Below are 72,089 nucleotides of genomic sequence, written 5' to 3'. Positions count from 1 at the left end.
AATGAGACCTATGACCCCTGAGGCTAGGCCATGGGAGGCAGTGCAGCTTCTGCCTTACTTTCAAGGGCATTGACTTGGGGTGCCTGGGTGACTCAGTCAATTGGGCATCTGACTGGGGCTCGGGTCATGATCTCACAGTTTGTGAGTTTGAGCCCTGCGTAGGGCTCTGTGCTGACAGCTCAGAGCCTGGAGCCTGCTTCTGATTCTGTGTCCCCCCTCTCTCTGCCCCTCCCCCACTAACGCTCTGTGTCTCTCTGTCCCTCAAAAATGAATAAATGTTAATTTTTTTTTCAAAGGGATTGTCCTGTAGAGTCTTGAGCTGCCTTGTGAGAAGTCTGACTACCCTGCCATACTTTGAGAAAGCCCAGGCCCATGTTTAGGTCACCTATGAGTCCTCCAATCAGCAGTTCCAGCTGAGGTTCTACCTACTAACCAATATTAACCAGGAGACCTGTCAATAAAGACACCTCTAGATCATTAAAGCTCCAAGCCATTGAGTCTCCTAGCTGAGGCCCCAGACATCATGGAGCAGCAACAAACTATCCTGCTATACTCTGTCTGAGCTCCTGAAACACAGAATCAGAGAATTCTGATTTAATGCCACTGTTTTGGATTGGTTTATCGCAAAGCAATAGTAATCCAATTAGAGGAAGAACGTTTGGTTAAAACCAAAGGAATGGAGTAAAAGGAGCAAAGAAGGTAGTTGGTAGAGAGAAATCAGGCTAGTAGCAAAGCAATTAGCTTTGCTGCTTCTGCTGGGCTCTTTAGTCCCTGAGACCCAGAGTGGACAGAAGTGTACAGGAGAAGGAAGCATGGGAAGAGAAGGTATCCAGTATGCTAAATGAAACTTCTGCATATAATGTGCACCTCCTTTTTATGTATGTATGTATGTATGTATGTATGTATGTATGTATGTGAGCTTCACACACAATGCAGAGCCCAATATGGGGCTTGAACTCACAACCCTGAGATCAAGACCCAAGATGAGATCAAGAGTCAGACGCTTAACTAACTGATCCACCCAGATGCCCCTGCACCTCTTTTAAAATATGATCTTGAACTATTTATTTAACTGAAAATTTTGACTAAAATTAACAAAGTGTGTGGGTGTTTATTCCCTAAGAAAAAAAGTAGTAATATTAGTACATTGATTAGGAAACTAGTCAATGAATAACAAAATGTAATATTGTGGTTGCCTACGATAACAATCCTTTGAGGAAATCCCATGAATCATTTTCAGTCAGTTATCTTCAGTTATTTATTAAAAATCATGTCGACTTTACTATGGTTATATGAAGGTTTGTCTGAGAATACTTTGAGGTGTTTATGTAAGAACCTTTGATGGAATTAGTGTTGAAACTGTTAAGACTGTTAGCTCTTTAATCTCCCTTGGTAACAGTACTTAGTAAACAAAGGGTAAGGGACATTTGCTCTTCTCTCATTGTATGGGGTCAGAGGAAATCACAAACAATATTGTTTCCAGTGACATGTATAGGAGTTTTTATTCTTTTAATCTGGCAGAATCTGGTTCACTTTTAAAGCCTCCATATGTGTCTATATGTTACACATACAAATAGGTTTTACTGGGTAACTCAGTCTATCTGTAAGTTAGAATAGAAGCCCTAGTAATATACTGGAATTGTGTAATCAGTGAACACACAAAGATATCGGTTATATGTGTTGAATACAGTGCCAATTGACTTCATGGTTATGGGCTAAATACAAAACATCTCAGCCTCTTGTTTCATTGTAAAAATTCATGTGAATATGGTATTTGGCTCTTTCATGGTGTTCCAGCCACTGGACTACTCTCTGCTCCCCCATGGGGAGTCTCTTCTGCTACTGGATCTTATTCCCTCTGTACACTCTACCTTGAAAAGTACTTCTGTCAATTCACACATACCTGAATCTTATCCAATGATCAAGACGCAAAGCCAGCAACACTTCCTTGGAAACCTTCTAGATCTTCTGTTCTCCTCTTCATCATCTTTCTCTGTTTCTCTTTTCTGTCACCTTCAATCTTCAGTTTTGCATTATAGCTATCTGGGCACGTATCTGGCCTTCCCGCTGGTCTGTGAACTCCTGGAAAACAGAGTCTATATTAGATTGATTTGTCGGTTCACCATAGCTCTGTAATTGATGTTTTCATCTTCAGGAACTGTAGAGAGAGCACCTGAGCCTGGAGATGCTAGTGAAGATCACACATCGTCACATAGTGGCAGAACTAGGTACCAGAACTCAAGTCTCTTAATTCACAGCTTTATGCACTCCACTAGATGAAGGAGAAAAAGGAATGAAAGGGGGAAGAAGAAAAACAGGAGGAAGTAGTGTGCATCATGAGGGCAAAACTTTGTGTCTGTTTTGTTCATTGCTGCATCCCCAGTGCCTAGAACAGTACCTAGCACACAGTAGACACTTGATACATATTTATTGAAATTCTAAATGATGAACATATGTAAGCATCCTTGTACCTGGATTATAACAAGTTTTAGGGGTGTGTGTATTGTCTACTTATCACAAGTTTTTTTCTCATGCATTGCCTCGATGCAAGAAAGGAGAAACACCCACCCAGCTGTTTCTGCATTTGTATCTTTCTCACTGCTTTCTTGTACCACTTGTCTTTCCCTGAATTGCAACTCTGAGAACAGTGAGACAGCTCCCACTGAACTCTTACATTAGTGTTCTGACAACAAAAAACGTGATGTGCTGGACACAAAATGCCTTGATTATATGTAAACATTTTCTGATAAATGTAACATTTCATTAAAATAAGAAGGAAAGAAAAGCAGAGCTCATTACTATGGCTGCCTTTTATGGGCCTTGCTGTCCAGCATCACAATGGGACACTGTGGCCAGGGTCCAGGGTTGTCCAAGAAGCCGGGCTGTCTCAGTGGAGCTGACCCCAGGTGATGCAGACTGTGGATGTGGCTGAAAAACAAGAAATAGGATGAATAAAAACACATACTCTTTGGCTGTAGTCAAGCCTCACTAAGGGAATCCTCTGCTCACCAATCTGAATTCTTCCTCCCTTGGCTTGGTGGTCTTTTGTTTTTCTTGTCTTTGCTTATTGAGTTGGGAAGAAGATATTCTTTCCATCGTTCTACTCTAATCTTTTTTTTTTCTTCCTCTAACCCCCAGGGCCAAAGTGATTTGCACAAATTTATATAGGAAAATTATCCCCTCTGTTGTCTGTGGTGCCTTAAGATACAGTTTCTAAGATTTAAAACCTGGGACAGGGGTGCCTTGCTGGCTCAGTCTGTAGAGCATACAACTTTTGATCTCCGGGTCATGAGTTCAAACCCCACGTTGGACAGAGAGATTACTTTATTTTTTTTTTAATTTTTTTCAACGTTTTTTATTTTATTTTTGGGACAGAGGGAGACAGAGCATGAACGGGGGAGGGGCAGAGAGAGAGGGAGACACAGAATCGGAAACAGGCTCCAGGCTCTGAGCCATCAGCCCAGAGCCCGACGCGGGGCTCGAACTCACGGACCGCGAGATCGTGACCTGGCTGAAGTCGGACGCCTAACCAACTGCGCCACCCAGGCGCCCCGAGAGAGATTACTTTAAAAAATGAAATAAAATATTATTTAAAAAGTAAAACCTGGAGCAGAGGGAGTAGGAGTAAGAACCCTACTTTGGCCTTAGTCTAGTCCTAAACCACATGGTTTATAAGAACCCCTCCATCTGAGGAGTTAAGGAGGCTTGCCCAGATTAAGAGTAAGAGGATTGACACTAGAGCAAGACTTCATGTGTTGGAATCTGGGCTCCACACTCTATATGCTTTGATAACCCTGGGAAAGTTGTTTCATCTATCTGTGCTGCTGTTTCCCCATCTGTAAAATAGAAGCTTTGTAGGACGATTTGCAGAGTTAATATAGGTAAAGGTGCCTAGTAAACAGTAAGTGCTGTTTAAATGTTAAGTATTATTATATTTGTCATTATTATCATTAAAATTATTAAAACGGATCCTTGTGTGTATGCATCATCAGAAGGCTGGAGGGGAGACAAGTGGTAACCCACATATGTAACATATGGGTGTTAGAGAAGCAAAACATGACCAATTAAGGAATTACATCTAAGAGAGTGTTTTCAGGAGTTTACTTTGGTTGTTTTAATCCTTTACTAAAAACAAATCTCAGTTACAAGTTGTTGCTTGTGCTTTTAGAGTCATAGCTAAGACACCATTGCCTGATCTAGGATCACAAATGTTTACACCTGTGTTCCCTTCCTGTTTTATGTTTTTAGCTCTCACATTTAGGTCTTTGATCTATTTTGAGTTCATTTTTGCATATGGTGTAAGTAGGAGTCCAACTTCATTCTTTTGCAATGTGGATATCTAAGTTGTCCCAGCACATTTGTTGAAAAGACTATTTTTTGAAAATCAATGGCCATAAAGGTCTGAGTTTATTTCTGGATTCTCACCTTTATTCCACTGATCTATATACTTATCCTATGCCAGTACCAATCTTAATTACCACAGCTTTGGAGTAATTTTAGAAATCATGAAATGTGAGTCCTCCCACTTTATTCTTTTTTTTTTTTTTTTCAAGATTGTTTTGGCCATTCTGGTTTCTTTGCATTTCTATATGAAGTTTAGGATCATCTCATCAAGTTCTACAATAAAAGACTGCTTGGACTGTGACAGGAATTGCGTTGAATATGTATATCCATTTGTGGAGTACTGCCATGTTAAAAATATGAAATCTTCTGATCCATGGGCATAGGATGTCTTTATATTTATTCCAACTTTATGTTGTTTCAGTATACAACTTTTTCACTTATTTTGTTAAATTAATTCCTAAGTATTCTTTATGCCATTGTAAATGGAATTATTTTATTAATTTCCTGTTTGTAGTGTTATTGGTAGTGTATAGAAATACAGTTGATTTTTGCATATTGACCTTTTATCCTGCAACCTTGCTGAATTTATTATTTATAGTAGTATTTTTGTGGATTTCTTAAAATTTTCTATATACAAAATCATGCCACTTATAAGTAGAGGTAGTTTCACTTCTTCCCTTCCAATATGGCTGCTTTTAATTTATTTTTCTCTCTTTATTGTCCTGCCTTGTGTAGAGTAAGTGCTCACCAAAAGACAGCCATATTTTTATCTCTGAATCCAGCTACAAATCCAGATACTGAAATGCACAAAGCCTGGAAATCACATGGATGTGGTCAGAATCTAAACTGTTTTTGAATGCTCTCTGCAATTGCTTTGTTTATTTCTGTTCTGTTTACCTTTAGAATTTGTCAGCATCTTTTGAAAATGCCAGCATGTTTTTTTTTTCATTCTAGGAATAATCATATGGAGTGTTTTTTGTTTATATTTAAGACAGCACATTAAAGGAAAAACACTCACTTGGGGAGCAAAGAGTGTGTTAGAAGCAATGATCCAGCAGAGAGAATTCCGGGAACTAGGTGAGATTCAGAGGGATGAAGTCTTGATCAGTTTAACCTTCTACTAGGAGATTCTACTACTTGAGATTTTCTCATTGGGTTTCAGAGTTCCAAGGTTTTTATTTATTCAATCATCAAACAGGCATTGGGAAGGGGCGGGGTTGCAGTAGTATTTTTTTTAACTAGCGCATGGGCTCTGGACCAAGGTCAGGTTTGAATCTAAGTTCTATCTTGCATTTCCTAGCTCTGTGACCTCAGCCAGCTTACCTAACTTTCATGTGCCTCTGTTGCTTTATCTATAACATGAGGATAATAATATTACCTACCACCTAGATTTGTTTTTAAGGGTTAAATGAATTAATACATATATATGTAAAGGACTTAGATAAGTTCCAGGAATATATTAAGTGCTCAACAAATGTTAAATAACTATTATTTTTATAGTAGGTGGGAAGGTAGCTAATTTCACTCTCTGTTTACATGTTTCTCTGTTTATATGCTCAACTAGTTTTGTTCACTGTTGTGTCTTCCATGCCTAACTCATTGTCCTAGATATGACACATAAGTTTGTTGGGTGAATTAATGAATGCTCATAGGTAAATAATTCTAGTATAGTGAGAGGTGTTATAAAAAAGCTTAAGTACAAGGCACTTTTCAGGACATGAGGGATATGATATGATATGCTCAACTTTGTGGGGTTTTTTTTTTGCTCTTAGATTTATTTATTTAAGTATGTATGTATGTATGTATAATATGAAATTTATTGTCAAATTGGTTTCCATACAACACCCAGTGGTCATCCCAACAGGTGCCCTCCTCAATAACCATCACTCACTTTCCCCTCCCTCCCATCCCCCCATCAACCCTCAGTTTCTTCTCAGTTTTTAAGAGTCTCTTATGGTTTGCCTCCATCCCTTTCAAACTTTTTTTTCACTGTTTCCCTCTCCCATGGTCTTCTCTTAAGTTTCTCAGGATCCACATAAGAGTGAAAACATATGGTATCTGTCTTTCTCTGTATGACTTATTTCACTTAGCATAACACTCTCCAGTTCCATCCACGTTGCTACAAAAGGCCATGTTTCATTCTTTCTCATTGCCGAGTAGTATTCCATTGTATATATAAGCCACAACTTCTTTATGCATCCATCAGTTGATGGACATTTAGGCTCTTTCCATAATTGGGCTATTGTTGAAAGTGCTGCTATAAACATTGGGGTATAAGTGCCCCTATGCATCAGCACTCCTATACCCCTTGGGTAAATTCCTAGCAGTGCTATTGCTGGCTCATAGGGTAGATCTATTTTTAATTTTTTGAAGAACCTCCACACTGTTTTCCAGAGTGGCTGCACCAGTTTGCATTCCCACCAACAGTGGAAGAGGGTTCCTGTTTCTCCACATCCTCGCCAGCATCTATAGTCTCCTGATTTGTTCATTTTAGCCACTCTGACTGGCGTGAGTTGATATCTCAGTGTGGTTTTGATTTGTATTTCCCTGATAAGGGGTGACATTGAGCATCTTTTCATGTGCCTGTTGGCCATCTGGATGTCTTCTGTAGAGAAGTGTCTATTCGTGTCTTCTGCCCATTTCTTCACTGGATTATTTGTTTTTTGGGTGTGGAGTTTGGTGAGTTCTTTATAGATTTTGGATACTAGCCCTTTGTCCGATATGTCATTTGCAAATATCTTTTCCCATTCCGTTGGTTGCCTTTTAGTTTTGTTGATTGTTCCCTTTGCAGTTCAGAAGCTTTTTATCTTCATGAGGTCCCAATAGTTCATTTTTGCTTTTAATTTCCTTGCCTTTGGAGATGTGTCAAGTAAGAAAACTCAAACAGGAAGAAATAGAAAATTTGAACACACCCATAACCAGCGAAAAAATTGAATCAGTTATCAAAAATCTCCCAACAAATAAGAGTCCAGGACCAGATGGCTTCCCTGGGGAATTCTACCAGACATTTGAAGCAGAGATAATACATATCCTTCTCAAGCTGTTCCAAAAAATAGAGAGGGAAGGAAAACTTCCAGACTCATTCTATGAAGCCAGAATTACTTTGATTCCCAAACCAGACAGAGACCCAGCAATAAAAGAGAACTACAGGCCAATATCCCTGATGAATATGGATGAAAAAATTCTCAACAAGATACTAGAAAATCGAATTCAACAGCATATAAAAAGAATTATTCACCGTGATCAAGTGAGATTCATTTCTGGGCTGCAGAACTGGTTCAATATTCGCAAAGCAATCAATGTGATACATCACATTAATAAAAGAAAAGAACCATATGATTCTGTAAATCGATGTAGACAAAGCATTTGACAAAATTCAGCATCCTTTCTTGATATGCTCAACTTTGAGCAGTTCAAGGGACATTTCATTGAGAAGGCCTGTTGTGTTCCAGAATTTTTACAGTGTGGAAACTACCAGAGGACTGACTGCATTCAGGAAAAGTAAAACCATAGTAGAGAGCCACCAGGTGGCAGTATTGCCAAGGGATTCAACCCGCAGAGGCCCAAACCAGCCCTTTCCAGCCAAGAGTTCATGTTTCATGTCTGCAGCAGTTTTTCTGTCCTCCACAAAAGTTCAAGCCATGATTTCTTTCCTAGTGGTCTGCTGGTCTTGGAGCACTGCCATTCCTACCCAAGGCTGCTTGGGAGCCCTCTGGCGCTCTTAGCTACTCTGTCTTTACTGAACAGATAAGAGAAATGGTGCTGAGTATGTTTTCAGTTCTTTGAATGTTGGGTTTCTAATTTGAATCCACACTACTGACTTGCTGTTTCTTCTGCTAAACCCCCATGGATGGAGTTAAATGGCTGAGGAGAGAAGCAAAACTAACATTTTTTGAGACAGCAAGGGCTATATCAGCAATTTTATATAATCATTTCATTGAATTGCCACAAAACCCTCAGATTAATTTTGTCTTTTACTTTATCCATCACCCTGCTTCAGCAATTATTAATGTAGGTGTGGCCAGTTGTGCTTCAGCTCTACCCCCACACAACAACACTGGGTTATTTTCAGGCAAATCTCACATTTCAATACATTCTTTCATTTTTAAATACTTTCTTACATCCCTCTAAAAGATAAGGACTTTTTAACACACCAAAGTACCATTATAACACACACACACACACAAACCCAACAAGTAATTATACCTTAAAACCATTAAATACCTAGCCAGTATTTAAATTTGCCTGATTATCTCATTGTTAAAAATTGCATTTGCTGTATTCAAATCAGGGTTAAAACAAGATCCAGAGATTGCATTCATTTGACATGTGAGCTGTGAGCTGAAGAGAGAGAAACTGAGGATCACATAAGATCTGTTCAGTATTCAACAACAATTGAATCAGACCTGGTATCAGATGTTGGGGATACAGAGATTAGGAAGGTACAAGTGTTTGATCTCAGGGAATTCAATCTTGTGCTTCTATAATGCTCTGTGAATGTATCATAGGACTTAATCACATTATGTCATTAATATATCTGTCTTCCCAGGTAAATGGCAAATTCCTTAGGAAGCAAGGGCCATTTTACAGTCAACATTGTATTGCTAATACCTAGCATAGTCCCTGGTACATAGTAGATATTAAACATCTTTGGGGAAAAGTAGTAATTTTAGGCAGTCGGAACCAGTGCAGAGTTTCAAGCAGGCAGTAGCATGATAAAGTTTTCACTGTAGGTAGGTAACTCAGCTTGTCAGTTGGATTGGAGGCATGAAAGACTAGAGGCAGAGAGGGGACTATTGCTGAGTCCATGCTAGAGAGGATGAGAGCCAGACTAGGGCAATGGCAATGAGTATAGAGAAGAGAAGACAGATTGAAGAGTTATAGGGGACATAAAATTGGCAGGATTTGGTGATTTATTAGATGTAGAGAATGAGAGAGAATGAAGAGTTCCAGGTTTCTGGCTCGAAGGATAGTGGTGCTGCTAATAGATTCAGAGTAAAGAGGGAAAGCAAATTTGTGGTGGGGGAGATGAGTTCCATTTTGAGTATGCTAAAGGTTTGTCTGTATGATCTTCAGGAGACAATATCCATGTGATGTGTGACACCAGAGCTCAGGCAACAAGTGAGTAGTGAAGATCTGGGAGTCACTGCATATAGGTGGGGCTTGAAAGTCTGACAGTGGATGCCATCACTCAGGGAGAGGACCTGCAGTGAAATCAGGAGTGGACTAAGGAGGTAACCCTGACACTTACCAAGGGATTGTAGAATGAGAAGCCCATGGGAAAGATGGAAAAGGAATAGCCAGGGATATTGAAAGAAAACCAGGAGAGTGTGTTGCCACAGAATCGGAGGGAGGAAAGAGTTCAGAAGAGAGGAAAAAGGAGTGGTTGAAACTTTCTTTTTTAATTTAAATCCAAGTTACTTAGCATATAGTGTAATAATGATTTCAGGAATAGAATTTAGTCATTCATCACTTACATGTAACACCCAGTGCTCATCCCAACAAGTGTCCTCCTTAATGCCCTTCGCCCATTTAGCCCATCCCCCCACCCAACACCCCTCTAGCAACCTTCAGTTTGTTCTTTGTATTTAAGAAACTCTTATGGTTTGTCTCCCTCTCTGTTTTTATGTTATTTTTGCTTCCCTTCCCTCATGTTCGACTGTTTCGTGTCTAAAATCCCACATATGAATGAAGTCATATGATATTTGTCTTTCTCTGACTTATTTCACTTGGCATAATTCACTCTAGTTCCATCCACATTGTTGCAAATGGCAAGATTTCATTCTTTTTGATTGCTGAGCAATATTCCACTATATATGTATATACACACACCATATCTTCTTTATCCATTTACCAGTCGATGGACATTTGGGCTCTTTCTATACTTTGGCTATTGTTGATAGTGTTGCTACAAATATTGGGGTGCATGTGCCCCTTTGAAACAGCACTCCTGCATCCTTTGGATAAATACCTAGTAGTGCAATTGCTGGGTTGTAGGGTAGTTCTATTTTTTGATTTTTTGATGAAACTCAATACTGTTTTCCAAAGTGGCTGCACCAGCTTGCATTCTCACCAGTAGTGCAAGTGTTCCTCTTTCTCTGCATCCTCGCCAACATCTGTTGTGGCCTGAGTTGTTAATGTAAGCCACTCTGATAGGTGTGAGGTGGTATCTCACTGTGGTTTTGATTTGTATTTCCCTAATGATGAGTGATGTTGAGCATTTTTTCATGTGTCTGTTAGTCATCTGGAGGTCTTCTTTTCAAAAGTGTCTATTCATGCCTCCTGCCCATTTCTTCACTGGATTATTTGTTTTCTGGGTGTTGATTTTGGTAAGTTCTTTGTAGATTTTCGATACTACCCCTTTATCTGATATGTCCTCTGAAAACATTTTCTCCTATTATGTCTGTTGCCTTTTAGTTTTGCTGATTGTTTCCTTTGCTGTGCAGAAGCTTTTTATCTTGATGAGGTCCCAATATTTCATTTTTGCTTTTGTTTCCCTTGCCTCCAGAGACACGTCACATAAGAAGTTGCTGCAGCCAAGATCAAAGAGGTTGTTGCCTGTTTTCTCCTCTAGGATTTTGATGGCTTCCTGTCTTACATTGAGGTCTTTCATCCATTTTGAGTTTATTATTGTGTATTGTGTAAAAAGTGGTCCGGGTTCATTCTTCTGCATGTTGCTGTCCAGTTTTCCCAGCACCACTTGCTGAAGAGACTGTCTTTATTCCACTGAATACTCTTTCCTGCTTTGTCAAAGATAAGTTGGCCATATGTTTGTGGGTCCATTTCTGGTTTCTCTATTCTATTCCATGATCTATGTGTCTGTTTTTGTGCCAGTACTATACTGTCTTGATGATTACAGCTTTATAATGCAGCTCGAAGTCCAGAATTGTGATGCTTTCAGCTTTGGTTTTCTTTTTCAAAATTGCTTTGGCTGTTTGGAGTCTTTTCTGGTTCCATACAAATTTTAGGATTGTTTGTTCTAGCTCTGTGAAGAATGCTGGTGTTATTTTGACAGGGTTCACATTGAAAATGTAGATTGCTTTGGGTAGTATTGACATTTTAACAACATTTGTTCTTCCAATCCATGAGCATGGAAATTTTTTTCCATTTTTTTGTGTCTTCTTCAATTTCTTTCATACGCTTTCTATAGTTTTCAGTGTATAGATTTTTCACCTCTTTGGTTAGGTTTATTCGTAGGTATTTTATGGTTTTTGGTGCAATTGTAAATGGGATAAATTTCTTGATGTCTCCTTCTGCTGCTTCATTATTGGTGTATAGAAATGCATACGATTTCTGTATATTGATTTTATATAGTATGACTTTGATGAATTCATGTATCAGTTCTAGCAGTTTTTTGGTGGAGTCTTTTGGGTTTCCAACATGAAGTATCATGTTATGACGAGTGGAAGTTTGACTTCCACCTTGCTGATTTGGATGGTTTTTATTTGTTTGTGTTGTCTGATTACTGAGGCTAGGACTTCCAACACTTTGTTGAATAACAGTGGTGAGAGTGGACATCCTTGTCGTATTCCTGACCTTAGGGGGAAAGCTCTCAGATTTCCCCATTGCGCATGATAGTAGCAGTGGTCTTTCGTGTATGGCTTTTATGATCCTGAGGTATGATCCTTCTATCCCTACTTTCTTGAGGGTTTTTAATCAAGGAAATGTGCTGTATTTTGTCAAATGCTTTCTCTGCATCTATTCAGAGGATCATATGGTTCTTATCATTTATTTTATTAATGTGAAGTATTGCATTGATTGATTTGCAAATATTGAACCCGCTTTCCATCCCAGGAATAAATCCCACTTCATTGTGGTGAATAATTCTTTTCTTTTTGAAGAGTTTTGCATCCATGTTCATCAGGGAAATTGGTCTGTAGTTCTCCTTTTTTGTGGGGTCTTTTCCTGGTTTTGGAATCAAGTTAATGATGGCCTTGTAGAATGAGTTTGGAAGTTTTCCTTCCATTTCTATTTGGAACAGCTTCGAAAGAATAGATATTAACTCTTTTTTTGACGTTTGGTAGAATTCCCCTGGAAAGCCATCCAGCCCTAGAATCTTGTTTGTTCAGAGATTTTTAATTACTGATTCAATTTCTTTGCTGGGTATGGGTCTGTTCAAATTTTGTATTTCTTCCTGTTTCAGTTTTGGTAATTTATATGCTTTTAGGAATTTGTCCATTTCTTCCAGATTGCCCAATTTGTTGACATATAATTGCTCATAATATTCTCTTATTTGTATTTTTTCAGTGTTAGTTATGATCTCTCCTCTTTCATTTGTGATTTTATTTATTTCAGTCATTTTTTTTTTTTTTGTTCTGATCTGACTAGCGGTTTATCAATTTTGTTGATTTTTTTGAAGAACCAGGTTCTGGTTTCATTGATCTGTTCTACTTTTTTTTTTTTCAATATCACTGATTTCTGCTCTTATTTATTATTTACCTTCTTTTGCTGGTTTTGGGCTTTATTTGCTGTTCTTTGCCAGCTCTTATAGGTGTAAAGTTAGGTTGTGTATTTGAGACCTTTCTTCTTTCTTTAGGAAGGCCTGGATTGCTATACATTTCCCTTTTATGACTGCTTTTTCTGTATCCCAGATGTTTTGGGCTGTCATGTTTTCAATGTACTTTTGTCTTCCATGTACTTTTAATTTCCTCTTTAATTTCTTGGCTAATCCATTTATTATTTAGTAGGATGTTCTTTAATCTCCAAGTATTCATGGTCTTTCCAAATTTTTTTCTTGTGGTTGATTTTGAGTTTCATAGCATTGTGCTCTGAAAGTATGCAAGGTATGATGTCAGTCTTTTTGTACTTGTTGAGGGCTGATTTGTGTCCCAGTATGTGATCTATTCTGGAGAATGTTCCATGTGCTCTTGAGAAGAATGTGTATTCTGCTGCTTTAGGATGAAATGTTCTGAATACATCTATTAAGTCCATCTGGTTCAGTGTGTCATTCAAAGCCATTGTGTCCTTATTGATTTTATGCTGAAATGATCTGTCCATTGTTGTAAGTGGAGTGTTGAAATCCCCTACTATTATGTTATTATTATCAATGAATTTCTTTATGTTTAATTGATTTATATATTTGGGTTTTTCATGTTGGGGGCATAAATGTTTACAATTGTTACAACTTCTTGGTTGATAGACCCATTAATTATGATATAATGCCCTTCTTCATCTCTTGTTACAGTCTTTATTTTAAAATCTAGTTTGTCTTTTATAAGTATGGCTACTCCAGCTTTCCTTTTATGACCAGAAGCATGATAGATGGCTCTTCATTTCCTTACTTTCTATCTGCAGGTGTCTTAGGTCTAAAATGGGTCTATTGGGGGCTCTTGGGGGCTCAGTTGGTTAAGCGTCCAACATTGGCTCAGTTCATGATCTCACGGTTTGTGGGTTCGAGCCCTGCATCGGGCTCTGTGTTGACAGCTCAGAGCCTGGAGCCTGCTTCAGATTCTGTGTCTCCCTCTCTCTCTGCCCCTCCACTGCTCGTGCTCTGTCTCTCTCTGTCTCTCAAAAATAAATATAAATGTTTAAAAATTTAGATGTGTCTCTTGGGTGTGGCTGGGTGGTGCAGTTGGGTAAGTGTCTGACTCTTGATCTCAGCTCAGGTCATGATCTCACAGTGTGTGAGTTCCAGCCCCGCATCCGGCTCTGTGTTGATGGCATGGAGCCTGCTTGGGATTCTGTCTTTCCTCCTCTCTGCCCCTCTCAGCTTGTGGTCTCAGTCTCTCTCTCAAAATAAATAAACTTAATTTTTTTTAAATGGATATCTTGTAAGCAACATATAGATGGGTCTTGTTTTCATATCCATTCTGATACCCTATGTCTTTTATTTGGAGTTTTTGGTCCATTGAAATTTAGAGTGAGCGCTGAAAGATATGAATTTAGTGCCACTGTGTTGCCTGTAGAGTTGGAATTTCTGGTGATTTTCACTGGTCCTTTCTAGTCTTAGCTGCTTTTTGTCTTTTTGGTTTGTTTGTTTGTTTTTGTCTTTTCTCCTCTCAGAGAGTTTCCCTTAAATTTTCTTGCAGGGCTGCTTTAGTGGTCACAAACTCCTTTAGTTTTTGTTTGCCTGGGAAACTATCTCTCCTTCTATTTTGAATGACTTGCTGGATAAAGAATTCTTGGTTGCATACTTTTCCAGTTCAGCACGTTGAATATATCCTGCCATTCATTTCTGGCCTGCCACGTTTCTGTGGATAGGTTTGCTGCAAATCTGATCTGTCTTCCCTTATAAGTTAAAGACTTTTTTCCCCTTGCTGCTTTCATAATTCTTTCCTTGTCTGTGTATTTTGTCAATATGACTATGATATACCTTGTTGATGGTCGGTTTTTGTTGAATCTAATGGGAGTTCTCTGTGCTTCTTGGATTTTTATGTCTGTGTCCTTCTCCAGATTAGGAAGTTTTTCTGCTATAATTTTCTCACATAAATTTTCTGTCCCTTTTTCTCTCTCTTCATCTTCTGGGACTCCTATGATTCAGATGTTCATCCTTTTTAAAAAGTCACTGAGTTCTCTAAGTCTTGTATTATGCTCTTTTGCTTTAGTTTCCCTCTTTTTTTCTGCTTCATTATTCTCTATAATTTTGTCTACTATATCACTGATTCATGGCTTTGTTTCATCCATCCTTGCCATCATGGCACCCATTCAAGATTGCATCTCAGTTATAACATTTTTAATTTCCTTCTGACTAGATTTTACTTCTTTTATCTCCACAGAAAAGGATTCTATGCTTTATTCATCCCCAACTAGTATTATTATTATCGTGGTTCTGAATTCTAGTTCAGACATCTTGTTTATATCTTTGTTTATTAAGCCCCTGGCTGTAATTTCTTCCTGTTATTTCTTTTGGGGTGAATTCCTTTGTTTCATCATTTGGAGGAAGAAAAAAATTAATAAAATAGCAAATAAAAATTTAAAAATTTAAAATAACACAAAAAATCAAATAAAGGAAGCTAGATACTAGGTGTGTTTTGGTCTGTTTTTTGAAAGAAGCTTGATAGCATAGAGAAAAAAAGGAAAGAAAAGAAAGAAAAGAAAACAAAAGTTAAGAAAAAAATTTAAAAAGATTATATTATAAAATTCACTAAAATGAAATTGAGTAAAAACTTTTAAAAATTAAAAATATAGTAAAAAATTTAAAAATTAAAAAATTTTTTCAAAAGAAAATAAAAATAAAATTTTCTCTTTCTATATCCAAGACAAAGGAAAAAACATTTTTAAATCAATTTAAACAAAGAAGCAAAAAAAAAATGAATAAATGGACCAGCAAACAGAAAGAAACCCAAATGTTTCCCCTACAACTCAAACTACGAAACACGTATAGTCCATACACTAAGCAGGTGGAGAGACTTGTGCTGGTTTTCTAGGGGATGTGCTTATAGGGCACATTTGGGTGGGGCTTACTGTAACTGCTCCATTCTACACTAGGTGGCGCTGTTTAGCTTACTGGGGTGGATCAGTGTGGAGCTCCTGCGTGTGTGGGGGGGTGGAGATGGGGTGGGAGGAGAGAGGTGGAAATGGCTTCACCCAGCTCCCTAGTCTCTGGCACAGGAACTTTGCTCTCTCACCAACCTGCATTTAAGTATGCTTCCTTTGTCTTGGGCCTTGGTCCACTCCACACTTCTACCCTGTCCTTGTCCAAGCCCTGCACCTTCCAGATAGCACCTACCTCCAGAGTTTTATCTCAGATGGGGTTGTGTTTCAAAACGCCATGCTTCAGAGACCCCCACACCTTGGACTCACTCTGACTCTCTGGGGGGAGGGTTTGGCTGAGCAATGGCTGGGTGGAGGCTTGCCTCAGAGAATGTTCATGTGATCATGCAGTGACAGAGGTTCAGAAATTGTGGCAAATCACAACACATGGCAGTCACCAGGGTTTCACCATACTCTGGTGTCCTTTTCCCAATACCAGCAAGCGAGGCTGCTCTCTGGGGTCCACTAGGACCTTTGCCTGTGTGGAGGCCATATGGCCTCTACCAAATGTTCTCCATACAGGGGAACTGCTTCTCCCTGTGTGGCACACAGACCTCTCAGACTCTGTTGCCTTCTCCTGGGGATTCACCCTAGTTCCTCACCACAGCAGTGCCAGGCACTGAACTCCAGAATTTCAGGTTCTGCACTACAGTGTTTATATTTTGGTGAACATATTTCTTGTTCTGTCTCCTGCGAGTGTTTTCACTCTTTCTATCCAGCTACTTTCGGGGGAGCACTTTATTGGATGATCCCGATGCACCGTGCTCTCCCCCTTTCTCTTTCTCTGTCAGCTGTCCACAAAAACAGTTGCCTGACCTCTGCAGCTTTTCTCTCCCCCAGTTCACCTCTCCGCACAGAACCTGCCAAGTTCTGTGTCTCAAGTTGTGCAATATTGTTGTGTTAATCCTCAGATCAATTTCCTAGGTGTGCAAAATGGTTTGGTGCTGATCTGTGTTTCACAGATGAGAAAAGCTGAAAGTCTCCATGCTGCTCTGCCATCTTTCCCTCATTGACACTTTTGAGGCAGGTAAGGAGAAGGTGTTTGAGAATACTTCAGTGAAGCCAGCATATGGTTGCTGGTGGAGGAATGACAAGAAATGAGCCAGGAAAGGCCAGTTGGGTCCTCATTTAAAAGGGCCTGAGTCACCAGGCTAAGGAGTTAAGGCTTCATTTTGTAAATAATGGGGAGTCATCAAGGGGCTTAAAACAAGAGTGACCTGGACAGATTGGAGTGTTCTAGATAGGCCAGGCTGAGGCATTGTGGAGAATGCTGTGGAAGAATTGGACTGGAGTCAGGGCTCACTGGAGTGGAATAACATGGCACTTGAGCAGTGAAGGTAGAGACTGTCTTTTAAGATCTTTAGTAGGTAAAATTGGCAGGCACTGAAAATGGTAGTTAACACTCATTAAGTGCTTATTATGTGCTAGGCATTATTCTCAGTGCTCATTTGAATTATCTTCCACAATTCCCACAACCAATCTATGGTATAGATAATGTTACTAACCTCATTTTATACACGAGGAAGCCAAAGTATAGAGAGATAAAGCAATTTTCTGGGGATCACAGAGCTAGGAAGCTACAGAGCATAGATTCAAGCATAGGTAGTTGGCTCTAAGGTACTCTAACCTGGTTCACTGCATGCTACTCTTAATTTCTAGATTATTTTGCCTTGATTACATTGGGGAGTGAGGGGGTTGTCAGTTAGGATTAGTTTCAGCTATGAGTTATCTGACATCCAAAATAACTGGATTAAACAGGATAGAACTTCATTTCTATTTCATGTTAAACCCTGAAAGGCTTAATGTCCTATCATCTCCACAGTGTAATATTTGCCCTCATGATACAAAATAGAGCTCCAGCCATCACATTCATGTCCCAAGCAGCATAATGCTTTGTGGAGGAAATGGGATAACAGATACTGGAGACAACTAGTAGTCACTACTGTAAGAGAAATCCCAGGACTCTGCCATGAGTGATTGCATGGAAGATGGTGTTACCGCTGAGACAGAGAATACAGGATACCTGATAGATCGTTATTGTTTTCCCAGTGTCTTTCGCTTACCTTGGAAAAAAAAACAACAACTCTGTTTTGGGGGAGGGGAGTGCTGCTTCTTTCCTGTCCAGCCATGTAGTTCTAGTGGGGGCTTCTAATCATAGTAGTTGATTTGATTGGTTTGATATATGGGCATGTGATCTAGATCAGAACAATCAGAATCCTTCTCTTCAACTTTTTTTAAAACTTAAATGGGGGAAAATATTGTGTCCCACTTTTGTGGCATAACTGGGATATGTGTGGCCAGGACTGCTTATAGCCCCTTTAGCAGCCACAGGGAGGAAGCTTGCCTGAGAGAAAGCACTCAGCATGCAGGATGAGCAGTAGATTCCTACTGGTGCTCAAGTCTCTGGTCTTACTTGTCCTTGAGGCCCTCCTGCATCCATGTCCTTCTTATAATTATATGAGAATTGCAATAAACTTCCTCTTTTGTTCAAATTAAAGTTGCATTTCTTTCCTTTACAATCAAAGTCCTGATTAAAGTCATGTTTTAAAACTTATTTCTGGAATCAGTGTAGATGTGTTTAGAATCTGTGTGTGTTTGTTTATGTTGGGGTAGAGGTCATACTAAATAGCAACCAGAAGCAGAGATGATTTCTGGTACCGTATTAATAGTCTACATGAAAAACAATGAGAATCTGAACTAAGGTGATGTCAGTGGGTACTGTAGCTCCTGGCCAGGCTTGTCATGTTTCCTCTAGAACTTGAGCCAGTTGCCTATATCTGCAGGCTGGTGATCTTTTACCTGGATGGAATGCAACTGGTCATTATTCATTATGAGCATATTTTCCACTATGTCCTTGGGCATAGTTATAATAGCTGCATAAAAAGTCCTGCTAATTCCAGCATCTAGATTGTCTTAGGGCCAGTCTTCATTGATTGTCCTTTTTCTTCAGTATGGTCACATTTTCTGTTTCTGATATATCCAATCATTTTGAAATTTCTCCTAGACATTGTAGAAGACATGTTGTAGAGATTCTGGATTCCATTATGTCCCTCTGAAGAGTATTGATTTTTGTTTGTTTGTCTTAGCAGGCAGTTAAATTGACTGAACTCAAATTCCATATTCAGTCTCCCTGGTGGTAAGCAACAGCTGAAATTTTTATTCAGTTCTTTTAGCTTTAGGGGCTGTTTGGACACTGCCCCATGCATGCATGGTTCACAGGTCATCCAGAGATTTGGATAGAATTCATACAAAGAATTTAGGGCTACACCTGTCAGGATCTCTCTATTCTAGGATTTTATCCCGGCTGCTGAAATACTGAATTCTGCCTTCTGGTTAAGATTCAGTTTCACCCACTGACTGAGGCCTGCCCTATGGCCAAAACCCTTAAAAAATTAGAATCTCACATAGTTCTAATCTTATCTTTTAAGTATAGACTCTCTTCCAGTTGCTGCCTGCTTTGGGTTGTTTGTCAGTACTTTCATGTAGTTGTTTTTTACCATTTTGTCCAGAGTGTATTGTTGTTACATTTCAGATAAGATGGGTTTCTTAAGCTACTTTGTCATTTAATAGTGGAAGCCAGAAACTGTGTGGTCACTTTTCTATAACCTGTAGCCAGTATAGCAAGAATGTTCTGGTGGGGTAGCAAGAAATTGTACCCAGTATCTGATGTTAATTCCTGATGATGTGGCTTGATAAAATAAGTTTTTATAAATAGAGAAGCTAAATGTGACGAAGTTTAAGGATAACAGGTTCAGGAGAAGCTTCATAAGACCCAAGCTGGGATTTCCCATGAGCCAAAATAACTTCATTGTGGACAGGTAGAATCCTGTTGCCACCCATCTGAGTGCTTCTTTCCATGAGGAGCTTTACTCTTTAAATATCACCTATCCTGATATCTCTTGGTCACCTCTTCTTTTAAAAACCAATATTTGAGGGGTGTCTGAGTGGCTCAGTTGGTAGAGCATGTGACACTTTAGAGTTCAAGCCCCATGTTGGGTGTGGAGATTACTTAAAAATAAAATTAAAAAAAATGTCATTTGAGTTTATTACAGTAAACCATAATTTCTGTACAACTTACAGATCATTAGAACAGGCTAAGACCCCTCAGTCCTCTGCCAGACTTGATATCTGGGATAAAGAAGGGTGGATAAATTGAGCAGCTTCATAGCATGCTGAATGGTCATGGATTGATAACAAAATATATGAAGAAGGATTTGAGAGAGTAGACTTAAGGATGACTTCCATGTTTTTGCCTTGGCTTTCTGGAAGGATGGTCAATATAGGATAGGGGCTATAAGAAATAAAGCAAGTTTAGAGGAGAAGATGAATTCATGTTTGGCCACATTTGAGGTACCATCCAAGTCAAAGTACATCTGAGTCTGGAAGACTGGAGAGAGATCTGGGATGGAGATTTATATTGAGGAATCCTCAGTAGATAAGTGATAGATAAGGCCATAGGTGTAGAGGATATAACTAGATAGTATATGCAGAGTGAGAAGATAATTGATAACAAAGCCCAATAGTTAAGGGGAGAGCATAAGACATGAGTCACTTTAGGAGACTGAGAAACAGCCAAAAAAATTAAGGGCAAACCAAAAAAATGTGGTATATAGAAGCCACGGTAGGAGAGTTTTATGAAGTAGTTAGTGGTTAATAGGGCCCAATTCAGCAGAAAAAGCAAGCAAAGCAAGCACTGAGCAGTATGCATTGGATTTAACAACTAAGAGGTCTTTACCTCAGAGATTGTGATTACAGTGGAGTGACAAGGAGTGTTGCCCGATTGCAGTTGTTGAGGAGTGCACAACTATGATAGATTTTAACATGTGGCTCGTATTGACCATTCCTCCCAATAATCATGCCCCTGTGTTGTCCCCTATTCTTGAATTAGGTGGTCCCTGTAAATAAGTGTAACTGCTAGATTGCAGGGAAATAATGATGCTTGACTTCCAAGGGTAGGTCATAAAAGGCCTTGAAACTTTTGCCTTGGTCTTTTGGAGCCCTAAGCAATCATGCAAAATTCTGATCACCCTGATGGAGAGATCGTGAGAACATATGGAGAGAGAGAGAGAGCGCGCAGCCCAGCTGTGGCCAGCATTCCAGATATCCCCACTAAGGCACCAGGCATAAAGGAAACCATCTTGGACCCTCCAGATCAACCTAGCCATCAGCCAGATACCACTGAATGACTCCAGTAGATGCCATGTGGGGCAGGAGAGTTGTTCAGTGAGCCTTGCCCAAATTTCTCACCCATGCAATCATGAGTATAACAAAATGATTATTGTTTTCAGCCCCAAGTTGTGGGGTGGTTTATTACACACCAATGTATGTCTGGAATGTTGGGATTGAAGTAATGGAGACTGTAAATGCATGTTATACTTTCAATAAGTTTGGAAAGGGAAAGATCAGATGGCAGCTGGAAGGTCTCATAAGATTGAGGTAGCACTTTTTTTTAAAGATGGTAGAGACTTGAGAATGTTTATATGCTGATATGGAAAGAGTTAAAGAAGTTCAAAGATGAAGAGAGAAGAGATGGCTGATGCACTAGGTTTCTCAGAAGGGAAGGTATAATATCTAAAATACTACTGGAGGGGCTCATCTTGGACACAGGGGTAGTGGGATACTTTATCCTCTAAAATAGGTGTCAGCCACCCTCTCACTCAGTCTTTCCATGTATTGAATCTGAGAGAATATATGATGGTTTGTTGGACAACAATAGATCTCTCAAGAATTGGTTGACTAGGCACTTTGGCTTATTCACTTACTCTAGACCAGGAGGTGACTTGAATTCATACCCTTAGTTTTATTTTTCCTCTGTTAAATAAGAGTTGATTCTGTCTACTGAGAATATTGAGAGCAGGGATAGGTATTGGGCTCAAGGATAGTGACGATTCGGAAGAGCTGTTGTGAGAAATGAGGGCAGGAACTGACTAAAGTTTTGTGAGAGGATTTCCAGGCAGTATTATTGGTTGAAAATCACAAAAATGGGATGACACTAATCATCATATCTACAATACTTTTTTCATCAGTGCTTAGAAGCCATGGCATAAGATAGAGAAGACAATTCTTGGATGGATTCAGAGCTGATGTCTTGTGGGTAAGATTTGGTGAGCATATTGGTCAGAGAGGTTGAAGCAATTGATTTTAATATGTATGCTAAATAAACAAGGAAATGGGAAGACATACTGTGAGAAAAGTAGAGGGACCAAGGAGGTCTCAATAATGTTGCAATGTTGGGGCAGTGGGAATAAGAGAAGGAATGAGATGCAGAGATAGTAGTAGACTAAAGTTCATTGTTTCAAGGGTAAAGAAAATTCTAGGTGATCACAAAGTTCAAGGCATGACCATGGAAGAAGATCATTGGAGATAAGATGATCAGGGAATAAGAGGCCAGGGTATTAGCTGAGTAAAATTGTGAAACTTGAAATCACTTAAGATAATGGGAATACTTGGGGGTGGAGAAGTAGAAATTAATTGAGATGTCATATCCCTAAATGAATATAAGGGAATGAACAGGGATCAGTAGCTGATACAGCAAGAAGACTGTGATATGCCTTACAGAGAAAATGCATGTAACTAGATAAGCTTCATTCTTGAATGAGTTATAGTGTTGTTGGCTGTGAGTTCAATTTATTGAATTAACAGTACAGTACATCTAGAAAAGGAAAGAGGAAATTTATCTGTAAGTGATGCTGCTCCAGAAAGTGCTAAAATATTATTTATTGTGTGTGATGAAGCTATGGAAAAGATGGAAAAGCAGGTAAATTTGTGGATTCATGAGATAACAATGTAATTGTAAAAAGCATAGTAGACAACGTTGTTGTAAGGCTGAGAGCCAGAGAAATTTAAGATCATGTTACTCAGGGTCAGGAAAATGTTAAACCATTTACAGCTAGTGTTTTATTATAAATAAATGCTGCATATAAATCATTATTTTGAGAAATATAAAATAAGGTGTCTTTAAACAGAAGCACAAGTGAAACAAGGTTATATATTGATTGGTTGATGGGAATGTGACCAGGGGTTTGCAGGGACCTCACTCTGCATTTTTACTAGGAGCACTAGCTCAGTATTTGTTAACTCACTGCTAGTGGTGATATTATTGAACATAACTACTGCATATAATGAGAATTTACATGTGTGTATATGTTTTAGAGTATTTTAATTCAAATTGCAGACATTCTAACATTTACTTTGTAAATTTCTCCAGCACTGCGATTCTCCAAGTGTGGTCTGACTCTAGGGACAGCTGACACCTGAGACCTTTCCAAAGGTCTGGGAAATCCTGCTTTTTCCAACTACATATCTCCATAAAGTTGGATTTTTTTCATATACTTCAACCAAAACAACCATATCACAATGCAGAAGCAAATATGAGAATCTGTCTTGTATTAAGGCAGACATTAAAGAGATTTTCAAACATATAAAACATTTCTAAATCATTTTTTATTTTGGAAAATAGTTATTTTATAAAATATATTATTTATGTTAATAAGTAGTAGGTTTATTGGTATTTTTGATGAATTCATAAATACTTTTAGATAATTTCAGTTTTGATTTCCAATACAGTAAATATTGGTAGATCTGTAACCTACATAAGCAAAAACTCTTTAGGGTCTAAAAATATTAGTAATATCTTTTTACCATCTGAATATAATTTTATTTTAAAATGTATCATAAAAATAACTCAGAATTTTTTAAAAAAAGCACTAGCACACTTCCTTTGAGCACATGTTTGTAAAACTTGCCAAAAGATGGGGAATTTTTAAACTACTCCAGCTATGAGTGGAAAACAACCAGCAGAATGATTGCAATAATTAAATTTACCAAGGCTACTTTTTGAAACTCTGGACACCCATAGTAGCTCTTTAAAAACCATGTGGTTTTTAAATAATTATAGATTCACAGGAAATTGCAAAAGAAATTCATAGAGGCCCGTGTGCCTGTTACCAAACTTCTCCCAATGGTGGTATCTTATGTCATTGTAGTACAATATCAAATCCAGAGAATTGATATTGGTACAATAGTAACTGGACCATAGACCTTATTCAGTTTTCATCATTTTTTACATGCATTTATTTGTATGTGTGTGTAATTCTATACAGTTTTTAAATGTTTATTTATTTTGAGAGAGAGAAAGAGAGCACACAAACAGAGGATGGGCAGAGAAAGAGAGAGGAAGAGAGAGAATCCAAGTAGGTTTGCATTGTCAGCACAGAGCCTGAGCCAGGGGTTCAATCTCACACACCATGAGATTGTGACCTGAGCCGAAATCAAGAGTCAGAGGCTTAACAGACTGAGCCACCCAGATGCCCCTACAGTTTTATTAATGTTTATTTATTTTGAGGGGGGTGAGGGGCAGACGGAGAGGGAGAGAGGGAATCCCAAACAGGTTCTGTGCTGTCAGCATAGAGCCTGACGTGCGGGGGGGGGAGGGGGCTTGAACCATGAGACCATGACCTGAGCCAAAATTAAGAGTTGAACGCTTAACCGACTGAGCCACCCAGGCGCCCCTCTATACAGTTTTATCCCATGTATACATTTGTGTAACCACCACATTCAAGATATAAAACTGCTCTGTTATCTCAGAAGTGCTTCCTTTTGCTAACCCTTTATATTCACACCCTCTGCCCAATCCTTGTACCCTGGCAGTGATTAATCTGTTCTCAATCTTCCTAGTTTTCATGTGGATTGGAAAGTAAGTAAAACCATTATTTTATGCTTATGTATGCAGAAAGAAGGTAAAGATAAAATTTATAATTATTAAGAGAGATTAGCAAATCAACATACAAAATTAACATCAAAAGATCAGTTATATTTCTATATACCTTCAATAAGAACTTAGAAAGTGAAATTTAAACAAATATTGCATTTACAAAAGCATACAAAATCAAGTACCTTGAACTAAATTTAATAACAGATGTGTGAAACTTTAAGTGAAAATTATAAAGCTTTATTGACAATACCAAGTGTTTGTGAATATATGGAGTAACAGAAACACTTTTTAATTTTTTTTTAATTTTATTTTAAACCAAGTTAGTTAACATATAGTATAATAATGATTTCAGGAGTAGAATTTAGTGATTCATCACTTACATATAACACCCAGTGCTCATCCCAATAAGTGCCCTCCCTAATGCCCATCACCCATTCAGGCTATCCCCCCACCCAACACCCCTCCAGCAACCCTCAGTCTGTTTTCTGTATTTAAGAGTCTCTTATGGCTTGTCTTCTTCTCTCTTTTTACCTTACTCAAATTCCACAAATGAGTAAAATCACATGATATTTATCTTTTTCTGACTGACATTTCACTTAGCATAATACACTGTAGCTCCATCCATGTCATAGCAAATGGCAAGATTTCATTCTTTTGATGGCTGATTATTACTCCAGTGTGTGTGTGTGTGTGTGTGTACCATATCTTCTTTATCCTTGCATCAGTCGATGGACACTTCGGCCCTTTCCATAATTTGGCTATTGTTGATAGTGCTGCTATAAACATTGTGGTGCATGTGCCCCTTTGAATCAGTGTTTTTGTATCCTTCGGATAAATACCTAGTAGTACAGTTGCTGGGTCATAGCGTAATTCTATTTTCAATTTTTTAAAGAACCTCCATACTGTTTTCCAGAGTGGCTATACCAGTTTGCATTCCCACCAGCAGTTGGAGCAACAAGAACTCTTAAACACTGATGGTGGAAGTGGCAGTTGGTACAACTTTGGTAGACAGTTTGGCAATCTCTAGTAAAGTTGAAAGTATACATAATTTATGAGCCAGATTCCGCTCTTAGGGGTGGGGCACTGTGATCTGGTGGGAGCCAGTGGTTTAGGCAGTGAAAGAGTTCACCCAAGGCAGAACAAAAGAGATAGAAATTTATAGAGTACACCACAAGGGAAGAGAGGGCAGGACAGCAAAGGAGAGACTGTCTGCAAAGAGACTGTGGTATGGGCCACCGTTATAGGAAAGAGTATGGATATGTATGGAATTTTCCCTTTTTTGGTAATCTTAAGAACTGTGCCTGATTGTAATTGGTCAGTTGAGGCCTATGGCTATGTCAAGGTGGGTAACTTAATAAGTCTGTTTGCACTCAGCTCTAGTGGTTGCTGTGAGCCTTTTGCCTTGCTCAAGTTTCCATTGTTCAAGCCCGTTGCCTAAAGTAGCCTCTACACTAGGTAGATGCCCTATGTTTGCACATGTGCACCAGGAGGCAGAAACAAGATGTTCATAGAAACATTTTTCATAATTGCCCCAAACCAGAAACAACCCAAATGTCCATCAACAGTGGAATGGATAGATAATGTCTTGTAAACTCATAGAATGGAATGCTGTAATGCAAGGCTGAAAATGAGCTAATGCTACATGCAAAGAAGGTGAATCTCAAAAACCTAATCATAAAGGAAATGAGCCAGATATAGGATACATGCATTATAGTTCTATTTATATAAAGTTCTAGAACAAAACAATGGTGTTTGGGGATTCCTATTTGAGTGGTAAAGCTCTAAAGAAAAGAAAGAAAATATTAGATATAACTGTCATGAGTGTGGTTTGATGGGCAGGGACTCAGAGACTTCAGGAAATCTGGCAATATTCTATTTCTTGATCTCTATGGTGGTTTGCTTTATAATAATTTGTTAAGGTGCATATTTACATTTTATGCATAGTCTCATTTTTTCCCCTTTACATAAGAATGCTTTTGAACCTGGGGATAATATTAGGATCTATCTCAGGTTTTATTGTGAGAATGAAATGAAGCCATGTGGAGCTCTTAGAATATGCCTGGCACTTTGTAAGACTTTAACAAATGTTAGCTATCAAAACACAATAAAACATTGCTGTTATTATGATTTTTCTTATTTGTTGTCGGTACTTATAGTTTGGTATTTCTTTTTTATTTCTGTTAATGCTGTCTTCTGAGTTATTGTTCTTTCCTTTATCATTTCTTTCATCACTCTTAAACATGGATTAAAACCTCTCTCCAATCCAGAGATTTAATATGTATTTTCTTGCAGTTTTAAGAGGAGTTGCTTTTTGGGACACCTGGGTTGCTCAGTCGGTTAAGCCTCTGACTCTTGATTTTGGCTCAGCTCATGATCTCAGGGTCATGAAATTGAGCCCCCTTCGGGCTCTGCACTAGGGGTGAAGCCTGCCTAAGATTGTCTCTTTCTCCCTCTGCCCCTCCCTCTCTCTCTCTCCTTTCTCTCTCTATCTCCGAAAGAGGGGTTGCTTTTGAACATTTCATTCTTTTTATTCCTTTCATAACAACAAAATATATTATTTCATAATTAGTACACATTTGCATAAAATCTACATTTATTTATCAAATTAATCTGGATTCATATTCAGTGTCATGGGAGAAAGCAAACTGATCTTTTTTTTCCAATTGACTAATGAAGTTCCCCTAGCACCATTAATTGTACAATTAATCCCTCCCTCACTGATTTCTGCTGCTATCTCCTCTTACATATGTTAAATTTACAACTGTTTTCACCTAAGGCCTAGAGGGAAATACCACCACCATGCTTGAATGGAGTATGATAATGCAACTGAAGACAGGGGAGGGGGTGGTTGCCAGGCAGCTGGAGTTCTAGCTGCAATACAGGGGGAGAGAAAAAGAAAGGTAGAAAAGCCTCCAAATGTTCCTTAGAAGATTCCATCCTTGTGTGTGACACACACCACTGCTCTTATGACTTTTGGCCAACCACTTCATATGTGTAGACCTCGGTCTTCTCATGCATCATGTGCAGATAGTCATAGCACCTACATCATAGAGTGCTGTGTATGGGAACTTAGGAGTAAGGAGTACTGACTTTGGAGTCAGTCAGCCAGGCATCTCATCTCTGACTCCACCACTAATTAGCTGCATGACCCTCAGTAGTTTCCTAATTTTCCAGCCTCTTTCCTCATCTGAAATAGATGGCAATTAATAGTAATTGAATTAATGTCAATAGTAAATTAGAAATGGAATAGCAATAGCTATCTAATGGGATTACTGTAAGATTAAAGAGCTAGTACATATAAAGGGCTTGGCATTAGGGTGCCTGGCACCTAATAATCTGTCAATAAATCACGGTTGTGGTAGTTTTAATTTTTATTGCGTTACAGAACCAGGCTGGAACGCTGGTGGAAAAAGCAAGCGGCACTCGGAGATCTTGGTGGATTGGAGATTTATTTAACACTGGCGGGCTCAGAGGAGACTGTTTCTCCAAAGATCTGAGCGCCAAATGAAAGTGGGAAGGGTAATTTATACTTGTCAGCTTCCATATCTGTAGTGGGTTTTCGTGCACGCAGCAAACAAGGCAAGAAGAACCCAGAAGAGGGGTCTCTAAACTGGAGACCAGAGCTTGTTTTAGTCCCGTCGGCCATCTTTGGCACAGTACTTTATTCATTTCTCCAACATTACCCCGCTTTGATGCCTCTTAAAAAAAAACTTTTGGTAGGCATCACCTTTTAGTTTTACAGGTTGGTGCTTTCGGAAGGCTAAGATACATGCTCTAGTTTGGCGACAACAGTGTTTTCAACAAAACGTACCACAGCATTCAGTATACAAGGGCCGATGTATACAAGTAAAATTATGGAGAGGAGGGGCCCCGCCAGAGCAGAAAGCCAGAATACCCAATCTATGAGATCCCATCCTTTCCATTGATTGATACTTTCCTGTTGTCTACCTTGAATTCTTTCCTTGAGTTCCTTAACCTTAGTTGTAACTATTCCTGACTGGTTTACGAAATAACAACATTCCTCCCACAGAAAGATGCAAGTCCCTCCTTTTTCTGAAGTGAGGTGGTCGAGGTCTCACCTATTTTGGAGGGTCACTGCCACCAGAGAATTTATTTGGCTTTGTAAGGTTACCAGAGGATCTGCCACTTGTTCCATGTCTTCATTTAGCTCTTGAGATAGTCTATGGTATAGTCCTACAGATGAACCTATGCCCCCTATTCCAGTTCCTATTCCTGTTGCAATTCCTGCTCCTATCAGAACGGGTAGCAGGACTGCCTGTTTAGTCTGGGACTTGGGGCTAAAGGCTGTTAGGAGCTGATCTTCAGTGTATACAGATATCTCTGGGGTTAGGAAGATGGAATAACATATCTGAGTCCAGTTGGCTTCTAAGCATCGGTAGGCTGAATTAGAACATAGATAGAACACCCTAGGGGTTGAACATAGGGTTGTATTCCTCTTTAAGGTTATATTTCTTCGTTATAGAGAGGTACCATTCATACCCTCAGGGACTGTACAGATTAGATTGTTGGCATTTATGAGACGGACCCCAGTGGCCAGGGGTCCAATTAAGACAGAAATTTTGGTTTTGAGATTTTCAGGAGCTTCCCAGATCAAAGGGATGGGAGTGGCTAAGTAAGCCCTCAGGCTGAGGGGCAAACACATCCAGCAGGTTTGGGTGTGATTATCTGTTTTATGGAAGACTTGTAGAGTAGTGTTGGCCCAACGCTGGAGTGGGGAATTGGTAAGCATCTGATTTAAGGCTGAAAGGTTCAAACCCTGGTAGGCTGCCAGGGGAGTGGTCGCATTTATGGCTTGTATACCTATCCTGGGTATCCTTTATAACTTTTTGAAGGGCCCTGTCTTGCACCCCTTCTCCGTCTGAGATCCCCCATTGAGGAAGGTAACTGTAGCAAACTCGCTTCCCTCTCTGGAGGCCCTTGTTGTGACATGGGTTCCTGACATTTTGGATTATCTCTATGGTCCAATACTTAGCCCTTGGGGCACCGGGTGACTGACAGAGAGTGGGTGTTTTTCCCTTGTAGCAATCTTTGTGGAGGGAGGTGAAGGTGTTGAATGCCCTTGACCCCCTTATTGGCATATAACAATCCTGGGGGCAAAGTGGGTAAGCAGCAGTTGTGAGGGTGAGAGAGGTTATCATAGTATACAGGCAATACTTAATAATCCTCCCATCCAGAGGAGGTATGTGAGACCCGGCAAGTATCTTTTGTCCTATGTCCAGCTTGTTGGTGCAGTCTCTATCAGCCCAACAGTAAGAAGTAAAATCAGGGCTATGACACCAGTAAGGGGCAAGGGCTGGCAGAGTTGCATCCAAACCCCTGGGCTAGGTTCACACATTGATTCTTCAAGCTTCTGCCGCACAGACCAGCCAGCTTCTGGGGTGTGGCAGGAGTAGGACTGAAGGTCTCAGGGGCCAGTGTCTTTTTGAGGGTCAGTTTAAGCAGGTTGACTGGATTTGGATCACTTTGCCAGGTTGTGGGTTCTTCTGAGTTGGCCTTCTTAACTCTGGAGTGATGGACCCATGGGGTGATACCTGAAACTTTAAGGGCTGAATCCTTTATTTGGCTGTATGTCAGTAAAGTCCACCTCTATGTCTTCAAATTGTGCGGCCCCCATCCTTTGTGTGCTGGGGGTGGGGCGTGGGGCAGACGGAGAATTGTTTTTGGCACACGTTACACATTGTTCACTGAGAGCTCGGCATAATTCCAGTAGCTGGCTGATATAGTAGTTCTTTTTGAGAAGGGCCTCCAGTGCAGTTTTCCCTAGGTGCGTGAGTTGGTGATATTCCTTCACTAGGTGTTTTCCCATAGACGACAGGACAAAGATGTGCCCATTTGGCATGACCCACCACCCCTCTTTGCTTACTGTGCCCCCTTCTGTTGAGGCCCAACTTCTTTCCTCATTTGTGTACAGGGACGGGGAGGCATCTCTCTGGGGTGCAAGAGTCATAGTTTAGGTAGGAGCTTTGCCTAGGTCAGGCCGCTCTGGCTCTTTTGTCGTCCAGTCGATTTTTTTTAAAATATGAAATTTATTGTCAAATTGGTTTCCATACAACACCCAGTGTTCATCCCAACAGGTGCCCTCCTCAATACCCATCACCCACCCTCCCATCCCTCCGACCCCCCATCAACCCTCAGTTTGTTCTCAGTTTTTAAGACTCTCTTATGTTTTTGCTTCCTCCCTCTCTAACCTCTTTTTTTTTCCTTCCCCTCCCCCATGGTCTTCTGTTAAGTCACTCAGGATCCACATAAGAGTGAAGACATATGGTATCTGTCTTTCTCTGTATGACTTATTTCACTTAGCATAGAATGCAAACTGGTGCAGCTGCTCTGGAAAACTGTGGAGGTTCCTCAAGAAATTAAAAATAGATCTACCCTATGGCCCAGCAATAGCACTGCTAGGAATTTACCCAAGGGATACAGGAGTGCTGATGCATAGGGGCACCTGTACCCCAATGTTTATAGCAGCATTTTCAACAATAGCCAAATTATGGGAAGAGCCTAAATGTCCATCAACTGATGAATGGAGAAAGAAATTGTGGTTTATATACACAATGGAATACTACATGGCAATGAGAAAGAATGAAATATGGCCTTTCGCAGGTGAGTTTTTTGAGTTATGGGGTCGTCTCCTTTCTGATGTCCCTTACAGTGTAGGATAGCTACCTTGTCTGGCAGCCATACGGCCTCAAGAAACTTTAGTATTTCTTCCTTGTTTTTTGATAGTTTTCCCTGCAGCAGTAAGGAGGCCTCTTTCTTTATAGATGGCTCTGTGTACATGCACAGTAGTGAAGGCATACCGAGAATCAGTATAGATGTTAACTCGTTTACCTTTGCTAAGGATGAAGGCTCAGGTTAAGGCATACAGTTCAGCTCGTTCTGCCAACCATCCTTCTGGCAATGCCTTGGCTTACAGAACTTCGGTGGTTGTGGTTACCACATATCCTGCTCTTCGGCTGCCCTCTTTTAAATAGATGCTCCCATCGCTGAACAGGATGGTCTCTGGACTTGTTATAGCCTGGTCTTGGAGGTCCAGGCAGCTGGCATGGACTTCATCCACTACCTTGGAACAGTCATGGTCAGGTTCTCCCTCTTCTGTGGGAAGGAAGGTGGCCGGGTTTAGTGTTCTTACTGTTTCGATAGTGACCCTTGGGTTTTCATGGAGAAGGCCTTGGTATTGTGTCAGCCAAGAATTGGAGAGGAAACGATATCCTTGGGTGCTCATGAGGGACATGACTGCGTGTGGGACCTTAACATTAAGTGTTTGTCCCAGTGTGAGTTTGTCTGCCTCCTTGAAGAGCAGGACTGTGGCTGCTAGTGCTCTGAGGCACGGGTGGCCATCCTGCAACCACAGGATCAAGTTTTTTTTTTGACAGGTAGGCTACTGGCCGTTGTCAAGGCCCCATGCTCTGAGTGAGCACTCCAAGGGCTATTTTGTCCTTTAATGTACGAAGAGGTTAAAGGGCCTTTCTATGTCAGGCAAACCCAGGGCTGGGGCTCATCCCAGAGCCAGCTTTATTTCTGTGAAAGCAGCCCTTGCGTCCTCAGTTCATGCGAGGGGCTCCCAGTCTGGCCCTCCCAAGAGGTCATAGAAGGGCCTCACTATGGCTGAGAATCCGGGAATCCAAATGCGACAGAACCCTGCGACCCCTAAAAATTCATGCAAGCCTCATTTTTTGGGGGGAGCTGTGGCAGTGTGGTGATAACATTTTTCCTTTCTGGTCCTAGTTCTCTTTTTCCTTTTGTGAGGAGGAAGCCTAAGTATCGGACCTGCTGCTGACAAATCTGTGCCTTTTTCCAAGAGGCCTGGTACCCCAAGTAGGATAGGAGCTGCAGGAGGGCCTTGGTACCTTTCATACAGTTTTCTTGGGTGTCGCTGGCAAGGAGGAGGTCGTCTACATATTGGAGGAGGACACACCCTGTGATTTCCCTCAGAAAGTCGATGAAGTCGGCAGCTAGTACTTCCCCAAAAAGAGTGGGCAAGTTCTTGAAGCCTTGGGGAAGTTGTGTCCAGGTCAGCTGCAGCTGGCACCCTGTAATGGACTCAGTCCATTCAAAGGCAAACAATGGCTGTTGACTTTGAGGAGCCAGGCGGAGGCAGAAGAAAGCATCCTTTAAGTCGAGGCATGTAAACCATCTGGCTGACCCCGGAATTTGGCTGAGGAGTGTATACGGGTTCAGAACCACTGGGTGTAAAGCCAGTTAATGGCCCTCAAATCCTGTACTGGTTGGTATCCTCCTCCTGGCTTCTTGACTGGCATGAGTGGGGTATTCCAAGCCGATTGGCACACAGTTAGAATACCTGCTTCTCTGAGCTTGGTCAGGTGCTCTTGTATACCCATTCTAGCCTCGAGTGGAAGGGAGTACTGCCTTTGTCTCCAAGGTTGGGCTCCAGGGATCAGGTCAACAATGATGGGGTCCAGTTCCAAGCTAGTCCAGGTGGGTTATCTTCAGCCCATACAGAGGGGAATGTAAGCCTGAACTCTGAAGGGCTACAGGGTAGGGCCTGGGCGCAGAATAGTCTCCATTCTTCTTCCCTTGGCAGGGTAATCGCCACGACCAGGGTATCCTTCTGCCTTGAGTTTAACTGAAGGCTAATGTGTCCAGTGGGTTCAAAAGTTATCTGGTCCCCAAGTTTGGAGAGCAGATCCTTGGCCCAGGAGAGGAATTGGGCAGTCAGGTAAGTAGAGGAACTCATGCCGGACCTTGTGACCCCCAGGTTCACATTGTCGAGCTTGACGGAAGGGCTGCATCACTGTGTCCCAGTAGCCCCAAGAATGGTTTCCATGGCTGAAGGGTGCCACCAGGGAAGTAACAACCCAGTGTTCAGCTCCAGTGTCAACAATGAAATTTATTGTCTGGCCCCCTACTTTCATTTCATGGGGGCCAAGAGAGAAAGAGCCCTGTCCCCTCAGTCTGATTCTATCCCAGCCAGACCAATGAGGTTCTTGCCTCGAGGTTCTTCCTGATATCAGCAGGGTTTTGAGGGGCCCTTCCAATTTGGACATTCATTTTTCCAGGGTCCCTTCTATTTGCAGTATGCACATTGGTCCTTGCTAAGGGGGCTCTGGTCTTCCCCCCTTTTGGTGGTTGGGGTCTTCCCATTTTCACAGCGTCTGTTTCTTTTAGTGCTGCTGCGAGAAAGGTGGCCTTCTTTTTTAGTCTTCTCTCTGCTTCTCTTTTGGCTGTGACTTCTCTGTTCATGAAACTTTACTGGCAACCTCTATCAGCTGATTGATATTCATCCTGGCAAAGCCCTCCAACTTCTGGAATTTTCTTCTGATGATATTTTAGTCATGTTCATGGGCTTTTTGGCTCCAGCTTGGATTCCCCCAAGGAGGGCTTCCTGGTATCATCAGATGTGGGCTTGTCCTTCTGTGGTGAAATCCCATGTCAGGCGTTCTTCAGGCACAGCAGCTTGAGCCCAGACAGCAGGATCATTGATCCCCGGAGGTGTGTGATCTTCTAGATACTGTCATGTTTCTCTCATTCTTCTTCTTTCTTCTGTATTAAACAGAGTATGGAGTAACTGTTGACTATCTTCCCAAGTCAGTCTGTGGGTCTGGAAGAGGGACTCCATCAAGTTGACCATTGCTTGTGGGTTTTCAGAGTATGATGGAGTATTGTGTTTCCAGTTGAGGAGGTTGGTTGTAGAGAAAGGTTGATAATACATCATGGAATGGCTGGCTGGACTGTTCCATCCTCATTCTGTCTTTCAGGCTCTCGTCTCCCTTACAGGCATTTGGAGAGCGTTAGGTCTGGGTCTGGGGTGCGGTCTGGCTGCTGGCCCTTGTCTCCCGGGGAGGGTTCTCTGGGTGCAGGAGGTGAGGAGAGATGGGCAGCAGTGGCAGCAGAGGAGAGACAGATGGGGGAGGAGTTTCAAGCTCAGGGGCATGGGGGAGGGAACCTGGTGAGTCATAAGGTGGCAGAAAGACGGGATCTTCCTCCAGGTGTCATGCAAACACTAGGGGAGTGGTGAGTTTCTTCTTTGGCTCCCTGGGTGAATCTCCGGATAAAGCTGCTAAAACCTTTGCCTGACTCTGCTTGCTATGGATGAGTCGCACCTAAGACAGAGGATTTCAGGCAATTTCAAGTCAGGAGTCGATGTATGGAAATTTATCAGGGTGACCTGGGTTCCCACTGATTATCAGCCAAACCCGCTGCACTACTTGAGCATCTAATGTCTGTTCTGGGGGCCATCCTACATTCAATATGGGCCATTCTAGTTCACAAAAGGTCCTTAACTTCCTGGGTGTCATTTTCACCCTGTAATCGCCTGAAAATCCCTTTTTAAAATTTTTGAGCGTGACCTCTAAAATTGTAGGCTTACTCTGTTTTGATCCTATTATTAATTCCTTTCTCGTGTTTGGTGTCAGGGAAACAGACAAAGGGAGGGTATCCCCTCGGATGCCCTCAGGACCAACAGATACTCCATTGGTCGTGTTCCCAAGGGAAACTTTAGGTGAGGCTTGGCCGTAGCAGACTCAGCTTTGTGACTTGTGATCGGAGTCTAATCTGATGCCACCCTGGACCGTATGCCTTTCACTGAGACTCAGGAGAGCCCACTCAGACTCCGTAGAATTTTGGGACCTTAAGGGTGCCCGTCCGTGGAGCCACAAACTCGAACTCAAGTGGCAAGCCTGGCCAAGCCACACATTCTCTCTCTCTCTCTCTCTCTCTCTCTCTCTCTCTCTCTCTCTCTCACACACACACACACACACACACACACCAGAGTCTATTACATTCCCTCCTGTAAGATTTTCTACCTGTGAGACCACTAAGGTCTCCGGGAAGTGATCAGGTCCCCCCCTTCCACCCTTTTGGTTGGGCCTGACTACTTTGGTAGTCTCACTTGTGAGGTTCTCACTTCAGGTCCAGGTCCTCACCTACCAGGTCTCTTTGAGTCCAGCAGGAACGACAGAACACGGCCAGCCCCAGGTGACTGAACAGGGGACTGCCAAAATTCAGTCAGGACACACCTTCTCCTTTATGATTCCTTGCTCCTTGCTCCGTCACAGCCTAGCCATTCTTCCAAACCAGTGGCAACAATGGGCCAGCGCGGTTAGGTTTCTCAGTCAGGGAACCAAATATGTTATGGAACCAGGCTGGAACGGTGGCAGAAAAACCAAGCAGCACTCAGAGATCTTGGTGGATCGGAGATTTAGTTAACACCGGAGGGCTCAGAGGAGATGGTTTCTCCAAAGATCTTAGCGCCAAATGCAAGTGGGAAGGGTAATTTATAGTTGTCAGCTTCCATATCTGTGGTGGGTTTTCGTGCGCGCGGCAAACAGGGCAAGAAGAACCCAGAAGAAGGGTCTCTAAGCTAGAGACCAGAGCTTGTTTTAGTCCTGTCGGCCATCTTTGGCGCAGTACTTTTTTCATTTCTCCAACAACTGCTGTTATGAAAGGATCAGGAAGAGAAAGAAAATTTAACAAAAGAGACTGAGAGGTAGGCACCGAAAAGATCTGGGGGAAACTGTGAGATAGGGGTGTCATAGAAAACAAGGGAAAATAGTATCTAGAAGAAGAGGGATAATGCACAAGAAGGTCATGCAAAGGCTAGTTTCTCCTGACAAAAGATTCATTTCATCTCTTAGCAATTCATGAGAGTGAAGGGAGAAGGGGAAAAATAATCTCAAATAAAGGGTACCAGGCACAAAATTCTCTAAAAGCCTTATTTTGGTTAACCCCCTTAGTTTGATCTGAATTCTCAGGTCCCTCAGGGAAGATACATATGTCCTGAATACTGGAAAAGCAAATGCTACACAAAGTAAAATAAAGGATCAGGTTTGTGTCATTTTGGTGAAATAAAAACTCAGACAATTTTAGGTTTACAGGACAAAGAAGATGATGAGGGAAGGAAGTAATGGGGATTAATCAGAACAGTTTTACAAAGCAGTTGTCTGTACTGAACTCCCAAACTAAGGCCAGTGAAAAGGAGGGCAGTGGTAGGTGTTGTATTTATTTTTCTTTTTACCCTACCTGGTCCCAGAAAGAAATTATGACAGCATAAACTGTTTATTTGGGTAAATTATTCAACAAGCATTTATAGAGTAAAAATGAGAAAAGGTGAGCAGAAAAAGAAAGGATACATTAATCTAGGATAGATAAATGGGCAGATCCCTTCCAAGGGTAGATTTAGAGAAGAGTAGGGAGGAATAAAAGACTATAAACCAAGAGTCAGGGAATGTTGGTGGGCCCCTATGGCTTTGGGGGCCTGAGTGGAACTCAGGGGATAGGGGTCTCTTTTGATGCTAGAGAGATGGAGGTGGCTACCAGGGGCCCAGAATTGTCCCAGAGGGATGCAAGAAGTGGGCTTCATGAGCCTTTGCTCCTGGCCAGTTCTCAGCTAGAGGGTCCAAGGCAGAAGGGCCCTCCCAGTCTCCTTCTGGCCATGGGGTTAAGGAGGTGAAGCTGAAGGCAAACACAGGGTGCTAAGGGGAGGGGAGGGGTGCTGGCAGAGCACAGGAGGCTGAGCCTCCACACCCGTCCATAGAGAGAGAGTGTGTGGCTAGGGGAGAGGAGAGGTGGGTTAAAAGGTCAGATTAAGGGGTCAGGGACAAAGCAGGAGCAAGAAGCCAGGGAGGAGCTGATGGGGATGATTCTGGAAGGAGAAGCACTTCATGGCAGGGTCTGGGTATGGCAGTCCGGGGAAGGCTGCAGTGGGCTTCTTGCAGTGCCTGGCTTCTACCCCTCCCCAGAGGCCTGAGCCTGCACCCCTTTGTCCCTGTTGAGGGGCCATTAACTGCTAGCATAATTAGAGCCCCAATACCCTTCTTCCCTCAGGACCACACAGCCCAGGGTTCTGTGTGAAACCTCCGGAGTCTGCCATTCCTACCAGTCTAGATGTGAATCCCCTGCCCAGTCAAGGTGCCCTCCCCTCCTCTCCCTGTCTTCTCCTCCCCCCAATCTCTACAGCTCTATGCTTCCTCTCCTCCACACACTACCTTCCACCGTGCCACACTCTGTCCTCTCAGCCATATTTCATTCCTCACAACCCCCCTCAGGTCTGTATTCATTCCACTCTATCCCCTGATTTAAATTAAAACATCCCCTATCAACCTTGTCTTGCTCACAAGGATAGGAACTGATATACCTACAAAGAACAGGGAGACCCTTATGGACAGAGGGTCATTTTTTATCACTCTCCAATGTGAGGCCATGAGATGGGGCAGGAACAGGTGTCCAGGAAGGTCCTTCCGTGATCTCTCTTTCCTATTGATGTCCTCAGTTCTAAAAGGGTATATGGAGGGGTGCCTGGGTGGCTTAGTAGGTTAAGCATCTGCCTCTCTTGGTACATGAAACCAAGCCCCATGTTAAGCTCTGAGCTGACAGCATAGGGCCTGCTTGGGGTTCTCTCTCTGCCCCTCCCCAGTCAAAATAAATAAACACTAAAAAATAAAAAGAGTATGTGGGCTTTCTAATTCCCATGTATTTTCATATTCCCTGGCACCCAGATTCCTTTACATCCTTCCTTGGGTATTCCCATTTGTTGGATCAGAACAAGGTTAGCTTAGAGTCCTTGGGCTGCTGTCCTCTACAATGTAGCCAGGGGGAGCTTGGGAGGTGCTGAGGTTCCTGGTACTAAATTCTGATGAGTAGCTGCTTTCTCAGTACTGAGGGAAGAAGCATAGGGTAGTGTCAGCCCAAAGGACAGTCTTATTGGTGCCACCAGGTATTGCCCAGAAGAAGCAGTAGCAGCAGTTTAAGGAATCTACCCAGGGGAGGGAGAGCACTCCTTCCCAAAGTGAACAGGAATGGAAACCCTGAGATACCCATTTCCCATTTTTCTCCCAACCCTTGTCCATGATCACTTTTCTCAGGATGCATTAGGGAAGAAAGCATTGGGATATTATTAACTAGTGGATGCAGATTTGACCCTGACCTAGGACCAGGTCAGTTGTGATAAGGGGCTTTTGGGGAGATATTCAGCCCATTTCAGCTTCCCTTTTCCTCATCTGTAAGTGACGCTGGTAAAAAACTCCATTTCACAATATGACCCCACCCCCATTAGAGCTTCTATATTTGGTTCTTATTTTTTTCTTCTATATTCCTAAAAGTTACATCACACACAGAGACATTGAACTTGATGCTTGTATATATTCATTGACATAGAACTCCACAACATATATTTGTTTGCTGAAAAATACACAGTATAGAACAGAACTTACATTTGATCACTTTTATCTATACATACCTGTACACAGTTATAGGGAAATATCTAGAAGGACATTTATCAAAGGGCTCACAATGTTTATATAAGGATGGAGAGTTTCAGGTAATTTGTATTTTTTGTATATTCTTTCATTTTGTGAAGGTTTAACAGAGTAACACTTCTTTCATAAGAAGAATAAAGTCACCAAGGAAATGGACACAGGCAGAGAACAGACCCTTAGCAGGGACAGAGGGCAGGCCATCCTCTCCACTTTGGTGGTATCCAAGACCTCTTCAGTCCAAAATAAAGCCAATTTATGGATTAATTAATGCAGATAGAAGTCTACCCACTCTCAGTTTCCCATCTGAATACAGTAAAGGGTTCACTTAGGGCTGGGTCTAGCACCTTACTAGAGGCCCAGAGAGGTCATTGTGTCTGCTAGGGACTTCTTTTGACCTCTCCTTTTCTGTATGTGTCAGCTCCTGCAGAATGATGATCAGATTCTCAAACACCTCAGCCTTGTTGCTCTCACTGTCACAGGTTTCCTTTGAGTGGCCCTCCTCACCGCAATATGAACAGAAGACTGTATTTTCGCTTCCTGGCTCTACGCATATCCCCAGGACCATGATTTTTATACCCAGAACCCCCACTGGTAGAAGGAGATTGAGCCACAGAACTGCTGGAAGAATCAATAACCACTATTTGATCCAGACATCTGGTCCTGCCTCTGAGAGGAGGGACATCCATGGATGTAAGTGGAGGGTCCTGTGACTCAACTAGGATCACATCCTCATTTGAGTCATCAAGAGTATCATCTACCTCTATCACATTGCAGTCATCATTGCTGATTGCTATTGGCTGAGGGCCCTGAAATGCCATGTGGCTTGCTGCCCTCTCCAAGATTAGCCCAGACCTTTTGAGTCTCTTCGGTTTCATAAAAGTGTCATTCCAATCCCCTTCCTCTCTTATCATCTTGATTAACTCCAAAAAATTAGGACGATGTTCTTGATCATTTGCATACATCCTAAGAAGATGTTTCAGCTTAAAATGCAGGTCCATATTCAGCTCAGCTCCTAAAAGGAGCTGGTGCAGGCAAGTCTGGTTTGCATCTTTCTGAGCTATGATCCCTGCGTGAATAGCATTCTGAAGCTGCACTTCTAAAAGAATCACATAAAGGGAGGCTTTCTCCCTTGTGCCTACAGAGTGTTAAAAAATTTACCATGGGCAGCGACACTGCTTTCAGACTCCCCAAACACCAATTTCATTGCCCGCAAGAAATCAGCCACTCTTAGATTGGGGTTGGCAGCCTGGAGCAAACGCATGACCTCCCTGGCAGGGCCCCTAAAGGTTTTCATCAAGCACTTGAGCTTTTCCTCCTCAGACATACTCCAATTGGGCAGGACCCCATTGACTTGGATCAGTTTTCAAAGGTTTCTTCCCCTTGGGCTGGCACCACTCCCCCTGAGAACAATTTCACATTTCTTTCTGCCATGTTGACACTTAAAGGACCAAGACTCCTCCCCAGAGACCTCAAAATTGAATGGGCCCAAGGTGGCCAGGGTGTGTTTTGCCTCTGGCTGTTACCCACACATGCAATGATGCTAGCCATGATGGTGGATGATCTTCTATCTGAATATAACAAGATGCTCAGGCTTTTCAGAAAAGCCTAATCTGTATGAGGAATCCCCAAAGCAATGTTCCCAGGCTCTGCTTTCCTTGTATCTCAATAGGGACCGTAAAGAAAAGGGGGAAGAAAAGGTCAGTAAGTAGTAGATTGCAGGGAAGTGGTCTGCAGTTTCTCTACTTCCATGAACACCCTGCAATACATTTTATATTTGCTAACTGACCTAAAAATATGCTGCAGGAGACTGGCTATTACAACTTTCTGGAGATACTGGATGTCTTTGTGCTAGCAGGGTACTTTTCAGAGCTACATCCATCACTCCTGTAAGTCTTACAGGAGGGAGGGCAACTGTTGCTTTGAATTCTAGGTGAAATTGTGTGTGGGGCTGTTACTGGGCTCTCAAAATAGAGTGCAAAGGTCTAAGTCTCATAGATTTGTGATAATAAGATATCCATTAAAATAATTGTGTGTCAATCATACTCAAATAAAAAAATGTAAAGATATCCCTTAAACTCACTTCTCGGATCTCAACCACAGCCCCTTCTCAAAGTCCCTCACCCCTTATTTCTTAGATTATAAAACATAAGCTAGGAAACAAGTGCACGCCTTTATTTCACTTCCAGCCTCTGCAACAGGTGCCCTCCTGAGAAAGCTCGCCGTCGGAGTAGGTCGACCTCTGTCCAGTGGGGGTTGCAGATCCCAGCCCTGACTTCGGTCCACTGGGGGTTGCAGATCCCAGCCCTGACTTCGGTGCACTGGGGTTTGCAGATCCCAGTCCTGAGGACGTCAAGACTGCGTGGTCGGGGAGGGCCAGACAGAGAAGGAGGAGTCAAGTGCAGCCTCATCCCTCATTCTTCATCCCACTCCCTCTCCCCCCTCCGCCCCCCCACCTCAGCTGTAGCCAGACGGAAAATTCTATCTCCCACCTTCAGACAGAAAATTCCCTCTTCTACCTTCTGAATACAAGCCAAAGCAAACCTTTCCATTACTTTTCCCTGGGAAATCGTTGGCCTGCCAGCTCTGCAATCAGCCGCAAAGAATTCAAGTTCTGATTTGGCTTTGATGGCCTGGCACGGAGAAAAGGAATAAGAGTTGGACATGCACACCCACATATATTCCTCCCCAGGAAGAGATGGGGATATGCAAAAGGAGTTCAAAGCAGACAGTTTGTGATTCTCTTCCCCTTGTCCCTCCCTTACCACCCTTTGAAAATGCCCCCCCCCCTTTCAATTCAGGCAAATCCTACCCATTTGGCAGTTTCCAGCAAAACCCCACCTCCTCCCTTAGCTAGCGGGGCCAAGGGCCAAGGGAGTGCTCCTTCCCTGCCTCGCAGTTCTTGATTCCCTAAGTGGTGAGCCGCCCGGTACTAGTGGAGCTTCCCCTTCCTCTCTCCTCTCGGGGCAATCGCGCCCCTCCCCCCCCCCCCCCCGCGTTTTATTATTTTTTTACCTGTGCTCTGCTGGTGGGCAGCGGATGCTTCGTCTTGGACAGCTGTGGATGTCTCCTCCCAGTCTCCGCGGCCTTGCATGGGGATGCTTCTTCGACCTCAGAGCGAACCGGTGCTGCCCAACGGAGCTGCTCCACAGGGCAGACCAGTAAGTGGTACCTAAGCCTAGGCAGCACGGTTCCCAAGGCAGCCGCGGCCGCCCCCGCCCACCCACTGGGTCCTCCCAGCAGCCGCCGCTAAGGTTAGCCTCTGCCCATTGACACAAAAGAGCTTGATGAGCGGGGCTGCGCGGCCAATCAGCGGAGCGCGGGGGCGGCCTCCTCTCTCAGTCTACGGCCCTGAGGCCATTGCTAGCAAAAGGGGGGAGCCGACCAGCAGGGGCTGCGGCACACGGGCGACAGAGCCAGCGAGGTGTCAAGTGCAGCTCGGACGCACGGACCGGGCCGATTTGCATTTTACCCGTGAGTTTGCTGCTTTCCCCCTTGCTTTCTTTCTCCCTCTCCCCTCCAACTCAACTCTCCTCCCTCTGCGCTTTGAGACCGGATGCCTTAAACACGAGGTGGGACAGAAATCAAGTGAACAATAAGAGTTCCTCACCTTTGTATAGGGGGGAAGGGGAGAAAGCATTTAGTGAGCGCTTTCTGCGTGCGAATGTGCTGGCACAGACATCTCATTTATTCTCAGCAGCCCTGTGAAGGAGGTAGTGGTGTGCCTGTTTAACAGAGAGAGAGAGAGAGAGAGAGAGAGAGAGAGAGAGATCTTCAGCACTCAACCAGTATGGTTAGGAAGTGCAGAGCTAAGCGCTCACACCCAAGTCAACATGTCTGATTTCAAAGGCTACCCCCTGTAAATACTCTCTACTCTTTGAGGGTTGGTGGAGAAAAGCCAAAGTGGAGATGTGAGGGCCCATTTGGAACTATATAGAATTAGTGAGCAAGGACTATTATCTTCATTGTACAGATAGGGAAACAGAGAGGTCCGGCGTCTTGCCCAGCATCACACAGCAAATAAATTTCAGCATCCGATTTTGCATCCAAGTCTGTTGTTCTAATGCCAACTATTTGCCTAGCTGACCTGCCTAGACAGTATGTTTACATCGGTGGTCTCAAACCACCAGGAGTCTTGGTGTGATAGTAGTGTTCAGTGAGAGGGGGAGGGGAGGGAGTGGGGTGGGGAGTGGGGTAGGGGAAGAGGTAGGCAGCTTTTATAGTACCCACTATAGAAAAGAGGAAACTGAGGCACTTTTCTTTCTCATTCTACACTATACTTTATACTACAATAAGCTGCTTGTTTATTTAAAAAAATAAAACATTATTTCTACAGCTTATGAGCTCAAAGGAAACAAGGCTCAGAGAAGTGAGATGACTTGCCCGAAATTACAAGGTGAAGCCAAAATTTGGACCAAATCTCTCTGACACCAGAAACTATGCTTTTAACCAAAGTATGGGTACAAGACTGGTTGCCTCAGAATCATTTTGGAGAGCTTGTTAGAAAGGCATATTCCTTAGCTCCACCTCTGGGAGATTCAGATTTGCTAGGACTAGGGGTGGGGAGTGTGATTTATATTTTTAACTAGTGCTGTGGTTAATTCTGAGGTGTAGAGAAGTTTATGAATCACTGCTGAAGACACCACATCATGCTGAGGGTAATAAGTAAATGGCCTGGTGCCAATGTATCTGGCCACAGCACATCTGTCATGAAATGTAACCCCACTGAGCAGAGGTTCCTACCCAGGGTTCCTTATGAAATTGTCTGCAAAGAATTTGGACTCTGTATATTTTTCTGAGTTCTTAGTTTTGTAGATTTTTCAAGATAAGTTTGTGGCCCAGAAATGGTTAAGAATCATTCCCCTATAATCTTTCTTCATAACATCTTTCAACTTGTACTTCAGGAAGAAGTGTGAGAAATGAAACAGTTTGACCTAACCGCTGATCCACAGCTCTCTACCGCTGATACAGCTCTTTCATTTCCTGGCTTGAGGACAGGTTGCTAGGTTGCCCTTCTGTGAGCTCTTGAGGGGACCTCTCCTTTGCTGTATTTGGCATCACTGGCCCCAGAGAAAGAATAACTCCATGGAAACGGCATGCAAGGCTATGCTGGTCATGCAGGGCCACCAGCTTGAATGGGCTGTGAGGCCAGTGGCTGGGAAACCTTCTCTATATTCTAGGACTTCTCATTCTTGGAGAGCAGGTCTTACTTTCCTTATGTAAATTGTGGCTAGGAGGCCCCTGTGGGGCTTGTTCTTGACTCCTGATGTTTAGAAGCAAATGAACAATCTAATGCCCTTCCACGACTATTGTTGGGTTCATCTTCAACATGCCAAGGTATTTCACCTGCTCCTTTCTGCCCTCTTATTTACAAACCCAATACCTAGGGTTCTTTGAAGTAAACAGTTCAAATTTGGAAATGAGGACTTTTATCTGAGGGACCTTTCTCTTGTGGATGGAACAGTGTGGAAGGGGTTGTGGAGGCTGGAGGGTATGGGAGGTAGAGAGAAGGCTGACCTCACCCAGTCAGCAGTGATGCTGGCAGTAGCTCTTAGGCTTCTTGAGACTTTTGCTTCTGCTCCCCAATACCATGAAATCGACCCTGTGTCACAGCAGATTCTGTGTTTAAATTGTCTTCACTGCCAACTTAGGTGATCTGCAGGTGGACCTGGTGGGGATGGGATCATATAGGAGAAATAGATTCTAGAACTCTGACCAAAAAAGTGAGAAGAAATGGATTATGTAAAGGTGTCTAGATTGGGCCCTTAAAACTAAGCTAAGGTCTCTTCCAGCAAGGCTGGGAGGAGGATTTGCTAAACTGGCTCCAGTTGGATATAGAGTATCCCTTACCTCTGGCCTCATGTGTGGGAGTGTGTTCCAATTCATGGCTCTGATGAGACCACATTTTCCAATTTCAACAAAGAAACCTTAAAAGTCTGAAGGTTAGGGAGATAAAGCTTTTCAGCTGAAACAGTAGTAGCTTCCCTGGCTGCCTGCCTCCTCTGTGCCAGGAACTTTCCATCTGTTATCTTTACATTTAAGCTTCTCAGCAGCCATATTAGACAGTCATTGTTATCCCATTTTGCAGATAGGGAACCTGAGTTTCAGGGAAATTAAGTAACTTATATAAGGCCACACAACTAGTGAGTGGAGTTACTGGGACTTCAGCCCCCTCAGGGCTGTCACACTTTAAAGCCCATGAACAACTTTGCTGTCTCCCAAACAAGCAATTTAAAATGCACTCTGCAAGAGCACCTGGGTGGCTCAGCTCACTCAGTTAAGCATCTGACTCTAGTTTGGATCAGGTCATGATGTCATTGTTTGTGGGCTCCATCTGGCTCTGTGCTGGCTGTGTGGAGCTTGCTTGGGATTCTCTCTCCCTCTCTCTCTGCCTGTTCCATGCTCCTGCTCCCTGTCTCTCCCTGTCCTTCCCTCCCTCCCTCCCTCTCTCTCCCTCTCAAAATAAATGAAATAGACATTAATAAAATAAAATAAAATCTACTCTGCAGATGACCCAGTGCATTAGACTGATTTCAGCTTTTAGAAGAAGTGTAGTTGTAATCTAATCTTTATTTCTGGGATCTTTTTTTTATAATGAAACTAGTAATATAACTTAGGGAGCAATTTATATACTGAGTACTGTGTTAAGAGTGTTATATACTTCCTCTCATGCAAGCTTCATGATGATAATTTTAAAGATAAGGATACTGAAGCTCAAAAAAGTGAAGATACTTGGCCAAGGTCATAAAGCTAGGAAGTGACATGGTGAAATTCACACCCAGATCTGTTTGACTCCAGAGCCTGTGTCTTTATGCTATAACACTTTTCAGTGGGGAAAACAAATATGACCCTTTTTCTAAATCCACTCCTGTAAGCCACAGCTCTATCTCCTTCCCACGGCCTGCATCCAGAACTGTGCACCATTCATATTTTTAGGTCTCTGTGCCTTAGGCCTCTTCCTCAGCATAGAATGCCTGCCATCACTCCTTCACCTAATGAAATCCTGGTCATTGGTTAAGGATCAAGTCAAATGCCCCTCATGAGAGAAATTTCTTCACTGCTCCCTGTCCCAGATAGAATAAATTGCTCTTGTCTTTCTGCTCTTACCTTGATTAGTGTACCCTTAATTTTGCCTTCCAGTATAGTTTAGTTCATTGTTGACCTATCTCCCCGACTATATTCCCGAGCCCTTGAAGGCAGGTACCAAGTCCTATTCACCTCTAGCTTCACAGTAATTTATCCACAGTGATTTAGTACACAATCAGTACATGTTTGTGAGCTGAACAAAGACTGACTGAGGGAGACCCTGCATGAACAAATAAATGAGGGGCTGGATTCTGGGGTGATCACAGTCCAGGGTGATTCCCCTGGACTCGACTGGCCAGGGGAGTCTGGAATCCCCTGGGCTCACTTTATTAGGCTTTAAACATAAGAGACACATCATGAGGTATAGGGAATAACTACTCAGGACTGACTCCAGACACATTCTATGGTCTGTACTTTGAAATTCATGTCAAGGGGCCAGAACAGTTTATAGAACATCTTTGCATTCACAGAAGAAAGGTCTTCTCTGCCTCATATGTGAACACAGGATTTGTTCCACCATACCTCCTTATCTGGTTCTGGCTGACCTGATCTTGCAGGAGTATATGCTCTATGGAGACAGATGGCAAAGTCAGGAAGCATCTCTCTATTTTTTTTAATACATTTTATTGAGGTCACCATGATATGGATGCTTAACCACTTTCTCCCATTTTGTTTTATTAATCTTTGCAACAATCTTTTGAGGTAGGTCTATTGTTGCTATTTAATGGCTAAAGAAACAGATTGAGTATAGTGTCTTGTCTAAGGTCGTATAACTAAGTGGTAGAGACAGAATTCGGTTTCTTTTTTTAATGTTTATTTTTAAGAGAGAAAGAGAGGTGGGGTAGGGAGAGAGAGGAGGCAGAGAGAGAGAGAGAGGGAGATAGAGGATCTGGAGCAGGCTCTGTGCTGACATCAGAGAGCCTGATGGTGAGGCTGGAACTCATACATCACAAGATCATGACCTGAGCTGAAGTCCGACGCTTAACTGACTGAGCCACTCCAGGCACCTCCAGAATTCAATTTCTGATCTGTCTTTTCCCAAAGCCTGGCATCATAATGGGAGAATACATGGGAAAAAATGTGGATTCTCCTTCTCCCCTATAAAATAGGAAGAATTAAATTTATAAAATGATGAATTAGATATTTAAGCTAAGGTGTTTCTAAATTGTTGTTCACCTTTAATTCCTGAAAATGACTGACAAAATTGGCAGAAGGAATTGGGGATGGAAAAGCACAATTCTGCTATCAAATATTGGCCCTAATTCCTCCATGTCAGCCCCCAGTGATGTGCACAATATGAGAATGCCTAGAGAGCATTTCACCCCATCAGCTGATTGTATTTTATTTTGTTTTATTTTACTTTATTTTATTTTATTTTATTTTATTTTATTTTATTTTATTTTATTTTATTTTCAAGAGAGTGAGGGTGAAAGTGAGCAAGGGGCAGAGAGGGAGAGAGAAAGAATCAATCCCATGAGGAGCAGAGAGAGAGAGAGGGAGAGAGAAGAGGGGCTCATGCTCACCGGAAGCAGGGTTCGTGTTCACCCAATGAGAGGCTTAAACTCATGAGCTGTGAAATCATGACCTGAGCCAAAGTCAGATGCTGAACTGACTGAGCCACCCAGGCACCCCATTCCATCAGTTCTGTTATAAGTGAGATGGATCAGACTCCAAGACGTCAATGGATTTCTAAAGGTCATACAGGAAGATAATAATAGACTGGCACTTAGAATGCTAGTCTGCCAAATCCTAGCCCAGTTTTTCCCCTATGTCAGCCTGCCTTATGCAGTCATCCAACACATGTTTATGGGTAACTCAGGAAAATGTGGGTAAGAAGTGGAACATCACTGCACTTTGAAATAGAATAGGGTGCAAACATTTCCCTCATTAACTGTCCTTATTTAGATGCAGGTAAGACTTGGGGTAGAAGTTCCTTAGTAGTATATTTGGGGGGTGTTAGGGGTACCTGTGGCTTTGGAGGTATGAATGGAGCTCCCGGTGGCCTGGAGTTGGGGGAGGCGTCCTTTTGGCTCTAGAGAGATGGAGGTGGCTACCAGGGGCCCAGAATTGTCCCAGAGGGATGCAAGAAGTGGGCCTCATGAGCCTTTGCTCCTGGCCAGTTCTCAGCTAGAGGGTCCAAGGCAGAAGGGCCCTCCCAGTCTCCTTCTGGCCATGGGGTTAAGGAGGTGAAGCTGAAGGCAAACACAGGGTGCTAAGGGGAGGGGAGGGGTGCTGGCAGAGCACAGGAGGCTGAGCCTCCACACCCGTCCATAGAGAGAGAGTGTGTGGCTGGGGGAGAGGAGAGGTGGGTTAAAAGGTCAGATTAAGGGGTCAGGGACAAAGCAGGAGCAAGAAGCCAGGGAGGAGCTGATGGGGATGATTCTGGAAGGAGAAGCACTTCATGGCAGGGTCTGGGTATGGCAGTCCGGGGAAGGCTGCAGTGGGCTTCTTGCAGTGCCTGGCTTCTACCCCTCCCCAGAGGCCTGAGCCTGCACCCCTTTGTCCCTGTTGAGGGGCCATTAACTGCTAGCATAATTAGAGCCCCAATACCCTTCTTCCCTCAGGACCACACAGCCCAGGGTTCTGTGTGAAACCTCCGGAGTCTGCCATTCTTACCAGTCTAGATGTGAATCCCCTGCCCAGTCAAGGTGCCCTCCCCTCCTCTCCCTGTCTTCTCCTCCCTCCAATCTCTACAGCTCTATGCTTCCTCTCCTCCACACACTACCTTCCACCATGCCACACTCTGTCCTCTCAGCCATATTTCATTCCTCACAACCCCCCTCAGGGTCTCAGATCTACGCTAAGCATTCATTTCTTCTTGGTCCTGAGTTTCCTTCATGTGTCCTGGATCCCCAGTTGCCTCTCATCTACCCCATCAGCTCCCAGCCATTTCTGCAGTGGGATCAGTAGCTTGGTGCCCTTGTACTGTCTTTCCTCTAGTACATTGATTCTGAACTAGTGGTGATTTTGCTTCCCAGGGGACATATGGCAATGTCTGGAGATAATTATATTATTGCTGGGTTGATCCCACCTTGTGCTGCTGGCATTCAGTGAATGGAGGCCAGGATGCTGCTAAACGTTCTATAATCCACAGGACAGACACCTACAACAAAGAATTGTCTGGTCAAAAATGTCACATGTGTCAAGGCTGAAAATCCCTGCTCTATTATATAGCTACAGGTCTGCAAGGATAGGCTTGGAAATTGCCAGGTATAGAGATTTTTGGTGCTGACCTTCCAGGAACAGCTACTCTCTCTGTTCCTCAGTTGGGTGGGGGCAGGGCATTGCTAATGAAACAGTTACAACAGTGTTAGGAATCTTCAGGCAGAGAGACGAGGGAGATTCCCCACTCCCCAGATTTACTACCAGCTTTTAGAGAAAGTATTGGAATACAACTTCTGAATGCCTTTCTGCTTCTTTGAGATAGTACCACTTTTTGGAAAGAGAATAGCAACTTATTGTAGCAGTTTACCAAATGCAAAATTTCATGTGGTGAAAGTTGAATGCAATATGTTTTGGAGCCCTGTTTTCCCAATTTTATTTTCTTCAATCACAAACCTTCTTTGAATATTAGAATATTTGATTTATTGGTAAACCACTGCACAGGTGACTCTGTTCAGAAAAAAAAAAAAAAAAAACTTGGCTTTTTTTTAATGCTTATTTTGAGAGAGAAAGAGAGAGCACAAGAGGAGAAGGGGCAGAGAGAGAGAGAGGGAGAGAGAGAATCCTAAGCAGTCTCCACTGTGCTGTTAGTGTGGAGCCTGGTGGGGCTGCATCTCACGAACTGTGAGATCATGACCTGAGCTGAAATCAAGAGTCAGACACTTGGGGCACCTGGGTGGCTCATTCGGTTGAATGTCTGACCTTGGCTCAGGTCATGATCTCCTGGTTCTGTGGGTTCGAGCCCCATAGCAGCAGGCCTGGGCTCGGTGCTTACAGGATGGAGCCTGCTTTGGATCCTCAGTTCCCCACCCCACCCCCGACCCTTCCCTGCTTTCTCTCTCTCTCTCAAAAATAAATAAACATTAAAAAAAGAGTTCCAATTTCTCTACATTCTCACCAACACTTAAAAAAAAAGAAGAGGAGTTGGAAGCTTAACTGGTTGAGCCACCTAGGTGCTCCAACACTTCCTTTGTTTTAATTTGAGGCTGATGAACGATTTCTTAAGAAATATTTCTCAGAAACTCACCCAAAGTGTTGCTTGTTTCCTTAGAGCTAAGTTTCTTGGGACTCTGTTTGTAAGTAATGAAAATGCCACCAACAGATTTAAGTGGTCAGTAACCTCTTTTTTTTCCCACTCTTGCCAGTTTTCTTCCATCTGCACCCAGTTGTCTTCAGCATGGCAGAACAGAACCACTCTCCTAGAAAGGAACTTCAGCACAGGACACGAGCAGAGTCTCCGGGAAAGAAAAGCTGGCATTCCCAGGCCTATGCTCTTGGGGCCATTTCCAACTTTATGTCTACTTTTCTGACCTTCCCTATATATAAGGTTGTGTTCCGTCAACAGATACATGCTATGGTGGTGTCAGAGGCTGTGCGACAGCTTTGGCATGAAGGCCCTCAATACTTCTACCGGGGAATATACCCACCTCTTCTCTCCAAGACATTGCAAGGGACTCTACTGTTTGGGACTTATGATAGCCTGCTGTGTTCTCTCTCCCCTATTGGGCCACACTCACTGGGGCACCGCTGGACTGCAGGGCTCATGTCTGGTGTGGTGGAGGCTGTGGCACTTAGCCCCTTTGAAAGGGTGCAAAATGTGCTCCAGGATGGTCGCAAGCAAGCTCGCTTCCCCAGCACCTTCAGCATTCTCAAGGAATTCAACTCTTATGGGCTTTGGGGGCGGCTGTCACTGGGCTACTATCGTGGTTTCTGGCCTGTCCTTCTCAGGAACAGCCTGGGGAGTGCTCTGTATTTTTCCTTCAAAGACCCCATCCAGGATGGCTTGGCAGAGCAAGGCCTGCCCCATTGGGTTCCTGCCTTAGTGTCTGGGAGTGTCAATGGAACAATCACCTGCCTAGTTCTGTATCCTTTGATTGTGCTAGTGGCCAATATGCAGTCCCATATTGGCTGGCAAAGAATGCCAAGCCTATGGGCCTCTGCCCAGGACGTGTGGGACACTCGGGGCCGAAAGGTGTTCCTCATCTACCGTGGCGGCTCCCTGGTCATCCTAAGGTCCAGCGTGACATGGGGCCTCACTACTGCTATCCATGACTTCCTGCAGAGGAGATATCATTCCAGGAAAGAGCTGAAAGACTGACTAACTGTAGAAAGTGTGGCCATGGCAACTTTGTTATCCTAAGCCTTCCCAGTTGGTCTAAATAGCATACATCTTTGGCTTGGTTACCTAATGCAACAACTGTTTAGCATCTTTGAACTGCGAGTGCATGGGAGAAGTTGTCAACCACCAGCCTGTTGGGCAAAGACAAAGCCCAACAGGGTTCCTTGGCCAGAAAAAAGAAAGTCACCCCAGTCCATCCACAGCTTCAACAGCCTCAGACCCAGGAGGCCCTTAAAAAAGCTTGTGACCCAGGTGAAATGTCATTCCTTTAAAGAATTCCTTGACAATAAGAGTAAAACTTTAAAAGATGACCTTAGTTAGGCACTGTGAGTTCTGGGACCCTTCCAGTTGTCCTTTGGACTAAACTTAGTGGAAGACCAGATACTCCAATTTCAAAGAACTATGCTTGACTTAGGATGCAGATTCCATAGAACATCTCAGATGACTGCATTTTCATGATATTGTTCACTACCCCTGCCACCATCACTCTCACTTCTCAGGGCTGTAGGTTCTTGTTTCAGTCAGGCTGGCATTTGTGGCTGGAAATCCTAAATTAGGCTTGCCTCAACTGATCAGATGTCATAAGAACTGATGGGGCTGGATATAGGGGTGGGAAGAAGTATTGTCACTTATGTCGCTAGATGGAAGGAATAGACTTTGAGGGAAGAGATTTAGGTCATGAGAAAAAATTTACTATAGATTGCTTGGTATTATCTGCCAGTATATTTTTGATAGCAGGGCAATAACACTGCCTAGAAACCACTTGAGTTTCCCTAATAAATCTGGAAGTGAAATGACCATATCTCTTCACAAATAATTGCATATTTTATTGTGTGGATATATACAGTTACAGTGACATAAATATCAGAAATATTAGCCTGTAGTTCAAAGCTATTCAAAATATGGTCTGCATATAACTTGCAGCATTTTATCACACCACTACCACTTACATAGATCCCATACAACCAGCCAAACTGAACTATTGTTCTCTCCCCCAAAATGCCATGAACTTTCCCATGGCAGTGCTTTGGCCCACATTATTTCTCCACCTGCAGTATCTGTTCCCCACATGCTAGTCTGCTAAAACCCTTCCAGGTCCTCAAAGCCTAGCTCACATGCCACCTTCTATGTGGAGACTCTTCTGATTTCCCATAACTGAATGTTACATTAGTCTCTAGTGATGCCCCTTTCCAATAACACTTCATACATGGCACTGATTCCATTATGTCACTGATCTCATGGTGCCCTGTGTTCTTCTTGATGTTCTTCAGTACCTCCTACTAGACTGTAAAACTCCTTGAAAGCAGGAATTCTTGTATGCATTTTAAAATCTCCCATTGTGCCTAGGTGCTCAATAATGTTGGCTGATTACCGAATTGATTGTCAAGCTGTGATATGATCTTTATCCTCAGGGTGCTGTCCCTTGTACATGAAAATGATGTTATTGACTCACTGTCAGCAAGACACATACCTTTGAGGTGTGATTTTGTTTTCTTTTATTAGTGGATTTAGTTTTGTGCTAATGATAATGCTGCTGCTGATAATAATAATAAATGACTATTAACTAGAACATTTGATGAGTTTGTGTTATTGATGGCATGTTTGCTATTAGCAACACCACAGGAACTAAAATTTCGCAAACAGAAACACATTGCATAACTATCCCATTCATTTCAACTCCAGAATTTTGAAGATTTCCAAGATGACATATGTTGCAGTTTTCCCTTTGGAGATAATATCATGATAGTGACCTCCACTTGCACCTCCTTACCTAACTGAATCTGTCATTTAAAATGACCTACTTATAGATCCTAGCAGTGAGAATTCCTCACTTAACATCATAGAAATTAAAGATACAACAGTAGGCAGTATGAGATCAGAGAGCATTTGCCAGCAAGGTCAACAGAAAATGGGTGGTCCAAAAGAGCTGTAGATGAGTTCCCACATCTGATCCTTGTGCAGATTTGGATGGGGTAGGACAGTGCTCTGCTGGTGGATTTAAGGGCAGGGAACATGGGGTCTGTACAAGGAAAGAAAAAATAGAACAGCAGCTGGTGATATTTCAGCATAGTTATATCTATGTATTCCTTCTAACTCTCAGAAGGAACAAAATATTTCTTAAAAATTTGTAACTTAGCCTATAGCTTTTTTTTTTTTTTTGAGATAGGGCACAAGTGAGCGAGGGGCAGAGAGAGAGAGAGAAAGGAAGAGAGAGAAATGGGGCTTACCTGATGTGGGGCTCCAGCTCATAGACCATGAGATCATGACCTGAGCCAAAGTCAGATGGACTGAGCCACACAGGCACCCCTATAGCTTTTTTTTTTTAATTTTTAAGTTTACTTATTTATTGTGACAGAGACAAGTCAGCACAAGTAGGGGAGGGACAGAGAGAGAGAGAGAGAGAGAGAGAGAGAGAGAGAATCCCAAGCAGGCTCCACACTGTCAGCATGGAGCCTGACATGGGGCTCGAACCCATGAAACTGTGAGATCATGACCCGAGCCGAAACCAAGAGCTGGACGCTCAACCAACTGATCCCCCAGGCGCCCCTATAGCTTTGGTTTTTAAGCTGAAAAGGAGATAAACTACTGTACTCCCCCACGTTTTAATCCAAGAGATGCATTTATTACCAAGTACAATGTAGATTTCCACTTATGCCACTGTGTCAGTTCATGTCCCTTTATTCATTTTAACTTATTTAGAAGTTTCAAACTTCTTGAAACTGTAATTTCAAGCTTATAGAAAAGTTGCTAGTGTAAGTCAAGTTTAAAGAACACCCACATACCCTTTATTCAAATTCCCCTGTTAACATTTTAGCCCATTTGCTTTACTGAACATTCATTCTCTACCTACACACACACACACACACACACACACACACACACACACAGTATTTTTGCCTGAACTACCCAGAGTTGCAATTTTAATATTTCTTGATTCAATATTTGTAGATTCAAATTTTCAAAGACTGTGTTTTAACTCTATGACAGTGGCACAGTTACTATATAGACGATCCCCAAATTAACAGTGATTCAGCTTAGGATTTTTTGACTTTATGATGGTGTGAAAGCAATAGGTATTCAGTAGAAACTGCACTTTGAATTTGAGTGTTGATCTTTTCCAGGCTAGTGATGTGTGGTAGATACTAGTGTGAGCTGGGCAGCAGCAAAGAGTTGAGGCTCCCAGTCAGCCACAAGATCATGAGGATAAGCAATTAATACACTGACAACCATTCTGTACCCACACAGCCATTATATTTCTAACTTTCAGTTCAGTATTCAACAAATTACATGAGGTATTCGACATTTTATTACAAAATAGGCTTTGTGTTAGATGATTTTTTCTAGCTGTAAGCTAATGTGAGTGTTCACGTTTAAGGTAGGCTAGGCTAGGCTATGATGTTCCAGGGTGTATTAAATACATTTTTGACATAAGATATTTTCAGCTTATGATGGGTTGATCAGGATGTAACTCCATGCTGAGGAATAGCTATAGAATATTAGAAAATGAAAGTTCATGGCATATTTTAAAGTTACCTTGGTGGCAATTGTTTAAATGTACTATATTTGCCTTTATAGAAACTTTGGATTTACATTGTGTTAATAATTGAAGCTATGCAATTCTAATATTAACATGAATTTACAACTAAAGCATGTTATAATTTAAATAATTGATTTTTACAAATTGCTTCATTTAAGAACCTAAGCAAAGTTACATATCTTTTTCCATTTTAAGTCTTCTGAGCAAAGTTTAAGAGTGTAATAGTTTTCTAGTAATTTAAATTTTTTTCATTATTTTTGAGACAGAGACAGAGAAAGCATGTAGTGGGGAAGGGGCAGAGAGAGACGGGGATAGAGGCTGAAGCGGGCTCTGTGCTGACACCAGAGAGCCAATGCAAGGCTTGAACTAAGGAACTGTGAGATCATGACCTGGGCAGAAGAAGCCAGACACTTAACTGACTGAGCCACCCAGCCGTGCCCCAGGAATTTTAAATATCCATATTTAGTTTTGTGATGTAAATGTGGTTATATTCTCTGACATTTAAAAAATTACTTTTGGATTTGAGATAAACCAGGAGGTAATAAATACCTATGTATGTTTAAAACTCATAAAATGTAGAATTCAGTGCTAAAGATGCTTAGTATAAAAAGTTGAAAGGAAAAGAATAAAAATCTCCATATCAGCCCTGTATATCTTTGTCTAAATATAAACTATATCAGGTTTTCTAAAGCTCAAGGTGAAATAAGAACTAATATATTACTATTATTGTTATATGGTTTATTAAGACTTCAGTTTGCTCTTAAAATTTATTTTTAAACATTATATAGTATTATAATTTAACTATATTTTTGTAACAACTGCATATAGTATAGTATATTAAAGATAATAAAATAATGTTCCATATGAGAGAAAAAGCAGCATAATAAATCAGGAAAAAAGTGAGAAGTGTTCATAAATAAATAAATACTATATTTCCATATATTCTCCCATTTCTGTTTCTTTCATACCACCTTTTTTTTCCTCAAATCTTCAACACTTCCTCACCCCTCCTGAATCGTAGTTGTTGACCTTGCTTTCCATTTTTTTAACAAAAGAGAAGCATTCAGAAGAGAACTTCCAGTTAAAAGAACATTTATAATCACCCATGTAATGACCACCCAAGACAAGAAATACAACATCTTGATAACTTCCACCCCCTCATTTTTCCTGCCTCCAGTCCCCCACCACTGATGGCCTTCTTCTCTCCATCCTAGAGGTAACCCGTGACTATTGTGATATCATTTCTTTGCTTTTCTTTATAAGTTTATCTTCTATATAAGATTCTCTAAACACAGTTTTGTTTCACAGATATTTCAGCTTTATATAATTTATGTATTTGGAATTGTGACTACCTTGTTTCACTCCACATTATTTGTGAGATTCATCCACGTTGTTGCAGGTAACTGTAATGTTATTTCTTTTTTTTAAAATTGTGATAAATTTACTTAAAAATTCTTTGTTTCTTAGAACAGTTTTAGAGTCAAAGGGAAGGTACAGAGAGTTCCCATCTACTCCCTGCTCCCACATGTACATAGCCTCCAGTATTATCAACATCCCACACTACAGTGATACCTTTGTTGCAATTGATGTACCTACATTAATACATCATTATCACCCAAAGTCCATAGTTTACTTTAGGGTTCATACTTAGTGTCGTATGTTCTATGGGTTTGGACAAAGAAAAATCAGGAAAAAATAGAGACCAGAGTAAATAATAACATAACATTGAAAGTAATGACCAGTTTTCCAAACAAAACAAAATTGGCAATGCTTTAACTACATTAACTAAGAAAAAAAGAAAGAAGACTCAAAAACTGAAATGAGAAATGGAAAAGAGTACAATAGATAACACAGAAATATATAGTGTGATAACAGATTACTATAAACAATTATATACTAATAATTCAGATAACTTAGAAAAAACCCAAATAATTCCTAAACACGCACAAGTAACCAAGACTGAATCATGAATCTTATATCCAAGAAATAGGAAATCGTCTTAGACCAATAAGAAGAATGATGGTTGAATTAGGAATCAAAAATCTCCCAGCACAGAAAAGCCCAAGACCACATGGTTTCATTGGTGAATTCTACCAAACACTAAAACAAATTTAATGACAATTTTTAGCAAAATCTTAAAAGTAATAGAATAGAGGGAGCACATTCAAAATCATTCCATGAGGCCAATACTACCCTGATACCAAAGCAGGGTAAAAACAATACAACAACAAAAAAGTCTAGTTTATCCTATATAAGCACTGCTACTCCAACTTTCTTTTGACATCCATTTGGGTATTAATGTTTCTCCATCCCCTCACTTTCAATCTGCATGTGTCTGTAGGTCTAAAATTTGCTTCTTGTAGTAAGCATAAAGATGGGTCTTTTTTTTTTTTTTTTACCCATTCTGACATCCTATGTCTTTTTTAAAAAAGGCTTATTTATTTTGAGAGAGAGAGAGAGAGAGCACTCATAGCCAGTGGAGGAGGGGCAGAGAGAGAGGGAGAGAGAAGGACTCAAGCAGGGGCTCTGACATGGGGCTGGATCTCATGGACCATGAGATAATGACCTGAGCCGAAATGGAGTCAGATGCTTAACCAACTGAGACATCCAGTCTCCCCATGGCATCCTATGTGTCTTTTGATTGGAGAGTTTAGTCCATTTACATTCAAAGTAATTATTAATAGATATGTATTTATTGCCATTTTATTACTTGTTTTGTCCTTGTGTTTGGAGATTTTCTCTGATCCTTTCTTGTCTTTGTCACTTTTGGTCTCTCCTTTCCATTCAGAGAGTTCCCTTTAATATTTCTTGCGGGACTGGTTTAGTGGTCAGGAATTCCTTTAGCTTTTGTTTGGGAAACTCTTTTTCTCTCCTATACTGAATGATAGCCTTGCTGAATAGAGTATTCTTGGCTGCATATTTTCCGATTCAGCACTTTGAATATATCATGCCAGTTCCTTCAGGCCTGCCAAGTTTCTGTTGGGAAATCTCCACCTAGCCTTATGGATTTTCCCTTTTTACTTCTTTTGTCTTGCTGCTTTTTCTTTCTTTATCACTATATTTTGCAAATGTAATTACAATATGTTTTAGTGTTGGTCTGCTTTTGTTGATTTTGATGGGAGTTTTCTGTGCCTCCCGGATCTGGATGCCTGTTTTTTTCCCTCCAGATTAGAGAAGTTTTCTGCTATTATTTACTGAAATAAATTTTCTGCCCCCCTTTCTCTCTCTCCTTCTGGGACTCCTATAATACAAATGCTATTATACTTGATGTAGTCACTGAGTTCCCAAAATCTATTCTTGTGTTGCATAATTCTTTCTCTCTTTTGCTCAGCTTCATTATTTTCATTATTTTGTCTTCTAGGTCACTAATTCATTCCTCTCCTTTTTCTGGCCTGCTATTCATTGCACCAAATCTGTTTCCACTCTCATTTATTGCATTGTTCATCTCCAAATGATTCTTTTTTTTAACTCATTGTAAGTTGTAAGTTTAACTCTTATTGTATGTTGTAAAGGTCTCACTGATGTCTTCTATTCTTTTCTCAAGTCCAGTGAGTATCCTTATGATTGTTGATTTAAATTGTCCATCTGGCATATTACTTGTATCTGTTTCACTTAGATATATGGCCATGGTCTTATCTTGTTCTTTCATTTGGGATAAATTCTTTCATCTTGGCATTTGATATTGCCTCTTCTCTCCCGTTAGTTGTGGATTTTGTTCTGTCAGTCTTCAGGCTGATTTCTGGGGTATTTAGGATGATTTGATAGTTATCTAGTTGTGTTCATGGGACAAGAGGAACCTAGGGTCCTTTTACTACACCATCATCTTTGGCACTCTCTAGATAGACTTCTTTCACTTAGTAATATTCATTTAAGTTTCCTCTATGTGCTTTTGTGGCTTGACAATAATATTTGATTGTCTGGATGCATCACAGTTTATTAATTCATTCATCTACTGAAGTGCATCTGGGTTGCTTCCAAGTTTTGCCAGCTATGAATAAAACTGTTATAAACATCCACGTGCAGGTTTTTGAGTGGATATAAGATTTCATCTCCTTTGGATAAATACCAAGGAGAACAATTGGTGGATTGTATGGTAAGCATATGTTTAATATTATAAAAAACTGTCAAACTGTCTTCCAAAGTGGCTGTACCATTTTACATTCTTACCAGCAACGAATGAGAGTTCCTGCTGCTCCACATTTTCATCAACATTTGGTATTGTCAGTGTTTTGAATTTTGGTCATTCTAATAGGTGTGTAGTATCCTATTGTTGTTTGGTTATTTCACAACTTTTTTAAAAAGTAGGCTTCATGCCCAAGGTGGAGCCCCAAGGCAGGGAGCCCAATGAGAGATTGAACTCATGACCCTGAGCTCTAGACCTGAGCTGAGATCAAGAGTTGGGTGCTTAATCGACTGGGCCACACAGGTGCCCCGGTTATTTCACTTCTATTGTTGTACATACCATTGTATGAATATACCACAATTTATCCATAATTACTTTAAGAAACATTCTGATTGTTTCTAGTTGTTGACTATTGAAAAAAGAGTGCTACCATGAATATTCTTGGTAATGTACATAAACACAAGTGTCTCTAGGATATTTACTTAAGAGTGGAATTGCTGGTTTATACTGTATGGGCACCTTCAACGTTAGGAGATTTTGCCTAACTTTTCCTAAGGGCACGTACCAATTTACACCCTTACTAGCAATGTCTAACATTTCCTATTGCTCTCCCTGCTGGCCAACAGTTGTATCAGACTTTAATTTTAGCCAATCTAATAAGTGTAAAATGGACTCTCACAATTTTATTCTCCTGATTATTAATGATGTTGAGCATCATTTAATTTTCCTATTGGACATTATGGTTTATTATTTTGTGAATAATTTATTCAAAACATTTGACATTCTTTTTTTCTATTTGGTAGTGTACTTTTTCAAATTAATTTGTAGGAGTTATTTATATATCTTAACTTTAGTCCTTTGTCCTTTATATGTGTTGCATATATTGTAGGAGTTATTTATATATCTTAACTTTAGTCCTTTGTCCTTTATATGTGTTGCATATATTTTTCCCCACTTTGTCTCTTATATTTTGATAATTTTCTTGATGGTATCTTTCAATAAGCAGGAGTTCTTAATTATAATATAGTCAAAGTTTTCTTTATGCATAGTACTTCTTTGTGTCTTTTCAAAGAAATCCTTCTCTGTCCCCAATAACAGAAGATATTCTGATATGAATATGAATATGAACATATTTCATCTATATTAACATTTAAAATTTCTAATTTTTTTCCTTTTACACTTAGGTTTTTAATTTTTTTATGTTTATTTATTTTTGAGAGAGAGAGCAAGAAGGGTAGGGGCAAAGAAAGGGAGACACAGGATCTGAAGCAGGTTCCAGGTTCTGAGCTATCAGCACAGAGTCCAAGATGGGGCTCAAACTCACAAACTGTGAGATCATGACCTGAGCCGAAGTCTGACGCTCAACCAACTGAGCCACCCAAGTGCCGCTACCCTTAGGTTTTTAATATACATGGAATTATTTTTTGTGCAGGGTGTGAAAATAGAGGTTCAATTTTATTTCTTCCTTATAAATACTCAATTGCCCCAATATCATTTGTCAAAAAATCTCTCCTTTCCCCACTCATTCACAATGCCAACTCTGTCAGATAGCAAGTGTTCACATATTCTTAGGACTATTTGTGGCCTCTCTATTCTAAAAATTTTTTTTAACGTTTATTTATTTTTGAGACAGGGAGAGACAGAGCATGAACGGGGGAGGGTCAGAGAGGGAGACACAGAATCTGAAACAGGCTCCAGGCTCTTAGCGGTCAGCACAGAGCCCGACGCGGGGCTTGAACTCACGGAGTGCGAGATCATGACCTGAGCTGAAGTCAGACGCTTAACCGACTGAGCCACCCAGGCGCCCCGATGTGGCCTCTCTATTCTATTCCATTGATCTATTTTTCTAACCTTGTGCTAATATTACATTGCCTTATTTACTGCAGCTTTGGTTTTATTTTTTAATTTTTTAAAAGTTCTATTTATTTATTTTTAATTTTTTTAAATGTTTATTTCTTTTTGAAGGAAAGAGAGACAGAGTGTGAGGGGGGAGGGGCAGAGAGAGAGAGGAAGACACAGAATCCAAAGCAGGCTCTGGGCTCTGAGTTGTCAGCACAGAGCCTGATGCGGGGCTCAAACTCACAAACCATGAGATCGTGACCTGAGTCGAAGTCAGACACTTAACCGACTGAGCCACCCAGGCATCCCAAAAGTTCTATTTATTTATCTTGAGTGAGAGAAAGAGAGAGGGAGTGGGGAGGAGCAGAGAGAGGGAGAGAGAGAATCCCAAGCAGGCTCCACGCTGTCATTGCAGAGCCTGATTCAAGTCTTGATCTCATGCTGTAAGATCATGACCTGAGCCAAAACCAAGAGTCAGACGCTTAACAGAACCATCCAGGCACCCCAATTACTGCATCTTTGTAATAAGTCTTGATACCTGGTAGGGAAAGTCTTCCTACCTCATACTTGTTCTTCAAGAGTTTCCTAACTGTTCTTACCAATATCTACAAAAATAGATGCTGAGATTTTATTTTCTACAAAAATTATTTTTGAGATTTTAATTGTAGCAAAAGTAACTTGAGTTTTAATGTAAGCAAAATAACGGTTGAGATTGTAATTTAAAATTTTTTTTTCAACGTTTATTTATTTTTGGGACAGAGAGAGACAGAGTATGAACGGGGGTGGGGCAGAGAGAGAGGGAGACACAGAATCGGAAACAGGCTCCAGGCTCTGAGCCATCAGCCCAGAGCCCGACGCGGGGCTCGAACTCATGGACCGCGAGATCGTGACCTGGCTGAAGTCGGATGCTTAACCGACTGCGCCACCCAGGCGCCCCTGTAATTTTAATCTTTATCAAAGTTTTACATTTTTCAAAGTGTCTAATATACCTTTTGTTGGATTTTTATTCGTTGTTGAATTTTTTAAAAATTGCTAACAGTAGATAGAATTCTCAGGAATGGGATTATAATGGGTTTCTTATAGGTAATGCTCTCCTGTTTTGTTTTAAAAGAGAATATATATCTTGTGTTAATAAACAGTTTATATGTGTTGATCCCTCATATTGACATATTTAATATAATATAGTATGAATTGATTAATATAATATACCATTGTCTATAAAGATGCCAAAATTTTGTTGTTTTAAAAAAAATAACACACCTTAAACAAATTACTATGCTAATGGAGAGGAACTGTGGGATGGAGCACAAAAAAGCTCAAGACATCTATTTGTGACTGCCTACTTGACATTTTGAGAGGTATATTATTGGCATCCCAAAGATAATATTCCAAAAATCAAACTCACTATTTTCTCTACCAACCTGTCCCTAGTCTTCCAGTGGTATCATCATTTTTTGATACTTTCAGCACCAAGAGTCCTAATATATGTTTACAGCAACATTATTTATGATAGAAAGATATGGGAGGGATCTAAGTGTATGTTGATGGGTAAATGGATAAAGGAGATGTGGTGTATATACATCTACATATACATATACATATACATATGTGTGTGTGTTTATGTTATATACAATGGAATATTACTCAGCCATAAAAAAATGAAATCTTGCCATTTGCAATGACATGGATGGACTGAAAGGGTATTTTGTTAAGTGAAATAAGTCAGACATCTAGAGATCTTGACCCTTTCAGTCACCACTGTATTTCAGTGCCCAGAAGAGTGTCTCACACATTATAGGTGCTCAATAAATGTTTGTGAAATGAATGAATGGTCATTGTCCTTAAGAAACATTTGATTAAGAATTATTCAACAATACATACAAAGTAGAATACAGAAAAGGCCAAAAGATTTTTGTCCCTTTTTTTTTCTACTGTTAGACCTGCAGCTCTTGTTCAACCCTTCATTATTTTATACATAAACAACTGCCACAACTCTTTGTAATAGGACTTCTCACCACCTTCCAAGGTAAACAGCTTATAGGATAAAATCCAAACCACTTAACATGATATTGCAGGTTCTTCATGATCTGACATCAGTTTCTACCTTATTTTTCCCTACTTAAACGTTATGAATCCTGATGTTCCAATGATTCAAGACTGATGGCTATTCCCTGAGTTTACTCTGTACTTTTCTTTGTTCTTATTTCCCGTCTTCCTGCAATTCCACTGCTCCCATTTCTTCCTTCACCAAATGATACCCATGTATTATGACACAACTCAATGCCATTTCCTCTATGCACATATCCTTGACTCTCCCAGGTATAATTTGGTTTAACCTCTTTTACACTCTTCCCTGGTAGTTAGTGACCTTGATGTATCACTTACAATCATAGAAGTAATAGAATCATGATGTTAGACTTGGAAATAGTCTTGGTGATCATGTGGTCTACCTTCCTCATGCTATGGAAGGTCAGAGTGAAAATCCAAGTCTTTTCATCTACCTTGCCTCATGACATTTCTGTGTGTACATATTTTATATCTTCTGCTTGACAGGTCAATGGGGGCAGAGTTAGGGTCTTATTCATCTTTCTGTTCTCCATGATACCTAATGCTACCTATTACACATAGCAGATATACAATAAGTGTGTTTTAAGCGACTTGAGAATTAATTCCACAGAAATGGATAAAGTAGAGGTAACATTCATAATAGTTAAATGTTTATTGAGTGCATGCTCTGTGCCAGGTAGTATACCAAAGCTTTATAATAATTATCTAACTTATCACACAGTCCTATGAGATAAGAACAATTACTAATTTTAATTTCACCCAAATCTCATAGCCAGTAAGTTGTAGAGCCTGGGCCAGAATCCAGGTTTGTCTGATTCTAGATCTTTTGCTTTTAATCATCATGCTATAATGCAAAGCAACATGGTGTGAACACAAAGATTATAAATCTGGAAGATGGTTAATGGATGAGAAGCTAATTTTTACTTTTTGGAGAACTTAATAGCTGTGTTTAGAAAGGTAGCTTGGGGCTAAATTGTGTAAGGCCTTGAATGCCAGGCATGGTATGAGAAGTCATCTCCCTTCCCCTGTTTCCCATCTTGCCAGTCTAGATCCTGATTACCTTTTGAGGCCCAACTCAAACACGACTTATTGTATGAGAACTTCCAGAATCCTCCAAGTAACAGTGAATTGCCCCTACTTCCACAGTACTTTGTTTATATCTCTGCTATGATACATAATATTACGTTCTTAATGGTAATATTTTGTGGATGTGGCTGTCTTCTTCACATTTTGTAAATTCCTTCAGAGCAGGCATCCTATTTAATTTATGGTTATATGCCTTTCATTCCTTATTTAGCAATTGATCCATAGTAGATGTTCAATAAATGTTTCATTGGAAGACTAGTGACATGAATAAGGCATGGTTTTTGCTCTTAAGAAAGGTCTAAAGTCTATTGAGGGAAACAATATATTATTCCATTTGAGTAGCCACACTACTGATGTGTAACAAGGATGCAGAATTCAAAATCAATTAGAAAATTCAATAGAAAAAATAACTCATTTATGGTAGCCCCCAAATATATAAGGCAGCTAGGAACATAGTTAACAAAGATGGACAAGCCATTATGTATAAAAGTGTAAAGTTATACTAAAGGAAAAAATTTAAGGGGCGCCTAGGTGGCTCAGTCGGTTTGGCGTCTGACTTCGGCTCAGGTCATGATCTTCCAGTTTGTGAGTTTGAGCCCCACATCAGGCTCTGTGCTGACAGCTTGGAGCCTGGAGCCTGCTTCAGATTCTGTGTCTCCCTATCTCTCTGCCCCTCCCCTGCTCATGCTTTGTCTCTCTCTGTCTCAAAAATAAAACATTAAAATAAATTTTAATAAAAAAATAAAGGAAAAAATTTAAAATATCTAAAAGTGGAGAAATATCATTGTTAATAACTGCACAGGGTCTGGGATTTTACCCTATATATAAGCTAACACATTAACTTGCCATAGTTTTATGAACTCTGGCATAAGACATGAGAACCTTGTGTGAGAGACAAAAGATTTTTATTATTCACAGCAAAAGAAGTAGCCAGAGTTTCATATTGGTTTGTGTCTGTTCCCAGTACAAACCAAAGTCCCACCAGGGACTTGCAAAGGACACATGATGGATAACTGCACATATAATGGATTGCATTGCAGGAGAGGAACAATGAGTTTGCTTTTGTAGAAAGCAGAAGCAAGCCTACTCTTTGTGGGGAGATGTTTACTCATCCCTCAGGGTTATTCACTGCAAACAACCCTAATAAATGGCTCATATAAAGAGTCATCAGGGGCTTGCATTTTTTGTATATTCGGCAAGAACACGTAGGGATGCTCAAGGCACATGGTGGATTGTCTCTCCCCAAAATACTGCATTCATGCATGGGAAGACTTCATGTCAGTAAAGTAGCAATTGTTCTGAAATTAATCCATAAATCCAATAATATTCCAATCAAAATATTAAAAGGCTCATTTTTTGGTGGAACTTGAAAACTTGATTACAAAATTGGAAAATACACATGGTAAATTGGTATATGAAAGATATAGCATTGCAAAGGTATGGAGAAAGGATGGGCAATTTATTTATTTATTTATTTATTTTTTATCTACTTTTTTTTTTATTATTATATGAAATTTATTGTCAAATTGGTTTCCATACAACACCCAGTGCTCATCCCAAAAGGTGCCCTCCTCAATACAGGATGGGTAATTTAATAAATATGATTGACAATTGGTCTTCCTTATGGAAAAAATCTAGATCTATGATTTATACAGAATAAAGTCTAGATGTGACACAACCAAAAATGTAAAATCAACTAAAAATATAGACAAAAATTATAATGTCCTATTCCAGAGAATAATTTCCTGAACAAGACACAAAATTTGAAGAAAAAGATTGATACACTGGATTTCATGAAAATTGTATAATAAAAGACATAAAGTTAAAGTCAAAAGACAAGCAACAATTGGTCCACACTTTTTGGAAAATTAGTTGACTGATTCTACTAAAGCTGAACCTGTGTAGTGCCTGGGTGGCTCAGTCAGTTGAGCATCCAACTCTTGATTTCTGCTCAAGTCATGATCTCATGGTTCATGAGATCAAGCCCTACATCAGGCTCTGTGCTGATAGCATAGAACCTGCCTGGTATTCTCTCTCTCCCTCTCTCTTTGCCCCTCCCCTGCACACTCTCTCTTTCTCTCTCTCTCTCTCACACACACAAAATAAATAAACATAAAAGAAAAAAAACTGAACATATGTATGTCCTATGACCAGAAATTTCACTTCTAGATATATGCTCAAGAAAGATGCATATGTATGTTCATTAAAAGGCATCCATAGGTATGCTTGTAACAGTACTATTTGTAATAGCCCTAAACTGGAAGATAACTCAAATGTCCATTAACATTAGAATGAATAACAAGTGTTATACTCATATATTGAAATGTGGTACATTAAAAGAGAACAAACTACAAATACACATGACAACACAGATGGATCTTGCAAACCTGATGTTGAGCAAAAGAAGCCAGACACACAGAAGTATAGACAGGATGATTTCATTTGTTTTAAGTACAAAAGAGGCAATACTGTCAGGAAAGTGGCTAACATCCTTGGGCATAGTCACTTAAAGGGGACCCAAGAGAGGTTTCTGGGGGGCTGGTTGTGTTTTGATTTGGAGGCTGGTTATATGAGTGTCTTCATTTTGTGAACATTCATGAAGATGTATACTGAAGATATATCCATTTTTATGTATGTATATTATATTTAAATAAAATGTTTTGAAAACCTGCCTAATAGTATACTTTCTTATACATGGTTCCTACCAGTTGAGTTGCATGTGTACCAAAACTAATTTTTCCCTCAAACAGGGTTATTCTAGTTACACACACTTGTTGTAAAACAAAAAAAATATATATATGAATGAACAAAAATTTTACAAGATATATTATATACCAATAATTAGGCTATAGAATATGTAAAGCATGAATAAGAAGCAATACTAGAAGACAGACAAAAGAAAAATGGGTAAAAGATATCAGAAGGCAATTCATATAAGAGGAAATATGCCCAGAAAACCTGTAAAGACATGCTCACCTCTCAGAATAATCTGGGAAATGTATTCAAACACCAGAGAGATGCTCATTTTCACCCATTAGATTGGTAAAAAGAAATTGAAATACTTATTTTCAAGAATGTGGGAAAGTGGAAACTCTTCTACACTGCTGATATGCACATAAATAAGTTCAGTTACTGTAGTAAGCTATTTGGCAATCTAGTCAGGTTGAAGATGCACATACTCTCTCATTTAGCAATTTCACTTCTTCTTTTAAAAGTTTATTTTGAGAGAGAGAGAGAGAAGGGGAGGGGCAGAGAGAGAGAGAGAATCCCAAGCAGGTCCTGCGCTCTCAGTGCAGAGCCCAATGTGGGGCTCGAACCCACCAACCATGAGATAATGACCTGAGCTGAAACCAAGAGTCGGATGCTTAACAGACTGAGCCACCCAGGCACCCCTTGTAATTTCACTTCTAGGAGACATGTTTATAGAATAATAGGAGGCTGTAGCAATAATATCAGTTGCAACATTGTAATAAAAAAAGGAAACAACTTAAGTGTCCACAAGAATGGCAATATATAAACTATAGGATATTCATAAAATGGAATATTATATATCAGTTAAAATGTTTGTACATATCTTACAGAATAAACATGGGTAAATGTAAATAATTATAATGTTGGGTGAAAAGATACACGGTGTGATACACAAAAAAATTATTAAAACAAACTATTAACAACACAAGAAACTATTAAATAAATGCTATAAGACAATGGAAAAACCATTTGAGGAAAAAATTAAGCTGATTTTTATATAACAACTTGTAGTATACATTCCAGAAGTATCAAATATTTAAATGTAAATAGTAAAAGCAAAAAAGAACTAGAAGAAATGAGTAAATATTTTAATCATCTCAGGGTATGAGCAGTTTTTCTGAGCATGGCAGGAAAAGGAAAAAAAACACCAGCAAATAATTCATTTAACAAATCTTTATTTTGTGAACAATGCTAGGCACATGGGATTAGGTAACAAAATAGAGATCTTTGCCTTCGTGGACTTTACATTTCAATGGGGGGGAGACTGAAATAAAACAATAAACAAAGTAAGTAAATAAGGTGTGTAATGTATTAGTGATGAAAGCAAAGCAGGATAAGGCAAATAGAACAGGGATGGACAGGTTGCAGTATTAAATAGGATAGTTCAGGTAGGCCTCATTGAAATGGTGAAATTTGAGGTGTGAAGGAGGTTAGAAAGTTTAATCAAATGCATATCTTGGAAAAGAGCACTCTTTCCAGAGGTACATTGCAAAGGACGTACGGCAACAGTGAGCCTGGCTTGTTTGAGGAACAGTAAGGAGACCACAGATTTAACAGAGTGAGTGATGAAGCCAGCAGATAGAGAGGTCAGAGATATAATACAAAGGTATAATGGAGAACCAGAAAATGTAGGACTTTTGTATTAACTTTGGCTCTCACTCTGAGTGGAATTGGGTATCTTTGCAGGATTTTCAGTACAGAAGTACCATGATGTGATTTATATTTTAAAATGATCCCCTTCAGGGGGGCCTGGGTGGCTCATCCAGTTAAGTGACCGACTCTTGATTTTGGCTCAGGTCATGATCTCATGGTTCATGAGATCAAGTCCCACTTTGGGCTCTGTGCTGACAGCATGGAGCCTGCTTGAGATTCTCTCTCCCTCTCTGTCTCTGCCCTTCCCGACTCATACTCTCCCTCTCTCTCTTTATCTCTCTCAAACTAAATAAATAGACATTTAAAAAATGGTCACCTTTATTGTTGTGCTGAGAATGCACCATAGGGGATCAAGGATGAAAGCAGAGAGACCTGCTAGAAGGTTATTGCTGTTGTTCAGATGATAGATGATGGTGGATTAGACCTTATATGTAGCAATGGAGATAATGAGTAGTGGTTGGATTTTGGATGTATTCTGAGGTACAACCAAAATGATTTCCTGATGGATTGTATGTGTAGTGGGAGAGCAAGAGAGGAATTGAAATGATGTCAAGATTTTTTACCTGAGCAGATGGGCTGATGGACTTGCCATCAATTGAGATAGAGACAGCCATTGGAGAAAATATTAGGAATTCAATCTGGGAAATTTTGAGTTTGGGGTGTCTATTAGACATCTGAGTGGAGGTGCTGAGTAGGCAGCTGGATATTTTAGACTGTAGTTTGGGATACAGATCTGGTCTGTAGACATTAACTTGGGAGTTGTCACCATCATAATGGAAATAATTGGACCACAATTGGACTGGAAAAGACCACCAAGGGATTGTGAGTAGGTTGGAAAGAAGAAGAACAGGGACCTTGCCTTGAGGCACTCTCATTTTAAGAGGTTTGGGAGAAGAGGAGGAGCAAGTAAAGGAGACTGAGAAGGAGAAGCCACTGAGGTTAGAGGAGAACAGGAGACTGTGGGATCCTAGAAGCCAAGTGAAGAGCATAAACAAAGGAGGAGGGGCTCATCAACTGTGCCAAATGCTGTTGATGTCAAGTAAGAAAAGGACTAAGAACCAACTTTTGGGATGAACAATGTGGACATTATTCATGACCTTGATAAGATAAACTTCAGTAGAGTTGTGGAGGTGCACCCCTGATTGGAATGTGTTCAAATGAGAATAGAAGGTGAAAAATTCATAACAATTAACAGAGACAACTATTACAAAGGAGTGATGGAGTAGTCCAAGTGACTATTTGGGGGCAGAACATTCCTGACAGATGGAACAGACATTCAAAAGGTCCTAGGCAACAGCCAATATGCCTTTTTGAGGGACAGTAGAGAGGCAATAGCTGAGACAGAGTGAATGAGGTGGAGAGCAGGCAGAGAGAGTAGTGGGCTAGGGAAGAATGGTCATCTGAGGATCCCTCTTGACACCAGATTGATCTAGGTAGAATGGGGAATGCAGTCTTAGACCAGGAACATTGATTCAAATGATGTTTTTAAATACTTTACATGGAAATGTATATAATATGTATGTATAAAAGAGATTTGAATCAAAAGGGGGCAAAGAAATGGGGTGATAACAGGTGGGGGAGTGAATTCAAGATAATGTATATATATAAAATAATGCATATATAATGATGAAAATGTATATATGTGAAGATAAGAAATAATAGCATCATTGTATCCTGATAGAAATGGCCTAATATAGAGGACAACATTGATGGTGTTAGAGATAAAGGAGGGAAAGATGGTAGTGGTATTGTTGAATTGGTGTGAGAAAGAAATCTAGTGGGAAAAGAGAGGTTGGCTTTAGAGGAAAATCTGGCAATATTATATTAGTTTGCTAGGGCTGCCAAAACAAAGGACAACAGACTGAGTGGTTTAAACAACATAAATTAATTTTCGCACAATTACAGAGGCTAGAGATCTGAGATCAAGATATCTACAGGGTTGGTTACTGGTGAAACCTCTCTCCTTGGCTATCAGGACTTGTCCTGGTGTCTTCAGTCTGTGTTATCTGTGTCCTAATCTCTTCTTAGAAAGATACCAGTCATATTGGATTAGGGCCCACCCATATGACCTCATTTCACCTTAATTACTTCTTAAAAGAGGTAATTGAGTCACATTCTGAGCCACTGGGGTTTAGGACTTCAACATATGAATTTGGGGGGATATAATTCAACCCACTAAAATCATATATGATATCACAGGAAGGCCATATATACAGATGCAGGTGTTGGTGAGCAAAGCAATATGGTGATAGGGGTTTGTGGAATTTCTCTTCTGGTGACTTACTTTTCTAGCAAAGTAAGCTAGAAGCACTTTGCTAGAGCACAAGAAGTGTTAAGATGTGGAGGTGGTGCTGGAAGTAAGGGACAGGAGACCCATAGAGTGATTGCTTTGTAAGGGCCTGATTGACATTTGTAGTCATGAATTTAAACTGAAATTAGTCATGTGGTTGTGTATTTTCTTCTGGATAGGTTTACCTGTGTGGGGTTAGGCTTATTGAAGTGTATTTGAACTTAGCCAGAGCTATGATTTTGTCAGGGAAGCAATACAAAGTGAGAGAGGGGCAGAAGAGTGGAGGGTATATGTAAATGAGTGGCTATAAAGACTGGGCATGAAATTTGAGCTATAGAAGAAGGGGAGAGAAGACAATAAGGGTGCAAGAGATGGTGAAAATATGGTAGGACCAATGAACTGGAGATTCTGGTGAGGTTGAAGGATAGTGGGGTCTGGACACCAAAGGGAGTGAGATGGAAAAAGAGGAGGTGATGGTCATAGAGAGGGATATTTGAAATTGAGATTACAGAGGGGTTGCTAAAATTGCTATGACAAAGCCCAAGGTATGGCCATGCAAATAAGTAGCTGAGGTTGAGTCAAGGACAATGACACAAATGAGAAATTCTCAAGAACTGAAGGAGTCTGTGTCAGAATGATCCTTCTTGAGCTCACCAGGAATTAAGATGGGAGTACTACCATCAAGAATGACTGTGTTCTAAGAGCTACAACCTTTGAGAAATTGGAGGGGGATGTAGTTTGGTAGATGACAACAAAAATAAAGGCTAATTGGTGACAAGCTGTAAAAAACTAGAGGTTTTCAGGGATGTGGGAGATGAACAGTCTAAAGGTAGTAATGAGGAGCAAGGACGATCAAGGAAGACCTGAACTTCAGGCTCTGTAGTACAATGGTGGTGGGAAAGAAAAACCATCTGCTTCTCTTGAGTGGGCTTTATGGGACACAGAGTCCACAGAAAAGATATTGATTTTTGTTAGAGGAAGACAATGATGGGCACATTCAGAGAAGAGGTTGGAGATATAGAGAAATTACTGATGGTGCTTTGTGTTTTAGGACTAGGAGAGGGATGTGAGAAGTGAACTAAAGGGGGGATGTGGTCAAAACCTTATGGAGGTTAAATGCAGGAGTTGAGGGTTATTGTGAGGATCCTGGAGTTCTTTTGGTGACTAGCACAAATGGGCATAAACATCATTACTAGATGAGTTATGATGGATTCAAGACAGACAGACTCAAGATAGATTTTGAAGTTTGAGCTACAGAGGGGTGGGTGGGTATCTGGGAATTCCTGTTTACCCCAAGTAATGTGGAAGTTCAGTCTTTTTCTTTTATTTTAAATCCAATTTAGTTAACATAGGAAGTTCAGTCTTATACCTAGAGCACTTTGGACCAGTGTTCCATACTGTTCCTGGGAACAGAGATTACATAAATCTGTAATGATAAAAAAATGATCTAGAAATTACACTTCACATTCAGTATAGGAATATCCCTGGGAAAGTGGGAAGGTGAATGTACATGAGGTGAGTGTCAAGGGAACCTCAATTTTTCTTTACTGTTTTTATTCTTAGAGAAGAGATAGTAAATATACCGAAATGTTAACAATATTCAAATCTGAGTGAT

At 41.0% G+C, this 72,089-nt stretch overlaps 2 protein-coding genes and 1 long non-coding RNA gene across 3 annotated transcripts; 1 reads left to right on the top strand and 2 right to left on the bottom strand.

Annotated features, from left to right (window-relative positions):
- Nucleotides 1-31,130: 31,130 nt before the first annotated feature.
- LOC123594823 lies at nt 31,131-35,730 on the bottom strand. Its single transcript, XR_006710893.1, has 2 exons — nt 35,438-35,730; nt 31,131-34,611 (listed from the first exon to the last, which is right to left on the bottom strand). It is a non-coding gene; the product is annotated as an uncharacterized LOC123594823 (long non-coding RNA).
- A 1,337-nt stretch (nt 35,731-37,067) lies between these two features.
- ZCCHC18 (zinc finger CCHC-type containing 18) lies at nt 37,068-41,263 on the bottom strand. Its single transcript, XM_045471631.1, is given in 4 exon segments — nt 37,068-39,290; nt 39,292-39,889; nt 39,892-40,122; nt 40,125-41,263. Coding segments are annotated over 4 exon segments (1,206 nt in total). The 5' UTR covers nt 40,312-41,263; the 3' UTR covers nt 37,068-39,100.
- An 840-nt stretch (nt 41,264-42,103) lies between these two features.
- On the top strand, nt 42,104-51,406 carry SLC25A53 (solute carrier family 25 member 53). The gene is made up of 2 exons (XM_045471632.1): nt 42,104-42,234; nt 50,154-51,406. Exon 2 carries the CDS (start codon nt 50,186-50,188, stop codon nt 51,104-51,106), a length of 921 nt encoding a protein of 306 aa, XP_045327588.1. The 5' UTR covers nt 42,104-42,234; nt 50,154-50,185; the 3' UTR covers nt 51,107-51,406.
- The last annotated feature ends 20,683 nt before the right edge of the window (nt 51,407-72,089 follow it).

Source organism: Leopardus geoffroyi, chromosome X (assembly GCF_018350155.1).
Source record: "Leopardus geoffroyi isolate Oge1 chromosome X, O.geoffroyi_Oge1_pat1.0, whole genome shotgun sequence".
Taxonomy (NCBI): domain Eukaryota; kingdom Metazoa; phylum Chordata; class Mammalia; order Carnivora; family Felidae; genus Leopardus; species Leopardus geoffroyi.
This window is presented reverse-complemented; position numbering and strand designations above follow the sequence as displayed.

Excerpts from the sequence above, each read along its gene's own strand:
- SLC25A53 (XM_045471632.1), top strand. The coding sequence starts at position 50,186 with ATGGCAGAACAGAACCACTCTCCTAGAAAGGAACTTCAGCACAGGACA.